At 32.0% G+C, this 60,948-nt stretch overlaps 2 protein-coding genes across 4 annotated transcripts; both read right to left on the bottom strand.

The window, feature by feature from the left end:
- Positions 1-4,210: 4,210 nt before the first annotated feature.
- On the bottom strand, positions 4,211-7,851 carry LOC145332760 (actin-5C-like). The gene is made up of 5 exons (XM_080177817.1): positions 7,572-7,851; positions 6,872-6,951; positions 6,202-6,334; positions 5,425-5,739; positions 4,211-5,158 (listed from the first exon to the last, which is right to left on the bottom strand). Exons 2-5 carry the CDS (start codon positions 6,926-6,928, stop codon positions 4,533-4,535), a joined length of 1,131 nt encoding a protein of 376 aa, XP_080033943.1. The 5' UTR covers positions 6,929-6,951; positions 7,572-7,851; the 3' UTR covers positions 4,211-4,532.
- A 24,181-nt stretch (positions 7,852-32,032) lies between these two features.
- Positions 32,033-36,208, bottom strand: LOC145331868 (uncharacterized). Of its 3 annotated transcripts, XR_013883924.1 has the most exons (6): positions 36,071-36,208; positions 35,712-35,780; positions 34,984-35,166; positions 34,614-34,735; positions 33,907-34,166; positions 33,423-33,529 (listed from the first exon to the last, which is right to left on the bottom strand). XR_013883924.1 is itself a non-coding variant. In XM_080176726.1 (5 exons), the coding sequence occupies exons 2-5, from the start codon at positions 34,053-34,055 to the stop codon at positions 32,169-32,171; spliced, it is 372 nt and encodes a 123-aa protein (XP_080032852.1). In that variant the 5' UTR covers positions 34,056-34,166; positions 34,614-34,734; the 3' UTR covers positions 32,033-32,168. The 3 variants fall into 3 exon arrangements, 2 of the variants coding, with proteins under 2 accessions (XP_080032852.1, XP_080032851.1); XM_080176726.1 differs by lacking the exons at positions 34,984-35,166; positions 35,712-35,780; positions 36,071-36,208 and adding exons at positions 32,033-32,173; positions 32,751-32,861 and having other exon boundaries at positions 34,614-34,734; XM_080176725.1 differs by lacking the exon at positions 33,423-33,529 and having other exon boundaries at positions 33,584-34,166.
- Between the last annotated feature and the right edge of the window lie 24,740 nt (positions 36,209-60,948).

The raw sequence follows: 60,948 nt of genomic DNA, 5'->3' as shown, positions 1-60,948 counted from the left end.
GGATTTATTTAATTTTTCGCCAACTGTTTCTGATTAATAAATTGCTCTGCCATTAGTTTTAATTATGGAACAGAGAGACCTTTCAAATTCAGCTGGTATGTGCGGATATTTTTAGTAGCGAAGCTACTCTATAATTCACTATGTCCATCAGTCCGTCAGTCCGTAACGCTATGGGAGAAATGGGATTTACTCAACTCCTATAAAAGATAGAATGCTGAAATTTTTTTACAACATTTCCATCATTAAGGAGCACAATTGACTATAAAAAATCATTGGCGGTCGGACCGTTTTTTAGCATGTTTTAGGCTATTTTTATATTTTTCACATTTTTCTCCATATTTTCAGTGTTTATGGTCCAATTTTCAAAATTTTTTCAGTTATAGATATCAAAATTAAATTTACCATCGTTTAAGGAAACATCCATGAAGGCCAGACTGCCTTTTTAGCAGGTTTTAGGCTATTTTTATATTTTTCACAATTTTCTCCATATATTCAGTGTTTATGGCCTGATTTTCAAAATTTTTTCAATTATAGATATCAAAATTAAATTTCCCGTCTTTGAAAGAAAACAAACATGATGGCCAGACTGCCTTTTTTAGCAGGTTTTAGGCTATTTTTATTTTTTTCACATTTTTCTCCATATCTTTGTTTTTTATCCAATTTTCAAACTTTTTTGGGATATCAGTATCAAAATAAATTTTCCCATTGTTATGAGCATCTTTTATGTAATTTACTTTGACTATCATCATCATACATAATAAAACAAGGTTTCGTGTTTATTTTATCCAATAAATCTATTCTTGATTTTAATAAATACCCTTTTAATCTACTTGTACGTATTCCAATCTACGATTTTTTGTGCTTTGCTACTTATGGATGTTGTCATCCTTGTTATTTTTATATTTTCAAAGTATATTTTTATGGAATTATGAGGTGCTTTCACACAAAATACATTGAACCCCAACCCTCCCTTATTTTTAAATAAATAAAAAATTACGGGGAGGGGTAGTTTTTCGTTTGTTTGTTTATTACCTAAGGTATGTGTAAGTTAGGTTATATTGGATACTGTTTAACTACTCAGATATTGGCTCAAAAGTGTTAAGACCCCCGTTAAAAAAGGAATTTTTTGGCTTAGTATTAAATCAAATCCTTTGATAATCTATTAAAGATTTGTGAAAGATTTCTTCAATGAATACAACTTTAATTAAACTAAAAGAAAGGCTTTAGACTTAACTCTATATGATTACTCTAATTACTTCAAAACAAAAATAAATCTAAAGTTCTTTTTTGAAATAGAAAATAATATTGTATATAATGATATATAAAAAATGAATAGTATTAAATGTATATATACAATAGAAGTTTCCGGGAAATGTTTTCTAAGAAAGAAAAAATACAATTATTTTATTAAAAGTTTATATATTTTTGAATTAGTATGTTTATAAACATAAACAATGTCCAATGTTTATGGGGTTAGGGGGTTATTTTGCTTTGGAGAGCCGGTAAGGTACCCTTTTCTGGACCTATAAGAAATTTCAATGTAAAGGAGAATCATGTCACTCCAGTGGTTAGCAAGATCTTACACTACAGACAAGAAGTTACACAAACGAACTTCTTGTTGCTATAATATTGCGTTAATCTAGTAACATCATTTAATGTTGTTTTCCTTTTATGTTTTAGAATGTTTATTCCTTCGAGTGTAAGGAAGCGTGTTGTTAAGAATTTTCCTATTCAGATTTCCTCAGTCGAGTTAGAAGTAATATTAATATATTAAAGTTATAAGCATCGATTGCTAGCAAACATTGCTTTGTGGATTTTTTCTTTTTGTGTAACCCTTGAGGGGAGCCCTAACATTGATCTAAACCTATGGAGCCTATACCTGTTGTGCCCTAACCCTGCTTTACAAACCATTATACCTAACCTAATATAACCTGAAGTAAAATAAAATTCACAAAAATTTTAAATTTATAGTTAGATGCATTATGGTTGATTCTCTAACTTTGGACATTCTTAAGAGTGCGCAAGGTTTAGAATACATCTAATAATGACCCTCTACATCTAATATGTCTTATAATTCTATGTACACAAAAATTCAAATATCTCCTTGACTGAGATTTTTGGTATTTCCGCCTTTACTTTACGTGTTGGCTCAAAATAAGAATTTGAGATTTATTTATTTTCTAAAGTTTTAGATTTTGGATTTCATGAAGACTGACAAAAGGTAATAGGCAGGGAGGGGGGGGGGGACATTGATAAGTTTATTACAATTGTCCCCAAAATTCTATAAAAAAGTTTTCTTGTTTGTTGGCTTGACAACCTTGGGGACTTCTATTGAATTTTGATTGGTTGGTTCTTTTAGTTGAGTGTCGAAACGTTTCAACCACTAATTTTAATTTACAGAAGGGGTAATTGTGTGTTTCACTTTAGGGATGTACATTAATTTATCGACCATTGTCTTATCCTTTTAGATCCCTGGATAATAGGTATTACTCACTATAAATGTTTGTGTAGTCCAATTCCTATTACTAGACCTTCAACATATATGTTTAATTTTTAATGTTAGCAAGATTCACAGGCAGATATACATCCTATTACTTTTATATAAGGATTAGATTTTAGATATCATTATGCTTGATAAAAGTTTTAACACCACAATTCTAAAAGCAAAGCTATTATGTAAGTGTTTTTATGTTTGTATGTCCTACATATTTTTATATAATATATGTTTGGACTATTTTATCATCTTCTATTTTTATTTTTTTCCCATTAACTCTCCGGTTAGCGGTGTATTTGCTCATAATTTCAAATAGCTTTGTTACTATTGAACTTTATTTCCTTGGTTTTTTCTCATATCTACACTTCCTGTTGAGCTTCGCTTTTATGGATGCTGTCATCCTTGTTTGACTATAAGTAGAGTGTCGTGAATGGATGAAAAATGTTTTAAACAAATATAAACTTCTCAATGAAAATTTTAGAGTTGATACATTTGATCAAAAAATACTTAAGACATAAAAAGTTTAATATATAAAAAACAAGTATGACAACATCTATGAAAGTAAAACTTAACAAATCAGACACTCGACGTAATATTATATCATGAAAATACTGGATAATAATTTGATTTTAGTCTGTGGACACATTGTTTTGCTTTCAAGATTATACCTCTTTGTTACAGGAATCTAAATGCGGGAAACAGCGTATAGTGTCCAATAAAAAATGACGTCATACAATACAAATGGCCAATAGTAGGCCAGTATACAATTTACCATTGGCCAATTACAATGTATAGTGTTTTCTGGCCTAACTTTGGTATGACGTCATTTTTTATTGGACGCTATATACTGTTTCTAAATGTGGGGTTAAAATTTGATTGAACAATTATTCTTTTAATTTTATTCAGTTTTAAACGGACATGCTGATAATTTATAATATAACACATTGATTTATTGAATATTTCAACTGTTCTTAAGTGAATACATGAATTGATTATTTATATTATATAGCCTTTCTATTATATATTTTATTTATAATAAATTATGTTACTGTTAAAGGGGCGTGCGAGAGGGGTGTGTAAAAACACAAAATGATTTTATAATCTCTTTTAAAGAAATCAGAAATTCATGAATTGGGCAATGAAAAATAAATAAATCTTCTCCTAAAACTGTCGTTTGAATTATGTATTGTGTAGGCTGTAAATATTTATTTTAAAGTTATTATGTTTTTCAACCTATTTTTAAAAAAAAATACACTATTCTAAGACATGAAGATATACTTCGATTTTAGCAATCATTTTCAATCCATTTTGTCTAAAAAAATATAGGTATGAGACATTATATAACAGCAAATATGATGTAACATAACTTTATATAAAACAATGTTGTAAATTAATTTGAACCTTATCATCAGAAAATCTGAACGACAACTGTAGAAAATTGAAAAAAAAGAGAATAAAACATGACTTTTAAATAATTTAAGCATGTTTTGTAACTTTGACTTAAACAGCGTATTCGATTTGTTAAAATGTATTACATCTTTGATTCTTTATGTCACCCCGATTCGCCTTAAGTTTATAAACATATTAAATTTAATATAGCTTTTTATCAAGATATGACGTCATTTTTTATTAGGCACTATAAGCTGCTTGCTTGAATTTTTAAAATTATATTTAACAAAAAAATCTAAGAATGTCATTCTATTACTTAACAAACAATTTAAAATTGAAATTTATTAATGATAAAATTCAACAACAGAAATATTTTCTCCATCACATGATAAATATTATCAAAGTATTTGTGTAATAAATGCAATAATAATATTATAATATGACTGAAATTAGAGGAATGTTGACTTTAGTTTCTTGCGTTACAATTTTTGATAAAAAGTAAAAATATATAATTGAGCAGTTTTCGTAGCCATTTGATAGGTACCAGTTCAGAAGCAGTTGGTGATAATCTATATTAAGTGGTAGAAGGTACCATTAGAGAAATGTTTAAGCAGCACTGGGTGCTAGCTTAGCAGCAGTTGATGCTAATTTAGAAGCACTTGCGGTGGACAATGGAGGGTCCGCACTCGTCGTACTCCTGCTTGGAGATCCACATCTGCTGGAAGGTAGACAGGGAGGACAGGATGGAGCCACCGATCCATACGGAGTACTTTCTCTCGGGGGGAGCAATGATCTTGATCTTGATGGTGGAGGGAGCCAGAGCGGTGATCTCCTTCTGCATACGGTCAGCAATACCGGGGTACATGGTGGTGCCACCGGACATGACGGTGTTGGCGTACAGATCCTTACGGATGTCAACGTCGCACTTCATGATGGAGTTGTAGGTGGTCTCGTGGATGCCACAGGCCTCCATACCCAGGAAGGAAGGCTGGAAGAGGGCCTCGGGGCAACGGAATCTCTCGTTACCGATGGTGATGACCTGACCGTCGGGAAGCTCATAGGACTTCTCCAGAGAGGTGGAGGCAGCAGCGGTGGACATCTCCTGCTCGAAGTCAAGGGCAACATAGCACAGCTTCTCCTTGATGTCACGGACAATCTCGCGCTCAGCGGTGGTGGTGAAAGAGTAGCCACGCTCAGTGAGGATCTTCATCAGGTAGTTGGTGAGCTCACGGCCGGCAAGGTCAAGACGCAGGATGGCGTGGGGCAGGGCATAACCTAAATAAGAAAATAATTTAGAAAATAGATAAAGAAAACTTGGTATAAATAAATTAGTAAAATATCTATGCTTATTTTGGCTATACCTTGGTCCTATCTAGTATCTTATTCATGATCCACCCTATTTTTTTTGTTCTTTTTTTACTTTTTTATTTCCTTTCTAGTAACTCTTTAAAGTTTGATATCATGCAAAGATTGTTTTTATGATAAATCAAAAGTAAAGAATTATGTTTAAAAAATAATCATTAATATGAACTAATTGCTACCTTCATAGATGGGTACGGTGTGGGAGACACCATCGCCAGAGTCCATGACGATACCGGTGGTACGGCCAGAAGCGTACAGGGAGAGGACAGCCTGGATGGCAACATACATGGCGGGCATGTTGAAGTTCTCAAACATGATCTGGGTCATCTTCTCTCTGTTGGCCTTGGGGTTGAGGGGAGCCTCAGTAAGCAGGACGGGCTGCTCCTCGGGGGCAACACGTAGCTCGTTGTAGAAGGTGTGGTGCCAGATCTTCTCCATGTCGTCCCAGTTAGTGATGATACCGTGCTCAACGGGGTACTTCAGGGTCAGGATACCTAGGCAAATAGATAGACATTGAAAATTTAATGTAAATGTGATATTCATACTACAAAATATATATCCGTTGGCCTATATGAAGTGTAATATTTTTACATTTAGATATGTAATTATGATATTGATCAATTATTCAATTTATATATAGAAATTTATCTTTAATAGTATTTTTCTTCCATAATACTTTAAATACGTTGTTTAATACTTAGATACAAAAATTAGTAATCCTTATTTAAAAGTAACATGATGTCTGTCTCATCTCTCTGTGTGTACAAAAAATCAAATAATTCAGGGAAGGTACCCTTCATGTCATGAATAAGAAAGCAGGGGAAAATACTACCCACCCCTCAAACATCATAAAAAGTACAAAACTAAATCATGAAGGAGGATTATAACATAACCCCTCCCCCCCCTTAACCTTAACCTTACTTAGGAGGAGGCTAACTAAGATCATGACAACTTACCTCTCTTGGACTGAGCCTCGTCACCGACATAGGCATCCTTCTGACCCATACCGACCATGACACCCTGGTGGCGGGGACGGCCGACAATGGAGGGGAAGACGGCTCTGGGAGCGTCATCACCAGCGAAACCGGCCTGAAAAATTTTAATTTTAAAATTGCAGCTCACATAATTGTAGGCCTGTTAATAAATTGATAATTAAATTGTTTTGAAGCTTTTGTAGCATTATTTATTGATTTTGTGGGAGGGTTGCACTAGCCTCTCAGAAAAAAATTCTCCCTAGAAAGAAAGTCCCCCCTTAATTTTCTTTTAAAACTAAATTAGAAAGTTAGTGATAGTCGTCACCCCTCCCCCTCCCCTCCTATGTACTTTAGATTAATTTTAATCGCAATTTGTTTCTAATACTATAATAAACCAAATAAAGAATAGAAGAAATAAGGCAAATTTGTTAAACGAATTTTTAAAGAAATTTTTAGAAATCAATGTCTAGAGCAAGATTGTTCTGTAAAGATAGAAAAAAATATTAAAAGATACAAAGTTAGGACGGCGTTTAAAGGCCATAGCTAGACAATAGGTAAATAGAGATGAGAAAAGTTGATTCATCTTGTCATTAGCTACTATTAAAAAGATAGATAGATAGACAGATGGATAATTTGATATCTTCGGACGTACCTTGACCATGCCGGAGCCGTTATCAACGACCAGAGCTGCCATATCTTCGTCACACATCTTGATAGACTAGTTCAACTGTTCTAAAACCAATATCAAGGTTATTTAAAAAGTTTAGAAACTTTACTTTAAAAACATAAGGTATTAGAAAAATGTCTTTTGATCAAAATTAATTATAGCATTAAAAAACTTGTCAAACCTCCAAACAGTAAATTGTTATAATATCATAATCTATAAAACTATAATATAAAACATAAAAAAGTTTCATAATTTCAATGTAAGAAAATAAGTGGTGGTAGTTATTAAACTTAAGGATTGGCGTTAAATTAATAGACACACATTCATATCCTATTTATAGGGTAACTGGACTACTAAACTCAGTTGGTACAAATAATAAAGATCAAACTACAGAATAACGGTAGGTAAAAATAAATAATGCAAGATAATTCAGTTATCCCAAGGGTTAGGTCAATTGACGATAAATTGATGTACATCCCAAATGATCATAAACAAAATTAAACCAACCTTAGACCTAAAGAGTGGTTGAAAAGTTTTGACTCTGCTGAACCAACCAATCGAAGGTTGATAAAAGATTTTAAGCAAAAATTGAAATACTATTTTTATAAAACTTTGGGTACAAGTATAATTTAAAATCAATTGTCCTCTCCCTTCCTTAAAAAAATCCATTATATAAAAAAATAACCTTGTTTAAAATTAAAGATACAGCGTCCACTCGCCGTCCTGAGATAAAGTAATCTGAAGCCATTCGCGCTTTTTACCTCATTTTTATAGGCGCCGTTAAAATTACCCTTTTTTTTTACCCCAAGAAGTCAAAAGGGTTAGGTATAAGGTCAAAAAAGGGGTAAGGGTAAGATAAATAAGGGCAAGGGTAAGGTCAAAAGGGTAAAGGAGTGAGGTCATAGCGTGTTTGGGTCAACTTAAATTTGCGCTGCTTGATTAGACTACGGTCATCACACACACACACATACACACATTGTGATTGCTTTCTATAAATAAATAGACTCAAGGAAGATAGATCATTTATTGCCATACTATTTTTTAAAGTGATGTGATGTCGGTCTGTCTACTGTGTTACTGATAAATATAAAGTAGAGGTGAAGATAACAATTATTTTTTTTTATTGCAATCTACACTTCAATGAACGATTATTGATATGTCTAAAATTCTGAATTATTAAGCATTAATTTTAAAAATTTTAAGGATGCATATTCATAATAAGATATATAAGTTGGAAAGAATTTTAATGTTAAAGGGAGATTTGAAATCTGCATCAAATTTTAAGTTTTTTTTATAAAATTTGTTTTTTTGTATAATTCTTTATCTAAAAGCGGAAATACAATTTAAGTTAATTATTGTGGATTATAAATTATCTGCGCTCTGTTTGGATAAGCCTAAGTGTCGCACATCATTCAACTAACTAGAGCGCAGGTAGTTTCCAATCCACCTATCCTATTGGTCAAAATTTATGAACTTAAATTGTATTTCCGCTTTTAGATAAAGAATTATACAAAAAAAACGAGTTTTATAAGAAATCCTTAAAATTTGATGCAGATTTCAAATCTCCCTCTAATGAACGGAGGAACAGACATCATTCTACTTTTTAATTTTAGAAATTATGCCTGTCCAAAAGTCAAGTAATATGTTGTTTTTTTTGTCTAGTGCTTAAGATTTTGATAACTACTAAACTGATTGAGTTCTTCATTTTATGGAAGCTTCACATATTTCATTTAAATTAAGTCTTTGGGTGGTTTTATTCTAACTTTCTGCTTTCCCTACACTTCGAATACAAATCTCCTAGATTCTAGGGACATAGCCATAGAATCTAGTATTAGGAATTAGTTCAACTATAATGAGAATAATGAACAGTCTAGACGTTAAACTCTTATTTCAATAAGACAATTGCTTTACACCAAATAAAGCGCGATTCCTAAATCTATCAATTACAAGACTATCACAATAATATAACGGGCTAGTAATATTGTAAAATGGACTGTTAAAGCTTGGATCCTTAAACAGTGATAAAAAAGAAATAAAATAAGTAAGATTTATCCTTATTTGGGCATAATCAAATTAAAACCTGGGGATAATTAGTGAAATGTTAGTAAAATCAAGGATAAAAACATCCAAAATTGCATAAAATTAAGATAATTATAATGGTCTATGAAAATACTTATTTTTTAGTCTTATTCATAGAGTTGCTACGCTTATAACATCGTGCTTTAATTGTTATTATAAATAATTTTTTCCTCAATACTTTTTTCTTTAAAGTTTCGATTTATGGCTTCCCAAAATAAGTAGTTTTAGTGATTCTATGTAACAAACTTTGTCAGACGCTTCATTTTATGTAACAAACTTTGTCAGACGCTTCATTTTATGTAACAAACTTTGTCAAACGCTTCATTTTATGTAACAAACTTTGTCAGACGCTTTATTTTTATAAAACAAACTTTGTTAAACGCTTTATTTTATGTAACAAACTTTGTTAAACGCTTCATTTTATGTAACAAACTTTGTCAGACGCTTCATTTTATGTAACAAACTTTGTCAAACGCTTCATTTTATGTAACAAACTTTGTTAAACGCTTCATTTTATATAACAAACTTTGTTAAACGCTTCATTTTATGTAACAAACTTTGTTAAACGCTTCATTTTATGTAACAAACTTTGTTAAACGCCTTATTTTATGTAACAAACTTTGTTAAACGATTCATTTTATGTAACAAACTTTGTTAAACGCTTTATTTTATGTAACAAACTTTGTTAAACGCTTCATTTTATGTAACAAACTTTGTTAAACGCTTAATTTTATGTAACAAACTTTGTCAAACGCTTCATTTTCGGGCATAAAAATTACTTTGAACTTGGACCTGTAGGTATATTCCATAATAAGCAATCGATCTAATGATTATCATCATCCTACCTTAATCCAGATATACAGAAAGACAGACAGACTTCGTTCTACTTTGTATTAAGGTTATCAAATTTTATTTTGTTCTAGGAAAAAGGGAAAAGATGTAAGAGGGATAGATAAAAGTAAAAATTTAAAGAAATTTCTCAAATATTTACACAATTTCAAAACAGGGAGAGAAAAGAAGAGAGATAGAGATAGAAAGGAAAGGGGGAAAAAAGTAGGGAATCAGACAGATTTTTAAAAAGAGAAATAGATAAAAAATACAATCTATGATTCTATCATATATAGGAGTCATATTTTTTCCCGGTAAGATCTCTTTAACTAATCAACCGATTAAGAGCTTCGTTATAGGGGTACATTTTTACAAAAAGATTAAGTCTCAGAAAAATCTTGCAGCTATTTTTCAATCTACTCCCTCCCATTAATGCTTAGGGCGCAGTCACTATCAAAAATTAAAGTACATATTTAGTAAGAGGAAAGTGGGGCAGTAAAAGATATGGGTGACGGGTAATAAATATCCGAAAATAGAAATGACGCAAATGATACGCAAATTCTGATCACAATTCTCACGTTTATCTAAAAATGCAAAATATAATAATAGCTATTAAAACAATTTTCAAGCATAACTTTTATCTTATTAGTATAACAATTAAATAAGAAAAATATTTTTGCTATATGCAATTTGTGATCACACACCTAGTTGAAAAAAAATGCAAGACATAGCTTTTATTTTAACCCATTAGTACCGAGCGCCACTTTTATGGGCCGATCATGCTGAAAATCTCAGGGAAGCTTTATAATAGTAAAAACGGAAAACGTATTTTTTTTTGCTCTAGTGGCGTGCACAGGAAAGTTGCAAAAAAACCCGGTTCGGCATGGCCATAAATGCACTACGGGCATTTTGACCCGTTTTGGGCGGTTTCCCCGGGCATTAAAACCTGGTTTTAAAGTAAAAACCCTTTTTTTTTGACAAAAAAATGAAAAATGTAATTTTTGAAAGCCCAAAGTGAGATGAACACTTTTGAACTTTGATACGATCCGTAATTGAAAACTACACAACCTCATGTAATCTATAGAGCTACAAGTAATATACGAAGCGATTTATATCCAATTTAGTGTTTCAGCTATAAGTGCCGCCGTTTTCGGTTAAAAAAACCCGTTTCTTGAAGTTTTAAAACACACACACTACAAAAAAAGAACATACAAAAATTGGGTAATACATATCAGAAAACGAGCATAAAAATATTGGAGGACACATATAGAGATTACCAGGGTATACTGATTAGGGTGGCTCAAGAATAATAAATCATAAAAAAAATATTTAAAGGTTGAAAAGTTAAAACCGGGTAATAAAACCAAAACCAAGCAGGGTTTTAAAACTGTTGGGCATTTATGGCCATGCCAAACCGGGTCATAATAGGGCGTAAAAAAACAATAAAAAATCATATAAAAAATAATAATTTGAATAAAATGAATTCACAAATAGATGTACTTGTCAATAAACATTATATTTCACAAAAAAAATCAGCAACTTTACTATAAAAACAAAAAAGTTAGAAGGGGTATTTTGAATTCACTTAAATTTTTGTGGTTTTCAAATTTTGTTGAGCTATATCGGCAAACGGAAGTAAGCAAAACTGCCTGCTCCAGGGGGAAATGAAAACCAGGGTAGTAGAGGGGGGATTCATACTGAGAATGATGCAATTTGAAGACTGGAAACCGTTTTTTTTAAACATTTTCTGGAACCGGGTGGAACCGGGTTTTAATACCCGGTTCGTCTAATGGGTTAAGAAAGACTAGGGGCAACGAATGCCCCCAGAAGCCTCTAGGTGTTCTTAAGGTGGGAGGGGGATAAGTCAACCGCCCTTCTACTTTTTAATTTGAGTTTTGATAAGAAATATTGAGAAAAAAAATTTGGGGGGGGGGAGCGATTTTCAATTGGGAGGGTGGAGATACGCTCTCCCAAATAGTTAAAAACCTTCCCTGTACCTAAAAAAAAGCTTAATTGCAAAGGAAAATTCAACAGATGTCATTTAAAAAAAAAAAATTAAATTGGCACATTTGTATAAACACCTGTAGACTCAAGAATTACGCCAAAAATAGGGAAAGGAAAAAACAGAGGGGGTAAATCAAGTTTGAAGATATCCGAAAATAGTTATGATCACCAACTTCTACCATCAAGATATGAGAAGGGGTAGAAAAGAGAGGAAAAGATAAAATAGAGATATAAAGATAAAGATATAAAGGGAGATAAATAGAGAAAGAAAGAGAGAGAGAGAGAGAGAGAGAGAGAGAGAGAGAGAGAGAGAGAGAGAGAGAGAGAGAGAAAGAGAGAGCGAGAGAGAAAGAGAGAGAGAGAAAAGAATAAAGAGAGATAAAAGAGAGAAAGAAAAAGAAAGAGAGAGAATAATATATATAAGTAGATATAGATATAAAAAAAATCATACACAGATTGGACATCAAATAAAATTCGATATTCTAAACTTGTAAATATGAAAAAAAAAAGATTTTAAGATTTTAGAAATCAAGCCAATTAAAGTAGAGAAAGTGATAGAGAAGCTTCACTCCTTAAATAAGAGTAAAAGCAGAAATTTGCATAGACACATATTTACCAGAAAAAGAAAGAATTTCAACGTATTCAAAAAAACAACTAACAAGTATTAGCAAGCATGTCCTGAAAGTAATAGGTTGTCTCTTAGTTTGTCTGTCTGTCTGTGTGTCCGTACCAACAGAACTTGCTAACCACTTAATCGACATGGCTCACCTTTTCGGTGAAGTTTCTTATAAAGGTCACTGGATTTTTTTGTATCTATTTTGGGAGAGGGTACCAATTGAAATCAACCCTCACAAAAATAAAAATGAGAAATTTCATCTCAGAGCTAATTTATACCTATTTATATGACAAATATGACTTATGGAGAATTTTCGCTATTTAAAAAATTTATAGAATATTTTTCACTAAATTTAAAAGATTTGCTGCTTTGAATTAACATTTGAAGAATGTAAAATATTTATTGTAAAAAGCAAGTGCAAATTGTATTGATTAGATTAAGCACTGTTTATTTATTTTATATCCTATAGTAGTGGCTTCGTCTCTAGCCTGTAGGGACTTCGCTTAAGATACTTAAAACCAATACAGGAAAAGTAGGTATATTCCCAGAGTAGCATAACTTCTTTGGTTCGGCAGTTATTGAGATCTTATGCTTCAGACGAACAGACAGACACCTACTTCTAGCGTCTGCGCCCCAAGCCTGTATCTTAAAGCGAAGAGAGATAGAACACCTAACATCATATGGGGTTTAGAAATTAAAAGATTTTTTGGAAAGTTTGGGGGGGAGGGAGAAAGATTTTTTCTGACCTAGGGTGGTTTTTTTTCTAAGAGAGGAGGGCTCAAAAATTATATTTAGGCGAGGGAGGGACATATTCTAATTCTTCTCAGAAAGGTTTTTTTTTGTTTGGGTGATCGTGATTATTATAATTATTACTTGAATTACATACAAGCGGCTACTAGAGGCACTTGAGGAGGTGAGTGTCGAATTTAATAACCCAATTTTTTATTTCAGATTTTGAAAGAAAAAGTAAAAAAAAATTTCTTTTTTTGAGAGGGGGAATTTTTTTCTAGGGGAGATTTCTCTTTGGAGGGTGGTGGGCGAATTAATTTTAGTTAAAAATATAAATTTTTTTTTTTGGGGGGGAGGGGAGTTTCTAGCGGCGATTTAACTTGAGAGATCCTTCGGTACAGACAAACAGTAGACAAACACACATCCTGTTACTTTATTATAAGGATATATCTCTATGGATAGAAAGATAATAGGTAGATACTATTGGCTACGCACTTAGCATCTAGGGGCTCTGTATTTGAAGGGAGATGAAGGGCCTAGAAAAAAAGCTTATAAAAATATACCAAGACCTATATCTGAAAAAAATAGCCTTAACCCATCAGAGGGATTATGTAAAGCTTATCTAAAATAGTGAAACCAATCGGTTCAGTAGTTATTGCGATCTTAAGCTTCAGACAAAAAAACCTTACTAATTACTACAATATTACAAAATAGGATAGTTAGATATATGTATTTATGATAAATTATGTGTATTTTAAGATAGATAGATATTCAATAGTATAAATAGATAGATACTATGCTAGGTAGATATATTTATGATAAAGTATGGTTATTATTTGAATGTGTATGTGTATGTTTATTTAAGATAGATAGATAGATAATAGTATAAATAGATAGATACTAAGCTAGGTAGATAGATAGATATATTTATGATAAAGTATGGTTATTATTTGAATATGTATGTGTATGTTTATTTAAGATAGATAGATATTCAATAGTATAAATAGATAGATACTATGCTAGGTAGATAGGTAATGAGATAGGTAGATATATTTATGATGCAGTATGGTTATTATTTGAATGTGTATGTGTATGTCTATTTAAGATAGATAGATAGATAGATACTAAGCTATGTAGATAGTTAGATATATTTATGATAAAGTATGGTTATTATTTGAATGTGTATGTGTATGTCTATTTAAGATAGATAGATAGATAATAGTATAAATAGATAGATACTAAGCTATGTAGATAGGTAGATATATTTATGATAAAGTATGGATATTATTTGAATATATATGTGTCTGTCTATTTAAGATAGATAGATACTAAGCTAGGTAGATAGGTAGATATATTTATGATAAAGTATGGTTATTATTTGAATGTGTATGTGTCTGTCTATTTAAGATAGATAGATAGATAGATAATAGTATAAATAGATAGATACTAAGCTAGGTAGATAGGTAGATATATTTTTGATAAAGTATGGTTATTATTTGAATGTGTATGTGTCTGTCTATGAAACAAATATCAGCCATCTTACAGACAATAGGAAAATAAAAAATCCCTAAAACATTTTGCCCCCCCCCCCCTTGATATTTAAACAAAAATAAAAAAGCGTACATATAAAAACCCAATCAATCCATTGTTCCTTATGTTTTTTCATCATTGATTATTATTGATTTACTATAGTCCCTTTCGTAACATCGCACTTTATGGGGCGATTCTTCGTATTTTTCACAGTAGCTTTTCTCCTATTTCTAGCCCCTGCTGTGGGCTCTAACCCTGCGGGGCTAATTACCTAATCCTGTGGGACAATCACATAACCCAATATAACCTAACCTAACAAAAAAATAACCTATAAAAAGCCATTTAAAAAAAACGACGAATCGCCCCTTATGGGGCGATGTTACGAAAGGGACTATTCCCAAACTTTCTCTGATTTACAGTTTACTGTTTTTTTTTCATATTTAAGGAAAAAATGTTTTATTTTGTTTCCCTTATTATGGACATAATAGTCGTATTTTTACAGAGGAGGGGTTAGGTAGGCACCAAACTTGTAAATAAAAGAAATTGTCTAAAATCAGGATAAGAATGAGGGGGATAGTAAACAAAGATGACAACATTCAAACAAAACGAAACTTGGGGTACGTTGTTACTAAAACATAATCTCGGGGCACATTAGGGGAGGGGGAAAGGTAGCCCCCTCCAGTTTTAATTATAGCTATAAAAATTTTTTGGGGTCACATATTCCAGGGGCGATTTCTATTGGGAGGGTGTTGGTGCCCTTTCCCAAATAGTTATAAACCTTCCCAGGACCTATAAGAAACTACGTTGTAAATGAGACTCGCATTGGTTCGGTGGTTAGCGAAATCCTTCATTATAGAAAGACATTTATTTTAAATGGATATATTGATAAATATAGAAGAAAGATAGATTAAATCAACAGCAAAAAACAAGGCATTTAGTTTGATTCTATAATAGATTTTTTTCAAAAATCAAAAAAAAAATAAAGAAAATAATAAAAGAAAAACTTGGAGTAGTATTCCAACTGAAATATGGCAAGTAAATGTCTCACTTAAGATAGGAACAGTTTATTTATTTTATCTCAGGTGCTTGGAGAGATAGATATATAGAGATAGATAGATAGTAATAGATAGATATATAGAGATAGATAGATAGTAATAGATAGATATATAGTAATAGAATTAGAGTAAAACACTAGAGGGGGAAGGGGTTATGTGTATGTCCCCATCCCAAGGTTCTTGTGCTGACTCTCAATTAGGTCTTTGAAAATTAACCAATAGTGTCGGGAATATTAACACAGCCAAGTAGCAGAAAACAATTTGCTAGCAGAAGAAAACGGTCCTTAACAGGGCCGGGGGATACAATTAGTTGTATAGTTATACATTTATACTATAAATTTATTGTAATAGATAGAGACAGATAAATAGATTGATATTAATAGATAGACAGAGATAGATAGCTATGATTGACTATAGATTTTCTGAAATAGATTTTCTGAATGGACATAAATTTAGAAAAAACGAATAGACTGCGTGGGGACAGGGGAATATTCAAAATCCTAAAAAAGTCGGGCTATTTGATTAGAGCATTTAATAACAAACAAATTCTAAGACAATAGCAGTAACTTTGGAATAAGTGGATTAAAATTGTCAAAATCAACTATTCCTCAGGGCCCCTCTTAAGTTTTGGAATTTTTGGTTTTTGGCATTGGTTATTGACTGTACCATTTTCTTAGTATCTTAGGGATGTAATTCTTAAAACTTGCACCTTAAAATATTTTTTTTTATGTTTTAGTTATCTGGGAGGTTAAATATGGTTGCATCATTGCAGTTATACCACTCCTAAATTTATACCAAAGTAGTGATCTTTCTCTTTATCCCTGCCATGTTAAGATATCAGTTGACCTAACAGGTGCAACAATAAAGAATACATTGTGTTTATACATTTACACAAAAAAATGAAATAGGAAAATGATTATCAATAGAAGATTTTGGAAAAGAGGCTAAATTGTATCACGATAGATACTCAATTATCCTGTTATAAAAAATTCTTCTAATACTTGAGACAACAATCTTTCGGTCCCCAAATTGTAAAAAAATATTTTTTGGGATGGAGGGGGGAGGGGTCAAGACACCCTTCCCAAAAATAGTTTAAAACTTTCCTAGGACCTATAAGAAGCTTTACTGAAAAGGAGAACAATATCAGTTCAGCGGTTAGCGAGATCCTTCGGGACTGACAAAAAGCCCTAACTACTTTATATAATAGGATGGATATATAGTATGAATGTACTTTATTTGGGCAAAACCAGTCTACTCTGAACTTTGATACCCGTTTTTTTCTTTGTTGTTATGTATTCACAACAGATTTCAAAACTATTTCAGAGGCGTAGCAATTCTTTAATTGTTACCAGAAAGTCTATTTAAAACATGCCTTTTAAAACTTTTTTACCACAAATTTTGTATGATAAATTTGTCCTATTTATCTGATTTTTTTTGTAATAATGATTCCTAGGCCAACAAAGTACATTATAGTAAGCGATCGCATCTTCATAATCGAATTTTAAAAATGGAAGTATGTTCTATTACTGCATCCTGTATTTAAGCAATGTGGCAATTTTGCAACAATTTCATATAATATTTGTTGAGATTTACAAATTAAAGTTCTACTTATTATGTTTTGACACTCTGCAAGAGTTATTGTTCGTTTGTCCTTCATTATGATTTTAGAGCTTTGCTTTCATGGATGTTGTCATCCTTGTTATGAATGAATTTTAACCAGTCTACCAGTCAATAACGGATAGCTTGTATAGTCTCTGCGTCACCTTACAGCATGCTGTTCTTTTTAACTTTTTGTATTACATGATAATTCAAGTTTTTAGTAGCGAAGCTACTCTATAATTCACTTTGTCTGTCCGTCCGTCAGTAACGCTATGGGGGAAACGTGATTTTCTCGGCTCCTATCCTTCGCTTTAATGGATGTTGTCATCCTTGTTTTATCATTATTTGGAATGTACGTCAATCTATCTTCCATATTTGCATAGGATAACATTTATTTACTAAAAAGTTTTAATACATATCATTGATTACTGTAATTTAAAATCTTATTTTTAAAGTAGCTTCGCTCCTAAAAATATAATCTGTATGGGCTGTATTGTCCCGCCTTTTATTAATGTAACTCCTCCTTTTTGTACCAGGGATCTAAAGGGATAAGACAATGAACGATAAATTTTTATAAAACTGCAAAACTTCTGTAGATTACAATTAGTGATTAAAACATTCGGACATTTAATTTAATGCACCAACCAATCAAATTCAAAAGAATTCTCCAAAACTGAATAAAACATAATGATATTGGAGACTAGTTTAAAAACAGCACACCATCCACTCCCGTCGTTTTTGTAATGTTCTAAGCGAAACATATTTACCTTAAAAATTGGTATATCCATAATAAGTACCCTTTAATTAATTAATTTTTGTCCGAACTTCTATACCTATATTATTGACATTTAATGTCCTATAACACTACATGTGTTTATATGTGTATATCCATTTGATTTATTGAGCTATGCTTTTATGAATGTTGTTATCCTTGTTTAATTAGAAACTCTCATCATAATGTTACTGTACTATAAATTATCTCAAGTTTATATTCTAACAAGGATGACAACATCCGTAAAAGCGAAGCTCTGAAACAAACGAACATTAACAATTGTATAGTATCAAAACTAAATAAATAGAATATAAATGTATAAGTCTAAATAAAATGCCTAAATACAGGACAATGTGTAAGAACATGTTTACAATTCTTAGGACTTGATTATAAAGATAAATTGCTTATATCATAGTATCTTGTTGTAATAGGTAAAAATAAGATGATCAGGATAATTATATCATATACATTGTAAAATTTGCTGTCAATTTTTAAACAAGGATGACAACATCCATAAGTAGCGAAGCACAAAAAATCGTCGATTGGAATACGTAGATTTAAAAGGTTTTTACTAAAATCAAGAATAGATTTATTGGATAAAATAAACATGAAACCTTGTTTTATTTTGCATGATGACGATGGTCAAAGTAAATTATATTAAAGATGCTCATAACAATGGGAAAAATTATTTTGATACAGATATCCCATAAAAGTTTGAAAATTGCATCAAAATATACAAAGATATGGGGAAATATGTAAAACATATAAAAATAGCCAAAAACCTGATAAAAGGCAGTCTGGCCGTCATGGTTGTTTTATTAAAACGACAAAAAATTTAATTTTTAAATCCTTAACTTAAAAAATTTGGAAAATCGGACCATATACACTGAAGATATGGAAAAAAGTGTTAAATATATAAAAATAGCCTAAAACCTGCCAAAAAGGCAGTCTGGCCGTCATGGTTATTTTGTTTAAAAGACGGGAAATTTAATTTTGATATCTATAACTGAAAAATTTTGAAAATCAGACTATAAACACTGAAGATATGGAGAAAAATGTTAAATATATAAAAAAAAACAGCCTAAAACCTGCTAAAAAGGCAGTCTGGCCGTCACGGTTGTTTTATTTAAATGACGGAAAATTTAATTTTGATATTTATAACTGAAAAAATTTTGAAAATCGGACCATAAACACTGAAGATATGGAGAAAAATGTAAAAAAATATAAAAATAGCCTAAAGCCTGCTGAAAAGGCAGTCTGGCCTTCATGGTTGTTCCTGTAAACGACGGGAAATTTAATTTTGATATCTGTAACTGAAAAAAATTTGAAAATCGGACCATAAACACTGAAGATAAGGAGAAAAATGTGAAAAATATAAAAATAGCCTAAAACCTGCTAAAAATCGGTCGGAACGCCAAAGATGTTTTAAAGTCAATTGTGCTCCTTAATGATGGGAATGTTGTCAAAAAATTTCAGCATTCTATCTTTTATAGGAGCTGAGTAAATCCCATTTCCCCCATAGCGTTACGGACTGACGGACTGACTGACGGACTGACTGACTGACTGACGGACGGACGGACAAAGTGAATTATAGAGTAGCTTCGCTACTAAAAAAATTAACATGTTAAAACATTCTGGTAACGATTACAGAGATGCTACGTTTCCTAAATCATTCAATAGAAATAATATAGAAATAATCATACAAAGTTTGATATCTTTAAAATAAATTTAAACATGTTTAAATTAACAAAAAAAGCTATCCGTTACGGACGTGTAGACAGACGGACGGACCGACCCTAATTATAGAAAAGCTTAGCTTTTAAAAATTTTGTCAATAAACGTGCTGAGTAAAATAAGACAAATTAACAAGGACATTCATGAACGTCGATAATAATTTGTGTGATGAGATGTTAAATCACATAAATAATACACAATTTTCAAGATAATCTATATACTAAATATGTCCCAAGAGGCATGAATTTTTGTTTTGGTTGTAAAAGTTTAAAACAATTTTATCCTATTTTACTTTTAAATGTTATGTTGTTTGAAGATCATCTTTATAAAGTAGCTGCGCTGCCAACTTAACATAATTTCTTGTATTGGTATTTTCCTCCTTATTAATTACACTACTCCTCCCCCTCGTAAAGTTAAGTATCTGAACATAAATTTTATTTTAATTTGTCGTAAAAATGTGGAAAACACGCGATATCAGCGGCATATGATAGGAGTGTATAGAAGGGTGTCAACACCCCCCTTAAAACTAAAATTGGGATCGCTTGTCTTCCACTTTTTTCAACCGCTAACGGTTGCACCAACTCCTGGTGTACACTGTGCATGCCACTGCTTTTTTTTTAGATATTATAATAGAAAGTCAATCCGTAGATTTAGAAAATCTTAGCTAAAACTTTAATTGAATTATAATTCAATTTGATTTTCATAAAATAATAATTTTTTTAAAAATTTATAAGAAGAAAATTATCTTTAGCTTTTTTACGCTGTGAAATTATGGTAATATATATGTTTATTTGAAATTCATCTGCTTTTCCTAATTACATTAACTCCCCAACTCTTATTTTCATACAGGAAGTGTTTTATTGTCCAAAATTTTTCTGTCAAGGATAACTAACAATCAAGTTTTAAAAGTTAATAACATTAAATGTGAACACAAAATAACGCATAGGGTCCTGCAGGGTAAATGCCCTATTGAAAGTACCAGAAAATTTTTGGTCCATGTGAGGGAAAATATCCAAAATTGTTTTTATTTTTTAAATCTTTTTCAAACCTAATTAAAAAATACTCTACTAAAAAACTAATTCTAAAGCACTATAATTAAAAGTGCTGAGTTTGCATGAAAGGTATGACTTTAATTTTTAACCTGATGGTATAAATTATTGAAAACTGCAGTCTGCACCTGTTTCTTGTAATTTCATCCTTACTCAGGGATACAGGGATAAGTAAATTAAAAATAAATTGTTTCCACTAAAATAATTTAAATCTTTATAAATAAAGTTTTCTTGTAATGTAAAGGTTGATTATGTTATCATCTAGTGACCTTTAATTGTTTATAGTACTCCAAGATACTATCACGTTTTTAAAAAAAATATAAAAAAATAAATATTTGCAAAACTAAATTTAAAAAAAATCTTAAATTATTTTTAAAATATCTGTTTTTACCTTTAAAACTGCATTTACTCTTAAATTGAGAAAAAAGTTGTATTTAATACATTAAAATTTCTTTAAAATTATGATCGGTTTGCATAGCATATTATTAGAACTGTTATGAATAGATTATGATTAGACCTTTTCAGAAATACTACTATTCAGAAAATCTACACAAATGCAAAATCTACGCATGACCATAGCTATATATTGATAGATAGATAGAGATAGCTAAATATAGAGAGATAGGGTTCGAGTATAAATAAAAAGATTTACAGGTATGTAGAATGTAGATGTAGAAAGTTAGATAAGGTAAAAAGATCTCGCTTCCATTTCAGGTAAGCTTCACAAAGGTGACAGAATGGTTTAGGCTTTTTTGCTCTCTTTAAAATGAAATACAGAGCCCCTAGACACTAGATGCAGATCCAAGCTATATAAAACATAAATAGGTAAACAGTTGAAAAGGAAATAAATTAAACTAATAGGTAGCTAGATGGATAGATCTTCAAAATCTAGAGCAAAATCAAGTTACAGACTAATACCCCATTATATAGGCTGAAAAAAATATAAATACAAAAACTAGATAGATAGAACAAGATAGATCGATAATGTAAAACAGTAAAAGAAAGTATTATTTACAATTGCAGATTATACAGGTTCACCAATCGCAATTTTTTGTGCAAAATTAACAGATTACATTTTTTCCTTCTACCAATACAGTTTTATTTTTAAAAGCGAAGCTTTTCTATAATTAGGGTCGGTCCGTCCGTACGTCCGTCCGTCCGTCCGTCACAGAGAGATAGCTTTTTTCGTTAATTTAGGCATGTTAGAATTGTCCTATCAATTTCAAACTTTGCATAGTGATTCTTTTAGTAGTTAGGTATGATTTAGAAAGCGTAGCAACTCTATAATCATTAAAAAAATGTCCGTACGTCCATTTTAAACATGTCGATTTTTTTTACTTTTTTAACAACAAATTTCTATGTGATCTAATCATCCGATTGATCTGATTTTTGGTATGTTGATTCCTGGGACAACAATGTATAATTTTATAAGCGAAGCAACTCTCTAATTAAGTCCTAAAAATGTAAGTATGTCCATAACATTATCCTGTAGCAGTTTTACTCCTATACATTTATATTCTGATTATTAAGTTCTGACACTATAAAAGTGTTAATGTCCGTTTGTTCTACCGTTTCAGTGCTTCGCTTTTATGGATGTTGTCATCCTTGTTTTTCTTATTAACGAATAAAAAGTTAAGTTTACGTCATTAAGAACACAGATTGCCTTCTTTAACCCCTTATGTAACTTTGGGAAAAAGAATGGCTCTGAAGGCTAAGGTAGACGGGTCCAGCTTGGAAGTGCTTTTAGATTGGAAGGACTGATCGAGAGAGTATTTTCTCAAAAACTTAAAACGGTTTTAAAATCTTTATTTTTTTTGTAAAAGAGGGACATTTTTTTGAGCATTTTTTAAAATTTAGGTTAAAAAATAAATTCAAATACATACAATATGTATGTACAATGTACATATATGAATTTTTGGTTGCAGCGACTGATTAAGTAAGCCGCCATTTGCAACCTTAGCAGACGCTAGCAAGCAGACGCTGGGAAAACTTTGAAATTTGAAGTGTCATATATTAAAGTCAGAGGAGCTAGTAAGTATTTATCACAAAATTCAAGAATTTTTGAGATCGATGAAATTTTCGGCAATCGATCCCTTTGTTTGTATGCTAAGCTATGGTTGAAATTAAAATTGCAAGATAATATACACTTGCAAAGTTCTGTAGGATTCAAGCGAAAATTCAAATAACGGTAACTATATTAGTAAACTCTTATCCTTCCCCCCCTCTTACCTCATTGTTTTTAAAAAAGAATGAATAAATTAATGGGGATGGCCTTCGCCCTTTTAGTGGCAAAAGGTCCATCCCACCTGTTTATGTTTTTACCTTTGAATGAACAGAAGGCAAAGTCCAATAGGTCTAGTGGTTAAGTAGTTTTAATATTAACCAGGACAGACAGACAGGAAAAAAATCGTTCTACATTCTACCCTATAGTACAAAGTAGTAAGATTTTATGTCTGAAGCATAAGATCTCGGAAAATGCTTGTCCGTGTTGGCTGTGCTTTAAAGGGAAGATTAATAAACGCTTGAGGTAGTTCTATGCTATTTTCTTGATCTCCCTGGCTTTTCCCTATAGGATATGTGCGAAGCAACGGGTATACATATAAAGGACATAATCAATTCAGTAGTTAAAAATAATTTTAGAAAACATCAATTTTAAATTATTAAACTTGTTCAAAACTCCGCCATCAGCCTAAAATTTATGATTAAACTTTTTTGCATTGTTCGATTAGGGTGATGACATGAAAAATAATGTATCTATTTTTTACAATTATACTTTTTGTCGGTTTTATTTTTAAAAGAACAAAACCTACTCTATAATCTAGCCCCGGATAGCCTTAGAGGACGGGATACATTATTTACAATGTATCTCTGAACTTAATACTGTTCATGGTTTTATCAGACAACCAACCCTGGAAGTCTTAATTGTGCATGACAATGAGTAGCACCTTCCCGAGATGCTGTCTAAAATGGTGCAAAAAATGGGGACAAATTTCAAATTGATTTGACGGGGCTGTTTACTTACGTCACAAGTGAGGGGAAAGAAAGGGGAAGGAGGAAAGAAACCCCCTAGAAAAGAGATGGGGGTATGACGTCACACGCCAAAACAATTTGAAATTTGTCCCCATTTTTTGCACCATTTTAGACAGCATCCTTCCCGACAACCATCGTCGGATGTACTACGTGTTGGTATTCTCTATAAGTTCTCAGATATTGGCCAATTCGTTCCTCAATAGTCAGAGGGTTGCACCTCAGGTTAACAACTAAAAGTAACTTAAAAGAAACCTTAATAAATAGTTAATTATCGCATCATATTACAAACGCTTTCCGCAGATATTAAAATAAAATATTAAGATTAAAACAAGTTTTGTTTTTCATGCGTCAACGATTGCCTAAATAAACAGGTTTAATTTTATGATTTTCAATTTAATACTTATGTAAAATTGTCTGTAATACGATGCTAAATGTGATTTTCAGTATAGCCAGAAACCGATTCTAATCCAGCGGTGATTAATCAGTTTCGAAGCCATACTGGAAAAGCATTTCTGCTTTATTATTTAATTTTGATAGCAGGGTTAATTGTTAAATTTATTATTACTGCTTTAGTGGTTCGGGAAAGAATATAATTTTACGGCATTATCTTTGGCCTTACAATGGGTTTATTCATACTCGCAGATTGTTTGAAATAGCAAATGACATTTTTTTTGTGTACAGTACAGAGCTAAAACATTTATGAATTGGACTTGAATGCTAAAATAACTTGGGTTATAAGAGGTTGATATGACATGTATTAATTCATCCCAAGAGATTTTAAGAAATAAGACGATAGACAATACTTCGTATGCATCCCAATGATGATAAACAAAATAATTATGTGGATTAAAAACATTGGTTGCAAGCTTTGGGTACCCTTGTAACTGATAGTCCAATGTCACCTCCCTCAAGGCTCAAGCCATTTAAATTTGTTATATGAAATATTAAATCTCCATTCTTATGTTAATTCGTGTAAACACCCGCCGACCTTACTTAGTAGGGTAATAAAGTATGAAATATTTGACTGAAAAGAGAATTATGGTTTACTGCTGTGCTAGTGAGAAACCCAGTAATGGATGTATTATTACATGGATCTTACACCAGATTATCATGTACTCTGATAATGAAACTTGTAGCGGGCTGAAATAACAATCCCCCCTTTACACCATCCTCTTCCCTAAAGGATGAAAGAACTTACCAATAAATGACAGGGGAAATAGTAACCTAAATTGACGACAATTTTTCCCCTGTCATAATATCCACGTGTATATTCTATATCCATTAACCGATTTGAAAATTATTTGAAGAGGTTGCAGATAAATAAAACAAGGACGACAACATCCATAAAAACGAAGCTCTAAAATCAGAAGAATGGACAAACAATCAGCACGTTTTAAAATGATGTAGAGACGCTTCCAAAATCGTGCTTCGCTTTTAAAAAGTAAAATTTATCAAAAATTAAAATAAATAAAGTCTTCCAATTACCAGGTAGCATTCAATGAGAAATTGTGTTCAATATGATGTATATTAACAATTAAACGAATTCAGTGTTCCAAGGCAACGCGTTTTCAAAGGCTATATTCATTGCCCGTTCATTCATACTTCTTTGGATTAAAATTTGGCATGGTTTGATTCCTGTAAATTATTTTTTCAGCTTTAAAACATATATTTCTATCGTTAGATAATTTTCATAATCATGAATTTTTATATTGATTTCTAGAACGAATAAGAATAATAAAAAAGGCGAAGAATCTTTTAATCAAGTGTAAGTTTGTCCATCATCCTGTATTTTAATAACTTCAAAATAGATATTTACGGTTGTTATTTTTAAAGATGTTTTTAGTTTAGGAATATTTTAAGTAACTTTGACTTCAGAATGGCGTTTAATTAGCGAAGCTTTCGTACACGTTCAAATTTGGTCAATTAAAACAAATTTAATGTCCCATCAAATTGTTATATACCAGCAGTTATCAAGATGTCATGAATTACATAAACGAACAAATAGGCTAATTATGCTAACTCGTTAATTATACGTTATTTTCTATAGTAAATGTTATTGTTGGCACTATCACAAAAAGTAACTTCTTGATCACTGTTAACACCTCCCCCCCCCCCCCCAAGTTATTTTGAAATAGGCTATATTGGGCCCTCAACACTGCTAGGCATAGGGAAACAATGATGACAACATCCATAAAATCGAAGCTCTGAAATGGTAGGACAGATGAACTAAATTAGCAGAATATTAATGCATATCTCTAAACAAAATAAAAGTAAATTTGTTGTAAAACTACATAAATATATGATACTGTTTAAGAAAACAGCATGTTTTAAATGGACTTACGGACTTTCTGGTAACAATTACAGAGTTGCAGCGCAGTCTAAGTCGTACCTAACTGTTATTGGAATCATCAAGCAAAGTTTAAAATCGATAGGAAAATTCTAACCTGTTGAAATTAAAGAAAGGAGCTAACCGTTACGGACTGACCCTAATTATAGAAAAGCTTCGCTTTTAAAAATAACTCCCACCCCCCTTATTTTCAATTTATCTAAAAAGTTTAAAAGGGATGTTACCCGTGCTCAACTGGGCATATGTTGGAAACTCCCTAAATATTGTAGTAAATGTGACTAGTAATATCAGATAAACTAAAATAAATTGTTCCAATATTGCGGAAGGTACAAACAAAAACATTCCACAGTTAGCACACAAAACAACTAGAAATAGTAGAATAGGTTAGACAAAGGAGCTGTTTAGAAGTTGTCTTCTTGTTATGTTTAATCTCTAGAAGACTGGATGAACTATTAGGTCTTACTTGTATATATCTCTTTTGCCAAGTAACCATGTTCAGAGTTCAAACCTACCTCAGGAAACCAACTCTTTGGTTGCACGACCTTTGTCTGGATGTGTGTTGCACATGTTTTTTGTCAAGACATTCTCCCTACTCAAAATATGCATGTTGTGTATCTGACACAGCAGCAGTTGGACAAATCTTCGGAGTAAATTTAAAACTTCAATGTTTATGTCAATAATAGCTTGTTACATTTTGTATGTGTCCATTAAGCTCTCAAAACGGAATGATCAATTTTCTTTTGAATCCCAGGAAGCTTAGTATTTTGGTCATTAACTGGTTTCTTAGATTAAACTGTTCGTAAACAAATGGCTTTTTTTGCTGTGTTCAAAATACTCCAGACACCATTATTCACTAAAACATAAGAAAATAAACGAATCTTATATATGATTTAGCAGAAGGCATCATTGAATTTTATTTTTGTAAAGAAATAAGTTTTTTATAGCAAAACTTCTTCTACATTTAGGGTGTGACCTTTAGTACGTCTATAAAAGGATAGCTCTGTATGAAATTTTATAATCATTGCTTGAATAATGAATTCTGTAACAATAAGGCTAAAAATCGAAATCATACTCAGATACCAAGTCAATAAAACATTAATTAATGTTTCCACTTTTTGACATTTAAGCTTAATTACTTTGAGTTTTATAAAGTGATTTCTTGAACGATCAGGCTCAAAATTATAACAACCGTATCTTTTCCATTAGTTCTAATGATGCTAATATTCGTTTGTCTTATGTCCAGTAGTTGCTAGACTCACGAACTTATAACTTTTAACATTATTTTATTATCCTTTTATTACAGTAACAGGATAATGTGTGTGGACGTGACTGTCTGTAACGAAGAATTTTGCTCTGATTTTCTAGTTTTTTCATTGTTTTGGGCGAAGGTGGCCCCACCCTCTCAAGAAAAATCGCCCCTAGAAAAGAAATAAAAAAATATATCACTGTATAACTTACTGTACTTCTCTTAAATTTTTCCCGATAGAAAATTATAAATCTAATACGCAGACAGAAAGATAGATAATTAAGTATATAAAAGATAGAAAGAGATTATAAGGTAACATAGATACATAGATAGCTAAATAATGAAATATTTCCATAGGATGATAAATACATTTTCCAATTTTACTCCATAAAGAAATCCCAATATTGAGCTTTACTGCAATAGAATCAAGTCAGAGATAGGTAATAGTGTTCTGGATAATAATGAGAGGGTACAATGGGCTGTTTATTACACTATTCCCCAAAGTTTAATAACAACGTTTCTTATTCGTTGGCTTAACAACTTTGGGGACTTTTGTGAATTTTATTGAATATTCAGACGTTTCAACCACTAATTTTGTGTATCATCCTTGGGAATGTCCATCAATTTGTCGGCCATTGTCTTATTCCTTTAGATCCTTGATAATACATACTAAAAATAAAAACGTGGATAGTGTGAAGGATTCTTACATACACTGATGATATGCTTCTTATAGCTGGCTAATAGAACGTTAACTCCCCTCCACCCCCTTTACCCCATCCCATCCCTACCTGCTGAATGAACCTACTGACCAATAAATGAGGTGATCCATAGAAGCAACCTTAATAGACGACAAATTTTACACTGTCATAATATCTGTGTATTATTTATGTACGTACATAAATCAATAAATATCTTATTAAGAATAATTCAGCTTAATTATAAACAAATTTTTCTTACCATAAACAAAAATAAGTTTATCAAATTATAGAATAAAATTAAATTTGAAGGGTAAAAACATGCCCTATTCTTGTTACTCTAATACTTTATTTTAAAAAATTCTTTTACAAGTTTTTTTTGGTTAGATTGTGAGAAATTTGTAAATTTTTAATGATTTTTTTATTTCTTTTAGGTTTAAAGTAAATCAAATCTATTTGGGAAAAAAGTATTATTATAAAAGATTAAAGATGGGCAAATAAAAAAGGATAACATTATTATTTACAAATCTGATGGCTGCTAGCTTCCCTTTCTCACTTTCCTTCTAGGGGTGGGTAAGTATTGGAGGAGAGGGGAGTGACTGTTGGATAAAAAGGGAATAACTTCGGGGGTGAGGGAGAGGGGGAAGGGTGCAGCAATTTTGTGTAATATATTCTTTTCATCTCTCTGAAAGGATAATAACATGATTGATCCTTCTCTTCTTATATAGAGACACAATGGTTCAGTAGAGGTTCAAAAATGGAAAATAGTAATTTGATACTAAAATGATGTCCTACAATGAATTTGTATTTTTTGTATCATAGGCAGATCTATAAGTTTATGAATTCCTCACCTATTGGTATATTTACTTAGAAAATAACATAATAAATCTACTTTTCATATATGGACCCACAATGGTACAGTAGAGCTTCAAAAATAAAGAAATTAGGACCAAAAGTGTAGAATTGATGCTACTTTTATTGTTTTGTATCATTTTTATCATTTGTTATCATTTTCATGGCAATTCAATTTCATATTTAATTGATGTCCTACAATGAATTTGTAATTTTTAAATTAGATGCAACTCTATAAGTTTATGGATCCCCCACTTATTAGTATCTTATTTATATAGAAAATAATTTTCTTACATTCTCGCACAATGGTTCATTTTGGAGCAGAAAGTGAAATCCAATCAATATTTATAGTTTCATACTATTGTTCTACTATAAAATTTATTTTCCTAGAACATCTAACTATTCCATTGTGGTATAAACTTATAAAGTAAAACATAAACATTTACACAATAAATTTTAGGCTGCCAGTTTAATTAATTTTCTTAGCCAACCCTACGCCATTGTACAAAATCATCCATTTTCACCATTAATTTAAAACTGTCTGCTAGAATTGACCATTCTTGTGCCATTGTGTCATGAGTCAAAAAGAAACATTTACACCACTACTACTACGGGACTGTCCTGAACTGTCTATTGAACACAGACTATTATTCCTATATAGGCAGAACACAGCAGACAAAGATTATGTATATTTAGAAAAGACTGTTCAATGTCTGATTCTCTGCTGTAAATCAAGACTGACAAAGATTTTTCCAGATCGATTCGATACTGAATAATATCCGCTGGATTAAGACCGGTTCTCAGCCATACTGAAAAATCATGTATAGCATCATATTATAGAAAACTTTTCATGAATATTATATTTAAAGTACTAAAATTAAATGCTAGCCCTGGTCATAGAGGCTAACAAAGCTGGTTTTAATCTAATAACTTTTCATTTAATTCTACGCGGAAAGCTGTCCATAATACAATACGATAAATAGCCATTATGATATTAATTCATATTTTATTTATTTAAAATTTAAAAACAAACATTGCTTACATTTAATGAACTAAACAAAAAGTCATATACAGAGATATGTTGAGGGTTGTATGAATTTAAGTTTTCTAAACAATTTCAATATATAAATCATTTAAATCTATGCTATTTATTATGTAAAGTGTTGATAGCTTGTTATTGATCTGCTACTTATGAACACAATTGTCCTTGATATTTCTATATCTTCATTGATACATATACAGTGTATATACAGAGTATAAAAAGTGAAAAGATAAGTAATCACCTCTATTGCACTTTACCAAATAAGAATTAATATGGAGCAAAGCAACTCTTATTGTTGCAGCTCTCAAGATTAATTTATATGTCTGATGATAATTCTTGTCATTATATAAAAGTAACAGGATCTATTTCTTTGTGTGTGTGTGTGTGTGTGTGTCTGTACTAAAGGATCTTTGTGACCGCTGAACCGATATAGTTTTCCTTCATAGTGTCTCTTCTCATAAGTCATAGGAAGTTTTATAGCTATTATCGGGGAGGCCCCCTCTTAAGGGAAATCTCACCTTTTTTATTGGCACTATAAAAAGCTTCAAAACAAATTATCCTGATTTGGGGAATTGCCAACTCTTTGTTTCTATTGGAAGATATCACCCTTGTTAATTTACACTAAAGCAAAACACAGATGCATTTTTAGGGAGTGTGCATAGACGTCCAAGGGGGGGGGGGTAATGGGGCGATTACCCCCCCCAAACGAATTTGCCTACGGCACCCCCATATTTAAAATTTACCCCTACCCTGGGGGTGCCGTAGGCACCCCCAACCATTTAGGAGGGGGTATTTACCCCCCCAAACAATTTTGGGGGGGTAAATAAAAAATCTAACAAAAAAAATTTTTGCGCGCTTCGCGCAAATTTTTAATACTAAATTTTTAGTAAAATTTAAATTACCCCCCCCAAATATTTTACCCCGGGGGTAAATTTGGGGGGGGGGGTAAACAAATTTTACCCCTGCCAACAGATTTCAGGGGGGGGTAATTACTACCCCCAAGCAATTTTTACCCCCGGGGTAAAAATTTTGGGGGGGGTAAAAAAAATTTGCGGCGCGCTTCGCGCGCCATTTTACCCCCCCCCAAACCCGAATTACCCCCCCCTTAAAAAATTTTTACCCCCCCCCCAAAAAAAAAGCTTGGACGCCCCTGGGAGTGTGATTTATATAAACTATTTACAACATTTATAAATTATTGTAATAAATAAAACTCAAAATGGATAATGATATTGTTTATTTGCTTTCTTATACTAATTAAAAACACATTTAATGGAATAGTACGTAATTTTTCAATTAATGAATAGAATAAAAAGAATTTTACTTTATTCTAGCGACGATTATAAAGTAGCTTCACTGTAATAGCATCGCTTTATTGTTATAAGAATCTTTATACTGAGTTGAAATTAATTGGAAGATTCTAGCATGCTAAGATCAATATGTTACCCAGGACAGAATTAATACCATAAAAAAACCTAGTTTTTACCACTTTTATGGTAAAATTTTACCAGCCTATACGATTTAAAAGGTGGTAAAATTTTACCGTAACCGTGGTAAAAACACTTTTTGTGGTATTTTCTCACGCTTTTTACCAGCGATTTTTACCACAATTATCGGTAAAATTTTACCAGATTTCCGGTAAAATATTACCATTTTAGGACGCAAATTTATACCAGATTTTGACCAATTTTTACCACTTTTTTGGTAAAATCTTACCGCAAATTTCTGTAAGATTTTACCGAAAAAGTGGTAAAACTGTTCAACACCTGGTAATATTTTTGCCCTAAATTGGTAAAATTTTACCGGAAATAGGGTAAATATGGTAAAAATTGACCAAAAATTGTGGTAAAAACGGGTGGTAAAAATCACGAGAAAGTGGTAAAAAACGACTGACCTTAATTATAGAAAAACATCGCTAATCGCAAAAATAAAAAAAAAATTGTTTTCATTTTTATCTTTATTGATTGAAACAACACTTAAACATATTTTTCTTGATTCTACTGCTCTGGCCGAAAACTGTTGCGCAACCTCCTGGATTTGCTGGGCACCGGCCCCATTCGACCTCGTATCACTGATATTCAACCTGGAATAAAATTACTCATTAGTTAATTAGATAATTACAGGGATATAAAGGGATAAGACAATGGCTGATAAATTGATGTTCATCTCTAATGATGATACACATCGTTACCCCTTCTGTAGATTACAATAAGTGATTGAAATGTTAGGACACTCAACTTAATGAACCAACCAATAAAAAATCAATAAAAGTACCCAAGGTTGTTAGGCCAAAGAATAAGAAAATGTTATTTGAAAACTTTGGGGGCTAGTGTAATTTACAGCCCAATGTCCCATCCCTCCCTACTAAATATCTAATCTATAATACAAAGTAGAACGATGTCTGTCCGTCCGTCCGTCCCAAAGATAAAGCCTATACTCGCTGTTTACGCAAATGTGTCAGAACTTCCCCCCCCCCCCTTACTCTCACACCTAAATTTTTTCTTTTGAAAGCAAAAATAAAAGTATGTAGGTTCGACTCCCCCTCTCCCCCCTCATTCATTTCCTACAGGCATCTTGACACGTGGCAAAAAAATCAGCAAACTTATCTAACTAAACATCTTTGAAAACGCAGAACGAGAAAAAATAAAGGGAAAGCTTACCTGGAAAACATAAGCAGTAACAACATCCGTGGCTAACAAGAACAGGATAGTACTCGGCATTACTGATTATATGCTTCACGTGGCGTATGGAGTCGTGGAACGCGGGGTCCTAAGTTATGGAGGATTAAATGAAGGAAGGAAGTGGACTGTTTATTACACTAGTCCCCAAAGCTTTATTTTCTTCTTCGTTGCTTTAACAACTCTAGGGACTTTTATTGAATTTTGAATGGTTGATTAATCAAGTTAAGTGTCTAAAGCTTTCAACAACTAATTATACTCCACAGAAGAGGTAATTTTGTGTATCATCATTGCTGATGTACATCAATTTATCCGCCATTGTCTTGTCCCTTTAGATCCCTGTCCCAAACAAGTACTAATATTAGATAAATTTAGACCTAAACCCCAGGCAGGGAGGGTAAAATATGGTGTAAATATCATAATGGTATCCAAAGTTTCAGAAACAAGTTTACTTATTCGTCAACTCAAAAACTTTGAGTACCTAATTTTTATTAGGTAAATCTTGATTTAATTTCAATACTTCGTCTTTTGTCCTATCCCATAAGAACCATGTTTCCCGTTGTGTCTACAGAAACGTAAATTATTTTAGTACAATCTTTTTTTAAACTTAAACAATATTTTACTTCGTCTTAAATCATTTAATAACCCATTCCTGAATAGCCTTGGTCCCTGGTCCACATCTACCCGGGGAGGGTGGAGGTCCCCTGCATCCTGGAGAATAGTCACCTGGTGGCCCTTTGGATGGGGGTGGTGACATGTACCTTGAATATTCAGATTAGTTTATAATAAGTAAATGTTATGTCGTTATCTATTAAAAATAACATATATCATCAAAATTCTAAAAAATACCTATTAAAAATCAAATTAGGTAAAAAAACTAGGTACTTTATGTCATTATTGAGAGGAGACAATGAACTGTTAATTTCATCAGTCCCAAAAGTTTTATTATAACGTTTTCTTATTCATTGGCTTAGGTAACTACTTTGGGGAGTTAATTAAATTTTGATTTATTGTTTCAATAAGTTGAGTGTTCAAACGTTTTTTAACCACTAATTTTATGTATCATCGATGTTGATGTTCATCAGTTTATCGGCCATTGACTTATCCCTTTACATCCCTGATATAAATTTGATTTTACCTTGGGGGTGGCCGACCTCTTGGTTCAGGTGAGTAATCCCTGGGTGGTGGGCCCCTACCGGGAGGTCCCCTCCTGGGTGACGGGGAATATTCTCTGTGGTGGGGGGGAGGAGGTCCGCGGGGGGGTCCTCGTGGCGACATATCCCTCATTGGCGGTGGGGGGCCTCTGTAACGTTGTTGTGGAGGGGAGTAGTCGCCCCTGGGGTGTGCCTCCCTTGTGAAGTAATGTAAGGGGGTCCGTAGCCATCTCTCCTCTCATACCTGAAAAAATAAAAATAATTTACTTAAAAAGTTAAAATTCATTAAAAAAAAGGTTTTTAAAATTTTTTGATTGGTAGAAAAGGGAAGAACTAATAAAAAAGAGCATATCTAGGTAGGAAAGTTATTGTAATTTTAGAAAATCTTTAATAAAGCAATAAAAGAGATGGTAGGCATTTAAAGTTAGCAAATTTGGAAATTACACTAATATATTTTGTTTATATACTAAATTGTTTAAAGTAAAAAGGTTCTTTGTCTTTAGCTTAAGATTTCGATAACTACTAAACCGATTGAGTTCTCCTTTATAGGTAGGAAAGCTTCTCATATGACACGGAATGGTTTTAGACTATATTTCTGTCCCCTATCTATCCTTTTTAATACAGAGCCCCTAAATGCTAGGGCCGCAGCCGCTAGCAATATCTAAACTAATCTTAAAATTTAAAATTTTACCTTGGTGGAGGGGATCTACCACCCCCTCTGCCACCACGTCCTCTGAAACCACCCCTGTCCCCTCCACGGCCTCTGCCTCTAAAGCCACCCTTATCACCTCCCCTTCCTCTAGAGCCACCTCTGTTATTTTTAAATGTTTTCATTTTGAAAAAAAAAATTCGATGATTTTTAGTAAGTATTTTGGAAGATTAATTTTAAATTTTTTTATCTTAGGTACTGCTGTTTTATTAGCGCAGCAACTTTATAACAAAACTGTACGTCAGTCCATGGCGAAATTACAAAAAATGCATTGCTTTTAAACGTTACATTTAATAAATAAGCCTACCTAAAGATTTTCTAACTTTTACTTTTTAAAACAAAAAATATTCCTAGAGTAATGTGGGGGGCTGCGTCTTTCATACCTATCCCCGCCCCCACCCCGGCCTCTACCTCTGTAAGAACTGCGCCCCCTATCACCTCCGCGTCCTCTATCACCGCCTCCACGTCCCCTGCCTCGTCCCCGGGATATTTCCACTCTCAGCCGTTCACCGGCATATAATGTACCGTTCATTTCCTTAAAAAATAAAGTGAAGTGAAAATAACTTCAAGACCTGAACTTTGTTTAATAACAATAAGGTAAAAATAAATCAAAACAATTCCCTATAACTTAAAAATACCTCCTACCCTTGTGGAATATTCTAAACCCTTCTTGATCTCCCTAAACCTAACTAAAAGCAGTAGTGAAAGTTTCAAACAAAAAATGATAATTAGAGGATTATTTGGGTCCTCATGAAAACGATAATTTATTCCGTATCTAACCTCTATTAATGGGAGTTAAAAGTTTCTTATCGTATTGTGTACAACACTCAGCGATTTTCCGCGGAGAGTAAAAATAAAAGGGTTCCAGTTTTGTTGGCTCTAGGGTCAGACCAAGAAAATTAATTAGGCCAGGAATTAATTCTGTTATCTATATTTCGTATAAAATCATCTTCAATTCGATTCGATATGTATGTTGCTTTTCTGTGTGGCTCAGAACCGGCTCTAATCTAACATAAATTAATCGGATTTGGAGCCAAAGTGTAAGAAGATTGGGTACCCAAAGTATCAAAAGAATGGTACCTGAACTGCTTTGTCAGCTCCGTCGGGATGATTAAAAGTTATAAAACCATAACCTTCACCAATAAATACCTACAAAAATACTTTTATCAACGTCGAAGTTATCAAACATTAAATTTTTGGCATTATAATGAAATGTTATTGAATTTAAAAATAGTAATATCAATAAAACTAGGTACAGAGACCGTACATTTATTAGAATGGTGTCAGCTTTCAAGTAATGAAAAGGTGAAGGCAAGCCTTGACTTTTAAGGGGGTGGCAACACCCAGCCATTTTGTTGTAAAGAAACCAAAATATTGTTTGTATTATTATACAGATCTACAAAGATAAATATAAGCTGCGAAACTTTTCTGTAACTTACTTCTTCAACTGCCCCCTATGTTTCAAATGCTGATCTGAGGTCTTGTTTCTTTACAATCTAAATAAAAGAATTTGTTATAATCAAAAACTATAGGTATGAAACTAAAAAAATACGACAAAAGTAGAAACCTTATACTTTTTAGCTAGACCAAAATAATCAGTAGGTAACAAGTTTGAAATAGATAGGACAATTCCTACATGCTTGAATTAATGATAATAGCTATGAGTTTCGTCCATACAGACAGGCCATCCAACACTAATTATAGAAAAGCTTCGCGTTTACAAAAAACATAATTCCCTTCCACAAAATAACAATGATAACGTTTATGAGAGTAAAGCTCTCAAATAAGACAGTGGGACAAACGGAATTTTGTTGGTAAAACTTCAAGGATTTAAAGGGATAAGGCAATCCCCGATAAATTGATCCACATCACCAATGATTATTAACAAAATTACATCTTTATAACTATAAATTTTTTTTCAATTTTTTTCAATTTTGTACCCCCCCGACTACCGACGAACAACTATTTTAGGTTAGGTTAGGTTTTAGGCTAGGGAGCCGAGCGCTGCGGCTAGGCAGGCAAGTGGGCCGAGCACTGCGGCTAGGCAGGCAAGGGGGCAGAGCGCTGCGGCTAGGCAGGCTAGGGAGCCGAGCGCTGCGGCCAGAGTTCATAGTTCGCTGTCGGGGGGGGGGGGGTTGGGTACTCAAATTTTCAATATTGAAAAAAAAATTTCTAAGAGGATAATACCAAAAAATCAATTTAATGGACATTTTATATAATACGGAAAATTTCTTCCTTTCCCTGTACCTTATAAAAATCGTCGGAAAAAGCCGTTTTTTAAGCAAACAAAAGCACGTTTTGCTCTATCTGTGAGATATTATGAATAAGATAATGTTAAGATTTGATATTAAGATGAGAAAAATTTACGTTCACAGTCCCTTTAAAGACACAATACCTGTAATAATAATACCCTGGCCTTTCTAATTATAAGCCTAGGCAGAGCCATGCTGGTGATGCTAGCTCAAGCGTGGACCGTGGTGAACTGTACTTCTGAAGCCAATACCTAATTACAGGGTTACGAAAGTTTAAATTGATGTTTTTTTTTTTTAATGTTAATATTAAATGTAATATAGTTTTGTAATGACATATAAAATATATATTCGATAGAATATAAAAAAATATAGTGCATTCAATATTAAAAAAAAATATTTAAATATATATATAGTTGTTAACCATATATAATCTATTTCCGGCCGGGTTCTTAAAAGATATTGCCGCGTTTTTTCGACATTTTTTACGCTATGAATAACAAGCGCGACATTCGCGAAATTTAAAAGAGTATACAATGATTTATTTAATTATTTCGCTTTTGATGGTACGGCCTTCATAGAAAAAAAAAGATTATCTTCAATCCATTTTTGCTGCATATTAATTAATGCATCTTTTTAGAGCTGTGTTAGACATTAGAAAAATTGCTAAAAAAATAATTTAAAATTCAGTATTTTTATGTTATATACTCTGTTTGAAATTCTATCGTCAACGTTCAATCAATCAATGTCTAAAAAACGCCGAAAAAATGTGGCATTCATCTTTTAAAAACCCATCTCGGTGGTATTTCCGGTTGGCAAAGACAACATAAATATAGAAATCATGAAACATTGTTGTTCCACAATTTTGCCACATTTTTAAACATCTTGCTTAAAAAAAATCTTCCAAACAAATTGTAAATTCTACAAATTTAAATATTTAGAGAAAATTGAGTAGTAATTTACTTCTTGATTCAAAATATTTGATTAAATTGAATCAAAACTAATAATTATTTTTGGCACTCTATATTCAAATAATCATAAGCTTATCAATAGTGCGCATGCGCGCACAGAGGTGCCATAAATTTCAAAACTTAAAAATATAAGTTTTGTAGCGAAATTACTCTATAATTCGAAATCTCTGTCTTTCTTTTAGAAACATTCAGGGGAATATACGAAAGCTTATATTTATATTAAAGATGAAAAATTGATAAATTCAAATGCACACGGCACATCTGTGTAAACACACACACCTGGATTTTTTTTCTTTTAATTTTAATTCGTATGAAGCTAGCTCAAATAAGTAAATATTAAATTTGATATATTTTTGACGATGCGGGAGGATGTTTTAAAAGAAATGATGAAATAATTTTCAAGGTTTTAAAAAAAAGTTAGCTTCTTTTATGCGAAAAAATTCAATAAAAAGTAAAAATTTTTACCAAAAAGTTGGTCAAATTTTACCAAGTTTTTTTTTTTGTCAGAGTCCAAAAATACCTTGTCAAATTTTACCAACTTTTTGGTAAAAATTGACCAAATTGCGTTTTTTTGTCTAAGTCCGAAAATTCGGACTTAACCTGAAAAATAGAGTTGTAAAATTGACCACATTTTTGGTAAAACTTCCAAATGTGGTAAAATTTAAAAAAAAAAAAAAATTTTAAATTTAGGCTTCATTGTATAGAAGTCATTATTTTAAAGTACTACAACTGATTATGAAGAGCTGTTTTTAATTTAAAACACAAAAAACGGGGTTTTTTGTTTCGTCAAATTTTACAAAAAAAATGGTAAAATTTTACTAATTTTTTGGCTAAAATTTTTGCTGGTAAAATTTACCACGAAACTGGTAAATTTTACCAGCTTGACCAGCTTTACCACTTTTCCGGTAAAAAGGGTGAAATTTTGTGGTATTTCGTAGAACCTGGGTAGACGTTTAGTCAAATGGACACACCCTTACTGTAGAATTTTTGCTCCCTTTATTGTTTTGAGATGTAATTTTTTGGTGCAATTTCTCTTAGATAGTGTAGTTAGTTACTCCCAAAATAAATATAAACCTTACATGACCTGTACGAATCTTCCCTGTAAATTAGAGCTTTATATTGGTTCAGCGTTAACGAGCTCTTACATAGCACATAAAAAAGATATCCTGTTACTTTTAATAATTAGATGTGTATTTTTTTTCATGAAGGAAGGACAATCGGCTGTTTATTACACTAGTCTCTAAAGTTTACAATAACGTTGACTTAATAACTTTGGGGACTTCTACTGAGTTTTGATTGGTTGCTTCATTAAGTTGAGTGTCAAAACGTTTCAACCACTAACTGTACTGTACTTATGAGGGAATTTTGTGTATCAGTATAGAGGATAAACATAAATTTATCGGTTGTTGTCTTATCCCTTTAGATCTCTGGTATTTTTGTCTGTCTGTATGTACTACTGTCCGTAATGTGTGTCTGTGTGTGTATTTAGTACCGCGATAAACTGAAAATTTGGCAGGAGTTAGGCAATATTTAGTAAGACCTCTATATAAACATCAAATTGTTTATATCAAACATGACAACATTTACAAAAGCGCAACTCAACAAATCAGAATCAATGTCATTTTGATACGTCTTTAAATATCTTAAATGCTGTATATCAAATTGGAATATAAACGTTTTAGACTTAATGTTTGAAATGCATCACCTAATCGTCTTAGTAATTACCATAAAAAAATAATGGTAACAGAAGAAACAAATTAGGAAATACACATGTTTAAAACAGACAGACGGACCTTTAAAAAATATTATGAAGTTGCCTGGCTTTTAAGTTATACCTTACTATTTCATAAATATCATATAACGTTTAAAACCGGTAGGGCAATTCAAACCTGGCAAACGGACGGACCGACGGACAGACTATTTAACAATCACCAAACCTTATCAACTATGAATGAAAATGGTTGTGCCTGTTTTTGGACTATAGCATTCCTTCCACTCAAAATATCCTCATAAAGCGGTAAATGGATAATCTTAGTTATGAAGTGTTTAACAAAATAATTACAAATATACTTCTTAAACTGTTTCGTTATGATATTTGTTTTGCAGTACTGTATAAATACCCAAGATTTAACTGCTTTATGCATGGACGGTCTTGAACCTTCAGCTTTTTAATCAAGGATAACACTATCCAACAATGCAGAGCATTTTTACATTAGGAAGGCCTTACGTCAAAAGATTTTTTAAGGAAATCTGCAAAATATTCTTTTTTTTTGGATTTCTAAATTTTAGAAATATTATCAATTTCCTAAAAATGGTCGTTTTTTAGTCGGTTATAATTCAGTGCTCGGCAGCCGCGACTAAGCCTTAATTTGGCTGCTTTGCATTTTTTTTCAGGAGAGATTGTCATATTTGGGTAAGTTTTAGACTTCCAGCATATTTCTAAATCAGTTAAAAGTTGATTTTCCTGAGGCTTACAGGCGGCTGGTGCGCGGCTGCCGAGACTTATTTATTGATTTTTTATCTTGAAAAAAAAACAGACAACCAATACTTTGTCTAAATGATCTTATTTATAAATAAGTATATACACTTTTAATGAGCTCAGGCATTTTGCCTTCTGATAAAGATTTCATAAAATAATCTTAATTATAGTTTTTTTTTACAAGTAAAGAAAATCTTTCCTTCTAATTTATTTATCTTCCCACTAATAGCCTAATAAGTAATTGTTCTAAGTATCATAGGGTTGTCTCGGAATTTTGAGGGTTAAATATCAAGGATCTAAAGGGATAAGACAATGGCCGATGAATTGATGTACTGTACGTAAATCCCTCAACTCATACTCAACTTAATTAAACAAGGTTGTTAGGCCAACGACATTAAGGAAACGTTATAATAAAACTTTGTGGACTATAGTATAATAACAGCCCCTTCTTTCATAGTTAAATATATAAAGAATTATAGCCCATTTAGAATTAAAAATCAATATCATTTCCCTTCCTAGATAAGTGAAAATAAGATTTTTCTGTAATGTACCTTTAACAGCAAACTTACACATAACTACAACGTTATAGTTCAATAGTATCTCTACAATTGCCAACCAGGTTTTAGGCTAGATTTTGAATAGTAGGTCCTTTACCTCATATAACTTGATTCGAGTTTAATACTGAGTATTAAAAGCCCAAATCAGTTAAAAATTTTAAGCTATCCCTACTATGTGTTGATTTAGATAAATTACTAGTCAGGTTATTGGTTTTCTATAACTCCAGGTAGCGCATGGACAAGAAAAAAAACAACGAAGAAAATTGTTTGTTTTTTTGTAACGAAGGATCTCGCAAACTGCTGAGCTGATATGGTTAACCTTTACAGGGTAGCTACTCATAGTGTTGTGGGAAGTATTATAGCTATTTTGGAGGAAGGTACCACTACCCTCCCAAGAGAAATCGCAAAAAGAACAAAAAACATAACTAACCCTACCAAATAAAGCAGGATGTCTGTCTCTGTGTGTGTGCTTGTAGCTTAAGATCTCAGTAACTGCTGAATTGGCATGATTCTCTTTTACAGTAAAGGTTAAAAAGTATTTGGGGGAGTGTCAAACCACCCTCCAAAGAGAAACCTGCCCTAAAAGATATAATCTGAGCTGACCTATAGTAATAAAAAAAAAACGAAAAACTATTTCACCCACATTCCTTTCACTTTATTTCAAAATAGGTTCCTGTGCTCAACTTGGCACTTTAAAGGAAACCGCCTAATCAATGAACCCAATACCTCAATTCCTGATAAATAACACATATATATTTGTCAATAACTATGATAAATGTAAACAGATTATATCTCTCTCTTCTAGTTCAACACAGCTTAACTTTCATAATATGTACTACATCATGTACAGAATTTATTTTGTAGCATTGTGACTCTTATTTATATTTGTAATTAAATCCCCCATGTTATTTTAAAAAGAAGTGTAATTAAGTGGGAAGGGATACTAATTTCTCTTTGCCTAATTCCTGCGGGGGGGGGGGGGCTAAGCCTGCGAGGCCTATACCAAAATAGGGGAATAGGGTTTCTTGGTTCTCGATTACACAAATTTGATGTGTATTTTTAATACAAAACTAAACTATTATATACTTCAATGATACGACAAAGATGTTAAAAATTAACCGTGAAAAAAAGGAAGTATTGTTTATGACAAAAAGATTTGCAAAACCATTAGTTCAAGTACATGTTTCTAAGTTGTGTGTACTATAGATTTTCTTAGCTTAAGGGAATTATTATTGCCTTATTTTTTGGGTTTTTTTAACATGAAAAATAACAGAGTTGGCATTATGAGGTTAATGTTTATCTTTGTGGTAATTATTGCCACTGCTGTTGTAGCAACTATGTCAATAACTTTTATATTACTGTATAAATAAACAATTTCAAAAATTGGACAAAAATTTCACCTCTGGCATATTTTTAGCAAATTTATGCCTAGCCCCTGCTGAGTGCCCTAATTCTGCGGGGCCTTAACCTACATTGTCCTAACCATGCGGGGATATCTTGTACCCAATGTAATCTAAGCTAATATGAAAATTGAATGAATATTAAAACTAAAATTTTTTCCAAGCAGAAGACGACATTTTATTCCTTAGCCCATTTCTCAAAATTTATCCCTAAAGAATCTATTTTGTTTTTGCAACACCTCCCCCTCACTCATCCTCTCTCAAAGTGGAATTATCCCCTTGTTAGGAAGTTTTTCATCCCCTTCAAATAAAATTTTAATAAATCTAATAATAATAAATTTAGAATTTCACTATAAAGTTTTCTATTATTAAAGACGACATACATAAACAATTTGAGAATATAACAGAATTTACCTATCAAAGTAAGCCTTTTTTTGCGAAAAGCAAAGCTATTCTAAAATTAAAGTTGCTGGGTTTGCTTGCTATAATTGATGTGTGAATTAAAGTCATGGAAAGGTGGAAATTTAATTTGCCAGAAAGTTTTAATTTTGTTGCTGTTTATTTCCTAATTTTTAATTTATTACAATTTACAAAACTTAGGTGTCAACATATAAAAATGGTTTTAGTGCATTTTTCTTTAAAAAATGGATTTTCTGTAGTCGACTTTGGGGGGCCAGTACTCCCTCCCTGGTTGAGATATGACCTTCAAACTTTGATATGTTCTAGTACATGTCCCTAATAGTATCTGTATACATTTTAGCTCTATATCTCAACTTTGAAGTGTTTAGCAGCCATTCTTGCAAAAGGTTGATTATTTGAGCATAAGAAAAATGCGCAAAAAACATTTTTAGATGTTGACACCTAAGTTTTGAATTTTAGATTTTACTGTACTTTTTAAATAAAAACTGAAATATTTTTTTGTTGTTCTATTAATTGCCTTAAAAAACGAAGAAAATAAGCCATTAATCATTAAATTCTGATAACTATAAGTGGGGTAAAATTGCTTTCAAAAAAGTTCTCATAAAAAAAAACACACTGTATATACAGAAAGAAGAAAAATGTAATAATGAACCAGTTAAGATGTATTTTATTTTAATATTTATTTTGTTAATGTATGATACTTTAAAATTTAAGAAACATAAATCAAATCCCTTTATCAATAGGACACACACCTTTAATATGTCAGAATAATGCACTGGTCAAAGTACTTTTTAAATCCATTAGACTACAGACCAATAGAGATTATAATTATAGAATATTACTTTAGTTCAATACTTTGAAATTCTGTAAATTTTATAGTTTTATTATTAATTGGATGTTACATAATCTCTGATAAAATGAAACTTGCAGAGGGCTAAAATTACGATTATCTCTATCCAGCCCCTTTACTTTTACCCACTCCTCCTAGTGGATGAACGAACTGATCAATAAATGAGTTCCATGTTAGCAACCTAAAATGACGACAATTTCCCCCTTTTATGATATCCACGTATATTCTATATCCATTTTGGTCAAAGCATTCTAAAAATCCAATTGACTTAGGCTAACTGTACTTTTATTATGTGACTTCTGTATGGGAGAAAATAATTAAATATTATTTTAGTCATTGCATTGGTTAACAAATATTAAAATCCAATTGTTACGGAATAAGTGGAGAATTGCTTATTCTAGTAATAATGTAAATATCGTCTATTATGAATACGTGTAAGGTACACAATTATGACATGTTTTGTAGTATATGCATTTATAAACATTATACACATTTATAAAATAGCCAGAAAGACAAAGATACTTAAAAATAAAACTCGTTGATTATTAGTGCTATATGCTTCTATTTTGAACGTTTGGTGTGCATATATGAGGTGTCAACATCCTACTTTATTTAACACTAGCCTCTAGGGGCTTTGCCCCAAGAGGTAAATAAAAAAAATTAAATACTTTTGGTGCTGCCAGTAGTTTTATGTGAACTAACTTACCTTATAAACAAACAAAAAATGGGGGGCACAGTGGGATTTTTGGTCATTTTTTAAATTTCCTCAAATTTGAGTTAAATGTCCCAAAGGCTAGTATTACTATTCAAAAGTTGCCATACAACAGATTTTTTTATATACTACAAAATTAGGCAAAATACAGCAGTTTTGCCGAACGTGGTCAAAGGAATATTTTAAAAAAGTTAATTTTTTTATTAAAATCATCATACATTGCTTTTCCTACTTTTTCCTAGAATAAATTGGTGTAAAAATCTGATTAAATGATATGTAACAATATTTCATTGATATAGACAGATGTTTCTACTTCAAAATGCCAAGAAAAATAAGAAAAGTTGTCATAAATCTGTAATTTAAAATCCAAGAACACCTCAAATTGCATCTTAAAATAACATGTATTTTTTACATTTAAAGGTTTTTCTAACTTGGGGCTATGAGGTGCCAAAAGTTATTTAGGCCCTGATTAAATTCAAGTATTCATAATTCAAGATTAGTTCATAACTTTTGGCACCTCATAACCCCAAAATGGTAAATTAGCTTTAAAAATGGACAATTCTTAATCTTATTTATATATATCAAGTGCTATTATAAAGTCAAAATACTGTCATTTTACTAGAGGCTGCATCCCTATCAATTAATGGCTCTGTATTAAAGGAGTGAGAAGAGGTTTAAAAAGTACCTTAAAACCTTCCTAGGACCTATGTAAATCTTTCTTAAAATGAAGAACTCAATCAGTTAGGTAGTTATTGAAATTTTAAGCATAAGACTTAAAAACTTTCTACTTTATATAATAAGATAAAAACCTATTTTTAGCACAATAAATCTATAAATCATAATATCCGTATGTCTGTAAATCTGTCCATTTGTACGCAAGCAATGTTATTGGCGGAAACATGAATTTCTCAGTAGCTATTCAAGAGACATCTGAAAATGAATGTGAATATTCCCTACACTAATGAGCAGCCAGTTTATAATAAAATTAGTCTGTCAGTCTATTGTTAATTCTTTGACAGACAATTGATTTGTATTTTAAAAATTTCATTTACTCGGCTGTTATTTTAAATAAACATCTGATTTTTATATAATTATAATTTTCCTCATATCTATATCTTGATTGGTACGTCAGTATGTCTGTAATGCTCTAGCGGTCATCTTTCATAAAATGGCTTGACAATTAGATAAAATTTTTGTGCTAGTCTTAATAGGTTTAGAATAATTTTTATATGATACTTTTTGGAGCCAATCTCAATATATATACATGAAGGTCATGCTGCCTGCCTATCTGAAATTGTTATGGTATACATGGTTTCTAAGCCTGACAAACTAGCTTTTTCCTACATTTTTTGTTCGTCTGTTCTTATATAGCTCTGTGTAAAATATTTAATTATATTAAAGGTAAAATTTTCAACTATCAAGTGCTATTGGTCTCTAAATGTAATGGGATTAATCTTATAATCTACTTTCATTTACTCTATTACCTCAATGCTTGTCCAACTTTTTATATTCTTAACATTTAAAAGATTTGAAAAATTTTAAAAGTTTACAATATAACAAGAATGACAATATCCATAAGTAGCGAAGCACAAAAAAATTGGAATATACAAACGGGCAAAATGGGGTGGTGGAGCAGTTGTTCAGTTGTCAGTCATAACAAAAGAGAGAGAGAGAGAGAGATATTATGGAAAAACTCAAAAAAATCACAAAACCTCTAAAAAATGAGACTTATTTCTTTTGAAGAATGACCGACAGATAAACGGACAAAATAATGTATATAAATCTTCACTACAGCTGTGAAAATCACATTTCTTCTATGGCGTTACGGACTGATGTTTAAAAAGTCATATATATGTATAAAAAAAACGTTAGGTAGAAATCATAATAATATACATAAGCTATAATACTTTTTGTTATTGATAATATGATCTAGAACAACACTCTTAGATATCCTATAATATAACCTAAAGTTTTTTTGTCTGAAGCTTAAGATCTCAATAAATACTGAAATTAGGTTCTCTAAATTAGTACCGTGTTGGTTTTATGCTATTTCATTTTTAGATTTAAGACTTTAGGGTATTTTTCTAGCCCTTCTCTGTCTCTTTTAATACAAAGCCCCTTGACTCCAGGGGCGCAGCCACTAGCACTTAATTTGAAGTAGATTCATTTGATTTGATGAATATTCTTACTATAAACACCATGAATTAAAATCAGTTTATTGATTTGAGAACGTAAGTAAAATCATAAACAACACCACCTATTTTTTTCTATTTTCATGGCATAATAAGCTTGGCAGCCTGTATGCCTCAGGAAAACCCTTTACAATTTTAAAAATCAACTGAAAGTTTAAACTTGACCCAACTTGGCATTCCCTCTTATAAAGAAATTTTTTTAAAACATCAAAATGGATCTAAATTTGTGGCTTAGACACGGCTGACGCGCGGTTACCGAGCCCTGTATAATATTGTTGAAAAACTATGTATATTAATTGTAATCACCTTAATAAGACCTAAAAGTTATAATAAGTTATAATTGAGGTAAAAGTCAGTGCTAAAAAACTTTTTTCTCCAAAATGAATTAAATTTGAAATTTTGAATTTTTAACCATTTAAGAAGGTTAGTTCTGGGGACATTTTTCTTATCCAGAATCACAATAATATGTGCATAGTATGTTATATTATACAAGCCATTAACTGTATGTGATAGGTTTTAACTTTATTTTCATTTATATAAGCTTTTGTCGGCATTTGTGACTAGTAAAGTTAAAAAATCCCCAAAACCGCCAAAAATTCCACTGTGGGGGGGGGGGAGATTTTTTTGTCTTTGAGGGGTTTGGGGGTATCCCACCCCCCCAAGAAAATAGCTTAATACCACCACAGGACCAATTGGTATATACCCTGAAGAGTAGAATCCGATCGATTCAGTGGTTACCGAGATCTTAAAGGACGGACGGACAGACTGCTGCTGCTGATAAGAATATCTTTAATTTAGGTAGATCTTTTCCAACTAGAAGATTTGTATTGTCATTCAATTTTAAATGGTCAAAGGTTAAATAAAATTAAGATGACATTATTTAAATGACTTTTTTGGTTTTCACTTTATTATTTGTTGATGTTGTATGCCTGATTTATAAGCTATGCTTTTATAAATGTTGTCATCCATGTTAAATTCATGTTTCCACTGAACCCTAAAATACGAAGTTGCTGACCCCTTGTCAAAGTTAATAATTTGCTTCCCTGCTAAACTTAGAGGCTTATAATGACATACAATTTTAGTAATTAATATAAATAGTAATTGGGTTGCGACTAAGGTGTCATATTATCGATATTCAATGTTTTAGTTTATCTCGGGCTAAGCTGCTGTCCATGACACTTTCACGTCAAGTCCACCAATCAAGGATAACTTGAACCTATCTATCCTTTTCTGTCCAAGCACTTGGAGTAGAAGGTTAAGCAACACTAAACTGAAACCAACTCTTTTATTGCACGTCCTTTGTCTGGAAGTTCTAACTGTGAATGGTCATGAGCTGCGCCTGTTTTTAACCAAGGCATTCTCCCTACCTTAATTATTAATTTCTCGCATCTGTCTTAGCAGGAAATCTTTTTAACGTCTTTAGTTATGACGCAGTACTGAACCGAGATTAGAACTCGCTGACGACGAGCAGATACGCAGCTTGTTAAGCCACGATTGCTGGTATGTTATAGTTGACGAAGCCCAATCTGTATCACTTCTGCGCCAATTTTGATTCCTGTGACGTCATATAATGAGGGAGATGAGAGGAGAAGTGGGAAAGAAAACCCCTACAAAGATATGGAGATTCCCTCATTTTTATTACGTCACAGGAATCAAAAGTGGTTTTATAAGTAATACAAATTGGGCTTCGTCTTATAGTTTACTTTACCAACATTTATGTCGACATTATGACCTTTTTTACTGCATAATTTGGCAGGGTATTTATTCAAAAACTAAATTTTGAACATATTTTGCATAAATCAACATTATTACATGAGTAGCTCCTATAAAATTTTCCCGTAAGTTTTATGATGAAATAAATATTTCAGATACAAGGGCTCGGCGACTGCGTGTCAGTCGCCTGTAAGCTTCAGAGAAGTCAACCTCTTACAGTTTTAAAAATCAGATGAAAGTCTAGACCTGACTCAAATATCAAAAATTGGAAATCCAAATCTTAAAAAGAATTTGGTAAATTAAATTCAATATTTAATTTTTATTACTATATGGTTTTCTTTATAGATTAACATAATCACAGTACTCAAAATGAATATATGCATTAAATAAGCATAGCCGCTAGTGCTTGATTATTTCAAAACTGAACAATTCAATATTTAACATATGCATTCTTTTTTTATTTCATAATTATTTAATTTTGCACCTAAGAAAAATATTATTCTTGTTTTTCAATTTTCAATACCAACTTGCAAATATTACAAGTTTGCAGAGTCGCATTTCATCTTCTTGACCTACAGCTTGCTCGGGCAATTCATTTTAATAACTATCAATATTTAATTCAATGATATGTATATTGTATATCTACAAAGTCATTCTATTTACCATTAAATACATCAAAATATTTTAAAATGTCTTGATATTTTTCCTATACAAAAGGCAAAATTAAATGAATAATAATTAGCAAGGAAAATTATTTTCTGTCCTTTATTGTCCCTTGATATTAACGATACTGTTTAACCCTTAACGGTCAGGCATTGAACGCACCTCCCCCCCCCCCCCCCCCCAGTTTTTTTCTTTCTCATTTTCTGTGTATGAAAGATAGAGGGCTTTAATTGAGTGAATTTTTAGATATGGGTATGGCACATAACTAAGAGTTGGAATTTTTTGAATATCTTCATCCTGGCGGGCACAGAATGACAGCAAACCTGGCTGGGTCATCCAGGTAAAGAGCAGAAATATTTTTTTACTGAAACAAAGCATTTTATTTTAACAAAATACTAAAATATCTTCTAGAAGTAAATCCTTTTATGAAATATAGGTGTTTACGTCAATTTCAGGTTCCAGGTATGATCCGGCAGGTCCTGATCCTCCAGGTTACCAGAAATCTTTAAAAAAGCCTCCTGTTATTGAAATTTATGTCTACATAACATATTACAATTTCATGAAGATCATCCTCCGTTTTCCAGCCGACCGCTGGTGCGGCAAGGGGCTAAAAAGTTTTGGACTTAATTATAGAGATGCTTCGCCTCTAACCTTGTTGTTGTTGTTATAGAAATTAGTATTCCTAAAAACAGTTGAAAATGATAATTATATCATACATAATTTGTAAAGAGTAAAAAATCAGTAAGTTTTAAATGTATAAAACAAACTATTTTTGAACCCGCTTACAAATTTTCAAGACAATATTGAATCTTGTACAAATATGTTATTTTTAATAAGAAGAAAGACCGCGGCGTAGACATATTAAATCATTTGTAGTTTTGCATTTCCCATTCATGATGCACATATGCAAATATATGTATTTTACTGTATGGCGTTGAAACCGATTAATATCCGCTGGGTTATACCCGGTTATTGGCCATTTTGAAAAAAATCATGTTTAGCATCGTATTACAGACAATTATAATCGAATATTAAAATGAAAATCATAACTAACAAAACTGGTTTACATTTAATAGTTTTTCATTTTAATATCAGCGGAAAGCTGCCTACAATACGATGCGATAATTAACTAATATAGGAATGTATTACAAATGGAGGGGTAAATATTGTAATTAAAAAACTTTTGTAACCATCATTGAAAGCTTACAAGGACGAAAACGTACAATAGTAGCGAAACTGCTTGAAAGTATTGGCATCCATTGAGAGTGTTAGAGAATGAAGAAAAACAGAAAGTTCAAAAATACAGAGGAAAAGGAAAAAAGAGAAAATGGAAGAGGATATAATACAAGAACATAGTCCCTTTCGTGGCAACGCCCCTTAAGGGGCGTTTTTTCGTATTTTCACAGTAGCTTTTCTCCAATTTATGGGGAAATAACCCTGCGGGGCAAACACCTAACCTAACTTAAAATAACCTATTAAAAGCCATTTTGAAAATATGACGAATCGCCCCTTAAGGTGCGTTGCCACAAGAGGGACTATGCCAGAAAATTTTATAGTTTTTTTTTATAATATTGCAAAAGATAAAGAGTTTATTTTATTTATACTTGCGGCTGCGCCCCTAGCATCTATGGGCTCTATTTTCAATGGGATATGTAAGGGCAAAAAATAGCCTAAAACCATACCCAGACTTATTTATAAAAAATATATAGCCTAAAACCATCTTAGGGCCGATAAGGAGATTCACTGTAAGGGGGAACCATATCATTTCAGAAGTTTGCGATATCCCTCGCTACAGACAAAAAAGGCTTACTACATTATATAATACTAGCGGCTTCGCCCCTAGTCTCTACGGGCTTTGCCCCAAGAGGTATAATTAAATTTTTTATTACCTGGAGATCCCCCACTCCACCACTATTTTATTTTTAATAAATGGCGGGGGGATTTTTTGTTTTTGGGGGGTTGGGGGTGTCAAACCCCACAAGAAAATAGCCAAAATCCACCACAAGACCAGTAGGTATATTCCCTGAAGAGTAGAATCCGATCGGTTCAGTAGTTACTAAGATCTTAAGGGACAGACAGACGGACAGACATCATTCTACTTTGTGTTATAGAAGATAGAAAAGCTTTGCTACTAAAAGTGAATAAATAGTCTCACTATTCAAGAGAACCAGAAAACAAATAGAAACATACATCATGTTACTTTTATTTAAGGATTACGAGATTGTTACAACAATTCTGCCCTCCCTTTTCCAAATGTGGCAACATGAAAAAGATCACAAAACCTTTTAACTGGCTGCATTTTAGTATAGTAGTTTATTGTGGGGATAGCACAAGAAAATAATTTAATTTTTAAGGTTTTTTATCGCCTCTCTATTTTCCCCCGCCTTACTTTAAGGAATCGGGATTTTTTTACCATAATATATTATTGGCTTTTTTGGACGTGTATCAGGGAAGTGTATACCCCAGCCAAGAGAATACTGTTAGGTACTTATAGGGGTCGGACGCTTAGAAGCTAGCTACATCTTTAAAATTGAAACAACTTGCATCCAAGGGCTATTTAATTGGGGAAAAATTCTATCTTATCCTTAAATCGTATGTTTAAAATTCTTTATTTGATAGCTTTTAAGTATCGGTGGGCTAAAGGGGTGTAGATTAATTTAATTACTATTGTCCTACCCCTCCCTAACAGAGATTTAAATAATATATCATAATGATAAATATGTGATTTAATGTACATATATATAATCTTTAAATCTAAATACAGTTTATTGTTGAGTTAATTAAAAATCACAAAACCTTTACAGTTTAATTCCACTTGACTTTTATCTGAAGAAATAAATGTTTATAAAAGTTATTTGGGGGGGGGGGGGAGCTAGGTTAATATGGCTCCCATTAGAGTCAATAGGTCCAGTGGTTTATAAGATATTAAAGGACATGAAGACATTCCATTCATTTTTATCATAGGAATATAAATCAAAGAAATACTTTGTAAGTTTAAGGGTATTAAGTTTTCATTGAGACTACAGATTTTTGATAATTTAATTTTTATTTATATCCAATTTTTGGTATTGAAACTAAAATATATTTCATCTCAATTCCCTTATTTAAAAAAAACCTCTATTTTTTTATGTTTATTAAAATAAGTATCTACAGTATAACTGTCTAAAGAACCATACAGATACAATAAATTTAAGAAGTTAAAAATTAGAGTTCTACTTCTACTTTAAATTCTCAAAACTCACACATTTACGGAATTTTAGCACAACCTACCTCCCCCTTTATATATAATCCTAATTGTAACAAACAAAATCCTTATTATTGTCAATTGAAAGGTTTATACAACTAAGTAAAGTAATGAAACCTCCTAAAGAATTCTGAATAATTTAAAATCACATATCCCCTCCCACCCTGTAAGTTATAGAATATCTCATTCACTTATATCAAAGTTGTTACAAATCTAAATGTACTCAACAAATGAAATAAAATATTTCCAAAAACTATTTTTTTTCATATCAACACAATAAATATCATGTTTTTTCTTCAAACTAGTCTGGTATGATAATATACAATGGTAAACTAAGCCAGGTTTTGAAAATAGAGTAGATTGATTTAGTGTGGCGGGATATGCTTTACGACACAAAAACAAAACCACGTGTTTATGACAATAAATGGGTGTTTTTTTATCAATTCAAAAAGTGTATGTTTGGGAATATCTTTCTTAATTAAGACAAATTAAAATTATTAAATGTGAATCATTAACAACATACTTTTAAAATGGACTATCTTAAACACGAACTCACAGAGCAACGATTATAGACCAATACGATTTAAAGTTTTTTTATTGCAGTAATCAAATTATTTTTTAACTTAGAGAGTGTCTTTTTATGCTAATAAGTTTTTATTGTAAGATACTGTTACGCTTGCCGAATTTATTGGAGCAAAACATCAATCTCAATGCGAAGCTGATCTATAACTTATAAATTCCTGACTGTCTGACAGTAACCCATATAAGCAAAATTACTATACATTCCTTTAATATTTACATTTAATAGTTCGGATAGGAATTAATTTTAAGATCCAACTAACTTGGTCTGCTTGGTAAATCCCTACTGGTCATATAATGGTCTTAAGCAATTTTTTACCCGCCAAAAAAATCTAAGTAATAAAAACCACCAAGAAATTATGAAACACACAAACTTTTCTTGTCAATTATTTGTTCTAGAAGCTTCTAAAAATGAATTAGACGCTCTAAACTATTACTGTATATACTAGTATCCTGTTCTGTATTTAAAGCAAATATAATTAGCTTATTGTTGCTATGATTTATATGGACAAAATCTTACTCGTTGATTATTTTATAATGATTTGATTCCAATGTTTTAGATTTTAAGAATCTTGTCTTGATTTTATTTTTTACACATATGAGACTACTTTCTTCATTTACAAATTGACAGGGGCAATTCAGGTTGCTAAAAGTAAAAAAAAAATGGAGGGGGGGGGGGTCATATTGTAAAGGGCGATTTCTCTTGGGAGGGTTGTGGTACCCTTCCCTAAAATAAATATAAACCTTCCCAGGACCTAGGAGAAGCTATATTGTAAAGGAGAAACATATCGGTATAAAAAGACGCATACACACACAGATAGACATCTTGTTTCTTTTATATGAGGACACCCTTAGTTTTTAGGGACTCTGCATTCGAAGGGTCAGAGGGGAGCTAAAAAAATAGTTTAAAACCTTTCAAAGTCTTAAATTTGAAAATAATGCAGCCTATAGTACCTAAATAGGAAACCCATTCATTTGAGTAGTTAGTCAGACAAAAAAAAAACCTTACTACTTTATATTTTAGGATATCAAGAAAACAGCCTCTGAATCTATGGGAAGGATGAAAGAGGAATTGTGTATTAATGATTATTGTTATGCAAAATTTTTTGCCGTACACATGTTTCAATCTTTATTATGTAAAAAGCAGAGTTATAGGAACAGGAATTTAATCAATTTTTTAATTCGTTCTACTCAAGGTTTAAAATCATATTTATCTATCAATTTTCTACAATTTAGACAGGAGAAAAGTAATTAAAGAAAAAAATAGGCTAAATAATCTGTAATTAGTAAGTAAACATTCATAAGTAGCGAATCTATGACAATAAAGACAGACTGACGAAGTGAGTAGATACTCTATGGCCAGGAGAAGCTTCACAAAAAATAAATCGTCTATCTATAATAGCAGCTGAGAAAATCAAATTTTATTTTAAAAGTTTGACATAAAATCTTACATACAAAATTATAAATATCGACACACTAACATTATTACACATGATTATAGAGATGCTTTGCTTTTTACATGATAGTGAACTCGTCAAATCTTTATATTTTAGCTCAATTGTCTTATCCCTTTATCAGACTGAACGAAGTGAGTTGATACTCTATTGCCAGGAGAAGCTTTAATAAATAAATCGTCTATCTATAATAGAAGCTGAGTAAATAAAATTTTATTTAAAAAGTTTGACATAAAATCTTAAAATTGCAAAAATGCAAAATTATAAATATCAACACACTACGATTGATTATAAAGAAGCTTTGCTTATCATATGATACCTTAACTCGTACTATATGTAGTAATTTTTTGGTTCATTGTCCTATCCCTTTATCCCTGGTATTATCAGAATGAATCTGTGTGAATTATTATCAAGTCTTGTATCTGTGTGAAATAAAATAAAACTCCTCTTTTCTGGAGTAAAAACGGGGATAGAGAAAAGGAATAGTAAAAGCTTTAAATATAACACCACACAAGGAGGGAGGGGTCATATGACTAAAAATTATAAGTATTTCCAAAGATGTATAAGCAAGTTTTTAAAAGCTTTGGCTACTCCTTAAAACTATTGGTTGTTTCATACCAGCAGTGTCTAAACTTTTTAACCAATGATTTCTTTTATTGTTTCATCATTTGAAATTGTCTTATGTATTAAGATCCTTCATAGCTACCTTATATTGCAATTTTTATTTGGTATAATTATCTGTATAGTCGAAATAAACAATATAAATTTTATATTGTTTTATAAATTTTAAATCATGGATGATATTCATATTTTACAATGAATCATTAATAGCGAAGCTTTTCCTCATTTTTTGATTGGTAAGTCTGTCAGTCCCTCAATCGTATTGCAATCTTAAATTTGGCAATCTTTAAATGCATTTTATGAAGATTTATGTATGATAAAAAGACTAGGGAGTGTAGCAACTCTGCTGACATTATATACATTAAAATTCCAACATGCTTTAAATGAAAACTTTGAGTTATATTACGCTATAAAGTTAAAATCATAACAATTAAATGGCTTTTACCCAAAAGGGAGTACATCAATATTAATGAGTAATCTTTTAACCTTTCCAATTATATAAATTAGTAAAATTTTTAATGTCTAAAGTTTAACATTTTAATAATAACTGAAAAGATTGAGTTTTCCTTTTAAGGAAAGCTTCATGTAGGTCCCGGTATGATTTTAGGCGGTTTCATTTTTTGATTTAAGCCTTAGGATGGTTTTGGGCTATTTTATTCCTCCTCCTACTTTAAAGACAGAGCCCTTAGATGCTAGTTGTGCAGCCAATAGGATCTACAAATATTTTGAAAATGTTCTGTTTCTTATTAACTTCGAGTATAAAGCTTTTTTAAGTCTAAACTTTAAAGACTAAACGTCATTTAATCTTCAGTTCTCTTTTTTGATGATTGTCATCCTTGTTTTGATTAAAAAGGTCCAGATAAATAATTTAGCAAATGTATATGATAACTGTAAAATACTTTTATTATTGCTTAAATATGTACATCAGTTATATGAGAAATACTTGATAATAAGAATGACCATTGACTAACAATGGATAGCGTAGCTTATGATTCAATTGAAACAAGGTACCAAAAGTTAAAAAAAAAAACAATTTTCCTCATTGGTTGGAGTAAACAATTTATTGTTGATTTATTGGTTCAACCTAACAGTTTTTAATCAACTGTTTTAATAAGGGTTATTTTGTTTATCAATATATGGGATTCAGATATTTTATCGTCCGTTGTCTTATCCCTTATGATCGAAGTGTAGTTTTTGTACTCTTAGTAACAAGATCTTTGTTTGTAATGAAGGATCTCTCTAACCGCTGAACCGACATGGCTCTCTTCTTATATGTCCTGGGAAAGTTTATAACTATTTCGGTGGGGGGGGGGGGGAGGGAGGGTACCACCACCATCCCAAGATAAATCACCCCCATAAAAAAATTACCATAAAATATTTTAAAGTGCGCCACTGCACTCAATATCCGGTATCCGGCCGGGTATTGAAAATGGCCAGATATCCGGCCAAACCGGATATCCGGCCCAACCTTAATATTTATATAGTTGTTCGACCTCTTATAACTGTCACAGCAATGACGAGTATCTGATTTGATCCACAAAAATTTGATGAATTTCCTAATGTGGTCATAATGATGTATAAATGTACGGTTCTCGGGGGACAGGATTCAGAATTATAAAAAAAATAATGACGCTTAACCACAAGGTTAGGTTAGGTTATTCTGGGTTCTGGGTAGCCCTACAGGGTTAGAGAAATTAGTTTCTGCACAGTAAAAAAAGACCCATCATTTTTTTATCTGTTTTTTTTTTAAATAAGGGCGGGGATATTGGTGCTTAGCAGGCACTTTGTGTGAAAACACCAAATTAACAATGCTTACTTTCTAGTAGCGCAGCTACTCTACTACTAAATGTTTTTTTGTAAAGTTTATGTCTTTTGATACGTCATAAGGTCCTTATTTTAAGCTTTATGTTGCTGCGTTACTTGCGGACATAGTTTGATGCTTTCTCTCACAGTGCCTAGCGAGTAACGAAACCCCCTCCCCCTTTAAATTTATATAAATTAAATACAGGCTTATACAAGAATAAAAGAAACACACGAAAAATTAAATAATTTCAAAATAAGTGAGGGGGATTTCTATGCTCGAGTTTGCACTTTGAGGAAATGCCTATAATTCTCATAGTTGCTTGTCCCTCTCCTCTATCGGAACTATCCTATCAAATTATGTCACTAACCTATGTGAATGAGACATATTTCTTAGAATAATTTGACCCAGGACGAAAGGGATAGTTAAAATAATCTACACCCATTGATTCCCCCCAAAATGGATATAATTGACAAGGTGAAGTTTTGGAGGAAATATTTATTTTGTTTAAATTGTTCTATCCATATATCCCTGGATTCTGACCACATAACTTTGAAGATTGTTAGACAAGCATGTCCGTAGGAATAGATATATTATTACATGGAGGTTGCACCACATTTTCATGTACTCTAATAGGGTGATACTCGCAGCTGGCTAAAATAATGATATCCCCCATCCTTCACCATTACGACATTCCATCCCCTTAAATAACGAACTGACTAATTAATGAGGTCAATTTTAGCAACCTACATTGACAACAAATTGACTCCTGTCATTATATCCAGATATATCCTATACCCATTGTAGGAAACATAGGCAAGGATTTAGGGATTAGAAAATAGATGTTTTTTTTAATTTTCCTCCATTTTATTGTGTACAATACTGCTATTGGTAGCTTGTAGATATTATGCGGAAGATAGGGTTGTAGTTTTCACACCCTCCCTGTAATATATATTATGTTATTTTGTTCTTTGGGCGATTTTTCTGCCAGATTGGTGTTTTCATCCCACAAAATAGTTATAGACCTTCACATGACCTATGAGAAGCTACATCGAAAATGAGAACCATGTTGGTTCAGCGTTTAACAAGATACTTCTGTTCAGATAGAGTCATAGACATCCTGTTACTTTTATATAAAGATTGTATGGAAAAAAGATGAGAAATGAAAACGGTTATGTAAGGAGGTATTCCCACAGACATACAACAAAACATACAAGTTTTTTCATCATAATTCAAATATTTTTTTTTTGGCAAGCATAGCTTTTCTTCATGCATTAGTTGTCGTCCTTTTTGGGTATACATTTAGGCATGTTAAAATCGTCTTATTGAATTAAACTTTGCATGAGAATTCCTGACACATAAAGAATAATATTGTAATTGTTTGATATTTATTGTCTGATTTGTTGAGCTTTGGTTTTATGGCTGTCGTCATTCTTGTTTTATCAATCCATTGTTAATCTTTAGAGCAAAATAAAGTACATTCTTACGGTTTATCATGTATCTATAATAATTAGCTTCAAATCTGTCCGTTTGTCTATCAATTTGTCCGTATTGTTTGTCTGAATCTTAAGATATCGGTAAACCGAACGTGCTTTTTTAAAAAAATTCTCACCCCTTGGGGCAAAGCCCCTAGAAGCTAGAGACGAACCCGCTAGTAAAATTTAAATTGTATCTTAAAATGCTACAAAAGGTAAACCTAAAATTTGAGAGCCTTTAAATATCAAGGATAAAAAAATCCATAAAAAGCGAAGAGCTAAAGTCACGCAGTAGAGCAAACGCAGGTATAAGGTATAAGCAACAAACTCTTGAAGCAAGCATATTTAAACCTTGTTAGGTGGGGAGTTTTAATTGCCAATAGGAAGATTATATCATTTCAGATTCTGTGTTGTGAACCAAAACAAACAAATCACCCCATTATATAAATTTTTGTCTGCTCTGTATAATCACTATATTTTGTGTATCATCATTAAGGATGTGCATTAATTTATCGACCATTGTATTTGCCCTTAATGGAAAATGCATTTATTATTACTTGGATGTTGCAGAAGATTTTCAACGATACCCCCCATTCACCCCATCCCCTCCCATCCTACAGAAAGAACGAACTGATTAATAAATGGGTTCTATATTAGGAAACTAAATCAATAACAAATTATCCCCATCTTTTATCTACGCATTCTATATCCATTTCTTTACTGATAACTGTTTACTCGAGTGGTAATCCCTAGTTATGAGAAATTTTAAGAATTGTTATCAAGAACAATAATCTACTCAAACTATTTACAAACATATAAGCCAGGGACAAAAGAATAGTTATTTATCGACTCGTATATAGACAGCTTTACGCGGATAGTAAAATGAAAAATTATTTAAAAGAGTAAAACCATTTTTGTTGGCCCCGGGTGATGGTGGCAGAAGCCAGGGCTAACAAAGCTAGTATTGATTTCATGATTTTTATATTAATATTCGTGGGAAGTTGTCTGTAATACGATGCTTTTTACTCAGCATCGTGTGTTCCTTTTATTTATGGATAATTGATACACATTTTTTGTGGTTCCTTTTTTTGCATATTGAACTCTGTCTGACATTTTTTGTACACTAAACTTATCCTTTAAACTGTAAAACATAACATACACACAACTTATAAATACTTATGGTCTTAAATGGAGTTAAGGTCTTTGACCCCAGCTATCTCATAACTTTGTCACTATATGTCATTAAACGCGAAACTTTTCCCATTTTAGATCGTATCTTTACGTCCGTCCTAACCCAGTTTATTACCTCTTGTGGCAAAGCCCCTTGAGGCTAGGGCGATGCCGCTAGTATCATATAAAGTAGTAAAGTGGTTTGTCTAAAGCTAAAGCTTTTTTAATTGCTGGTCAGAATGGGTTGTTCTTTTCGGGGAAGCTTTATAAATATCTTATGGTGGTTTAAGGCCATTTTATCAAAATTCCCTGATCCCATCTAGAGGAAAGCGCAGAGCAACTAGCATATACATATATTATTTTATACTAGCGGTTACTCCTCCACCTAAAAATAGCTTAGAAACTTTCAAGACTTAAATATGAGAATAAAATAGCCTAAAACCACCACAGGATCTATTTTAAGCTTACCTAGAGAACCCAATCGTTCCGAAGACGAAGAAAGTCTCCCAATGACGTCATAAAAATGAGGGAGGAGGAGTGGGATAGAACACCCGTAAAAAAGAGATGGATAATCCTTCGTTTTTATGGCGTAACATGCTGAGTTTTTTTAGGGACTTTATTCGTCTTCAGTCGTTCCAATAGTTATTGAGATCTTGAGCTTCAGACAAAAACCCTTACTACTTTATATAATGGGAAGATAAAAACGTGTATAGAATATTCAATATTGTAAAAGTTGATGTTTCGTAATTAAATATAATTGTTATTCCTAATATGAATTCATATTTCTGGACTTCTCCAGGGAGGGAGGGGACAATGGGCTGTTTATTACGGTAGTCCCTAAAGTTTTTTAACAATGTTTTCTTATTCGTTGGCTTAACAACTTTGATGAGTTTTATTGAATTTGATTGGTTAGTTCATTAAGTTGAGTGTCCACACGTTTCAACCATTGATTGTATTCTACAGAAGGGGCAATTTTGTGTAACAGCATTGGATATGTACGATAATTTATCGGCCAGTGTCTTATCCCTTTAGATCCCTGGGACTTGTGTATGATTGATAACTATGACAGCAGTATAAACAAACTTGTCACTATGAATGAAGACCTTAGGCTGGTTTCAGTGTCATTTTAATACTTTGAAATCACGTCAAAATCACAAATATAAATGATCAATGAGGTAATTGGTTCGATTTTCAGGCTATACCGTAATATAATTAAGACCTCAAAAATAGTCTTTATGTTGATATGTCAGATGGATGACAAGCATACATAAATTTTGGACTATCCCTTGGTCCGCCCATATACATACGTAAATACGTTGCCAAGCGCAGTCAAGACTTTCAATTAAATTACGTGCAATTAAAGGGTCGATATTTTGAATGACAATGCATGGCTGCTTTAAATTTGTTGGTTCTTCTGTGTCCAGGGAGCATAGGCGTGCAGAAGGGGGGTGCATCCACCCCCACAGGCAAAATTAAGGGGGTTGATATCCAGGGAAACTTTTTTTCCTTTTGAGTGAGTGTAGTCACACCTAGTGGCAGGTTGGGGGAGGGCTTCCACCCACCTAATAATAAAAAACACAACTCCTCTTGTTGTCTGTACTCCTTCTCCTTCGATTTTGGTTTAAAATGGGTGTCAAAATTATGGTTGCGCTTCGCAAACCCTCCTAACAAAATCCGTTGCACGCCACTAACAGGAAAGACTGCCAAAGAAGGCGTCTTAACTTTTTTTTTATAGCTAGCTGGTTTTTTTAGTAAGTAGTAGATGTA

This window comes from Acartia tonsa, chromosome 11, assembly GCF_053477335.1.
Source record: "Acartia tonsa isolate MP-2025a chromosome 11, ASM5347733v1, whole genome shotgun sequence".
In the NCBI taxonomy this organism is placed as follows: Eukaryota; Metazoa; Arthropoda; class Copepoda; order Calanoida; family Acartiidae; genus Acartia; species Acartia tonsa.
The sequence above is the reverse complement of the archived record's forward strand: the minus strand, read 5'-3'. Positions and strand labels throughout refer to the sequence as shown.

Bases quoted from the DNA above. Each gene is read 5' to 3' on its own strand.
- LOC145332760 (XM_080177817.1), bottom strand. From the start codon at position 6,928: ATGTGTGACGAAGATATGGCAGCTCTGGTCGTTGATAACGGCTCCGGC. The intron at 5,740-6,201 runs GTAAGTTGTCAT...CTATTTGCCTAG, and splicing joins CGAGGCTCAGTCCAAGAGAG to GTATCCTGACCCTGAAGTAC. The intron at 5,159-5,424 runs GTAGCAATTAGT...TTTCTTATTTAG, and splicing joins CACCGTACCCATCTATGAAG to GTTATGCCCTGCCCCACGCC.
- LOC145331868 (XM_080176725.1), bottom strand. From the start codon at position 35,163: ATGAACGGTACATTATATGCCGGTGAACGGCTGAGAGTGGAAATATCC. The intron at 34,736-34,983 runs AGGAATATTTTT...TTTAAAAATAAC, and splicing joins GCAGCCCCCCACATTACTCT to AGAGGTGGCTCTAGAGGAAG. The intron at 34,167-34,613 runs GTAAAATTTTAA...TTATTTTTTCAG, and splicing joins GGTAGATCCCCTCCACCAAG to GTATGAGAGGAGAGATGGCT.